Source organism: Sinohyriopsis cumingii, chromosome 4 (genome assembly GCF_028554795.1).
Source record: "Sinohyriopsis cumingii isolate HCF-2022 chromosome 4, ASM2855479v2, whole genome shotgun sequence".
Lineage (NCBI taxonomy): Eukaryota > Metazoa > Mollusca > Bivalvia > Unionida > Unionidae > Sinohyriopsis > Sinohyriopsis cumingii.
Window position 1 is genome coordinate 146998017 of NC_142964.1, and position 60948 is coordinate 147058964.

At 35.3% G+C, this 60948-nt stretch overlaps 2 protein-coding genes across 2 annotated transcripts; one reads left to right on the forward strand and one right to left on the reverse strand.

Moving 5' to 3' along the window:
- Nucleotides 1-8742: 8742 nt before the first annotated feature.
- LOC149802291 (uncharacterized) lies at nucleotides 8743-10559 on the reverse strand. Its single transcript, XM_089956718.1, has 2 exons — nucleotides 10399-10559; nucleotides 8743-9507 (listed from the first exon to the last, which is right to left on the reverse strand). The coding sequence occupies exons 1-2, from the start codon at nucleotides 10467-10469 to the stop codon at nucleotides 9135-9137; spliced, it is 444 nt and encodes a 147-aa protein (XP_089812844.1). The 5' UTR covers nucleotides 10470-10559; the 3' UTR covers nucleotides 8743-9134.
- A 40182-nt stretch (nucleotides 10560-50741) lies between these two features.
- On the forward strand, nucleotides 50742-60502 carry LOC149802292 (lewis-type alpha-(1,3)-fucosyltransferase-like). The gene is made up of 2 exons (XM_089956719.1): nucleotides 50742-51155; nucleotides 57295-60502. Exons 1-2 carry the CDS (start codon nucleotides 51140-51142, stop codon nucleotides 58491-58493), a joined length of 1215 nt encoding a protein of 404 aa, XP_089812845.1. The 5' UTR covers nucleotides 50742-51139; the 3' UTR covers nucleotides 58494-60502.
- Nucleotides 60503-60948: the final 446 nt, after the last annotated feature.

The window sequence follows — 60948 nt, forward strand, 5'->3', positions numbered from 1 at the left end:
CATCAAGAAAATCAAAATTTGACATTGGACGAATTATCGAATTGTTCCTGGAAGTATCAGACCTTACCCTTATCGATACAGGGTTCATGGTAAGCTCAGACCCGTTCCTTTTATTTATATCTTTTTCCTGTTATTGTATCAACGAGCATAGTACCAACCTTTCCGGCAGTACCGCTTAAAACGCCAAGTGCAACTGTTTTTGCGATGACTAGGGCTACAGAGGCTATAAAACCTGGTATAGCTGCAAGAAGTGGAAATATACCATCAACTTTAACTATATCTTTAATAGCGTTCGGCAAGATTGCCAATAACGTGCATGACTTTATCACGAACAGCTTCAATAACCTTCATTCCTTGTTGTTTTGCAATCGGTATTGCTTTTGGAGCTATCCTTTTGAATAAACCCATAACAGTATCACCGAATCCATCTTTGTAAATCGCCTTGTAAGTTGGTAATCGTGAGTTTACTACCCTAACCATGTCAGGTCCACATTGTGTATTGTGTATAATCATTTTTTTAAATTACATGATAATTAATTAGTTGTTTTAAGTCGCTGTGATAATCATCAACAATTTCATTAGATCTGATTTGTGGAGTATTAGTAGCGAGGAAAAATACATCCCTAACCCAATCGGCAGATCTCGTAGTTCTCACATATTCGGGTTTTACATTCTTATCTCTATCATGATATCCAAACGCGGCAATATCAATTACTTGGTGTGGGTCTTTGATATCAGCAATACCCTTGGGCGTAAATTTATCTGCAATATTAATTCTGCCTCCTGGCAGAGGTGGTGGTTAAGGAGGTTGGGGCGTGGTGGTTGGGCTGCCTGAAGACGGTCAGTAATATCAGCAGGCAATTTTTCAAGAGCTTTTTGTGCTGCCTCCGTTGCTGTAACAATTTTCTTCTCCGGTTCGACAATTGGTTTAAATAATTTATCTGCACCTTCTCCACCTTCTGCATATTCAACTTATGATTCTTGACGTTCGTGAAGTTTTTGTCTAACAGAATCACGAACAGGAAGAAATTTCTTAATTGCTTTTAATCGCTCTCGAGCTAATATAGCAGTATAAGACTCCATAGCTGGTGCCATTATTGATATAAAATAATGATCTAATTATAGAAGCAGAGGAGGCGGGACCTCAATAAAACGTCGGGCGGGTAAACGAAAACATATATACTTTTTAAAAAACACTAATGAGAAAGAAAAGTAACAAAATATCTAACCCCCAAGAGAGACTCTGGAAGAGAAACTCTAGGTAAGTTAGAGGCTTCGGTTTGACGTTATTGACCTTACTCTTTTAATTTTTTTGGTATAAGGTTTTAGTTTTCAAAGTCACGTTTTAGTAAAAGGTCTGTTCGCCCCCTCTGCTGCTAAAATTATCTAACCTGATGATAATGTTATTTGCATCCTATTTATAAAATAAGAAAATATTTTTAGCATTACGAAGCGTTCTCTTGTTGAACCAAGAGTACAGTGCTTTATGTTCTGTCTGGTATTTATATTTGTATTTATGTATAATTATGTATATATACCTTGATTACTGTATTAGAAATTCAGAAAAAAAGGGCGTGTACAGATGAGATTTAATTACTGTGTTTGTAATTTGGCTTTTTATTGTAGCTTTAACAATTGTTCAGTCATATCGTTACAATGTCTAAGTGTAGCAGTTTATAGTATCCTGACCCCAAGTCTATTAGTCCTAAAACTAACCTTTTTATGCCGAGCGCCTAGGAGGCATGTTGCTAGTAGCATTTTTATACGTTTATCGTATTCGACCGTGATTCTAGAATTAATTATTAGGTCGATATGTGAGTGTGTCTGCTACACAGACACCAATACCACCTACAGCATAGCATCACTTGATTGCGATGTGCCGTATACGTGATGGTATAGAAGCCACTACTTACAGGCAAGGCGATGGGTGCCGCTTATTCGCAGGCACGAATTAAAAATTATCTAACCCGATGATAATGTTATTTGCATCGTATGTGTATAACGTCGCCTTCTTAATAAGTGGGGTAGTTAATTAGGTGTGGATGGTGTTATCCAGAGGATGAGCTCCCTCGATATTATAGCCCGGCGGGAGTGAAAGAAGAATGGACTTTCAACAGAGAACTGAGCGAGAATACCGGGAAGAAATAAACAATACGAGCCACCATTTGACAAGAAAATAACAAATTTAATCAGAACAAATTAATACCGGTAATTCCCATTCAAGTTAGATTATATAAGTAGAATTTAACAGGTGTGTCTAATCTGGCATTTATTTCATCATCATAACGAGAGGTGAAAAGAGCGCAATGTCCACGATTGGTTGCATCACCTTCCTGTCTGACCGTATATCAACGTTTCCTAGTTCATCCTTCCTAAGCTTTATGTTCTACCCCTTCATGGACTTCCTGGTCCTTTATTCTGACCTCGTCCTTCTTTCTTTCTTTCTCCCGTACTCCTGTCTTCGGACTGTCTCATCTTTCTCTCAGAAAGCTGTTCCTTATCGCTGTTTCCTTCAGGACTTGTGCGTCCTAGCACTAAACATGCCTTTCCGTTTTCACGACAAACAACTGGTCCCGTCCTTCTTTCATGAGGAAAGTACTAATCTTGTTATGCTTTCCATGGAGTTAACTAAGTTTACTCTTCTAGGAAATTTCCAAACTAAACAATTTCGACTAGGGTCGTCACTTTAAAGTCAAATTGCTCTAAAGTGTACGCCCTAATTTATTCTACCCAATCGTAGGCGGTGGCCCCTAATCTTTCCCATAGAAAGATTTCCTATCATCAGGTTTAGACAGCTCAGAATATGTGTAAGACAGTGCTTGACAATTTCCCTTTGGAAATATAAATGGACATAGGTTCCTACCAAGCGGTTAGGGTCGGTAGCTCAAATGTTTACTTTCTAAGGACCGTGTTAAGATACCCAGGTCAATTTCACTGGGTTGGAATGCTGTCCCTTTGAAGTTTACACTGACATGGGGGAGATGTACGAAAAGAGGTCGAAGTGATCCTTCACAAAGACTTTTCTGGCTTAGCTGCCGTAAGACTTTAATTGCTCAATGCATTCAACTTTAAAATTTTCTGTAATTCAAAATTCGACACTTCACACTATGTATCACGTTGTTGTATTTGTATTCATATACACAAATACGAATAAATAGTACTATCATACAGGTTAGAGAATTTCAATGCGTGCTGTGTGGAGATTCGAACCTCGCACCTCGGTAAATCATCGACTTGCCTGTAAGCACTGTCTTCAATACTATCTCAACTATGGACACATCACCGAAAAATGATATTGCATAGTCGGTGGGATGGGCATTCGTGCGTAGCAGCCACACCATTATGTAGACCCAGTACATAATAATTCTCATTAGCGCACATTCATTCTGGATCCCTAAGACATAAATCAAGGTACGATTTAAAACTCTCTGCCTTGTATGATAATGCTGTTTATTCGGTTGTTTTTTGGGGTCCTTTTTTTTTATAAATCTCTTAGTATTATCAAAACGTCCAGGAATAACTCTTACCGTTGTGTGTGTGTGTGTGTGTGTGTGTGTGTGTGTGTGTTTTTGTGTGTGTGTGTGTGTGTGTGCGTGTGTGTGCGCGTATGTATATATGTATGTATGTATGTATATATATATATATATATATATATATATATATATATATATATATATATATATATATATATATATATATATATATATTACTCTCTGTGTATGTGCGTCTGTGTGTGATTCCTAGTTTCCTGACTCCAGAGAAAATATTTGTACAGTCTGACATTATAGTACTGTAAATTGACGCATTTTGTTTCTCATTGATGACGCATCTGAGACCTATGAAACTGTTTCCAAAAAAATAGTAACGTTTGCCACAATCTTAATAAGCTGAGTCATGTAGAAACTGGTATCTACTCACCCATGAATTATGAACTGATTGATACAAAAGTAACATTCTTCGCCCCGTATAAGTTATTTCCCTTACAGACAAGGGTTGACTTCCCATAGTACCATCTATATATATACTCAGTCAAAATTGGATATGTGGCAGTCTACTTATTACTCTTAGGTAACTCTGTCAACCCAGATCTGCCCGCACATTATGCCTTAACTTATATTGACAAAACAATAAATAGTTTAGCCTACGATGAACATTCCAGCCCAACATCTTAAATTAAATAGCGCCTTTTCGTTTCATTGTCGTCGCAAACAAAGGGAGACTACTTCATAATATCATATAGAAATGAAATTATCAGTTAAGGTTACTGGATTATATTACGCTAATATTAGTTCCATCTACAAGTTGTAATTTGTTTTAATCTTAGGAATGTTTGTCAAAGTAGATCAGAACATCTATTATAAACTACTTGATTTGACTGACCATTCAAAATTTGTCTCTAAAAATGTGCACATCATAAAATAATATCATTCCCAGATCTTAAAGTGTCGAGACTAAACCTTAACTGGTCTGCTTTGAAATATTCAAGATATTCACATGTTGTATGTCCGACTTGGGACAGGTTCCGTTTTATATTGTTGTACATTTAGCTCTTAAAATAAAATTTCTTATACAAATATATTTCCGCGTTTTTACGATATCCTACAATATATTATGCTAGACCCAGATATATCGCAATGATTCGCATTAATTATAGGCATAACAAAATGTTAGGATAAAGAGACACATGCGTCTGAAAGAAATAAATGTATTTAAATCTCGCTACAATCATATATCTTTAAACTGTTTTCTTGGTATAGTTTCATAATTGCTATTACCTTTCTGGGTAATATTTAAATTTATTTCTTGTGTGTTGATATCCATAATTGTGCAAATCTGCTGCTATAGGTTGCTGATTTTACGCAAAGTGAATTGCTATCTAAATCATTTTCCGTCTTCCCTACAAGTCAGCCAAATTCCGTTCTTAACAAATCCTGGCTGGCATTAATAGGTACACATCTCTCTAGGACAGAATGGTTCCGTGTAACCGCCATTAAATTTCGCTGGACAAAGATCTATAAGAGGAAAGCACGCTGTTGTGTTGTAAATCTCAAAAGGAGGTGTTGGCCATTATTAACTGACGTGTACAATTATCAATACATGTTAACTCTATGAATGCGACACTAATAAGAATAGTTTCGGTAAACAGAGCATCAACTGGTATCGTGCGCTAGGAAACGTTTATCTTAAGTTAATGCACTTTTTGTTCTAATTCTGAATATCGATTAAATAAAAAAACAAAAGGTCTGTTAATTTACTATTTTCTTGTAGTTTGAAAGGAGATTTATCAATTTTCCGTGAAGATTCCCTTAAAATCTGCATATATTATCTACACATTCTTGGTCAAATATATTAATTCTGGGAAATTAGAAAAAAAAAGACTTTTAAATTGCAAGTAAGCTATACTACAACTGACACGATAAAATGGATGTTAATTCATGAATATTGCACTTGTACATTTTACGGTTCTTTTCTTGAAATGATCGATATATCAACATGATTTCTCAAATGTAGGTCTCTGAAAAACATATATGAGTATCATGAAGTCCCTAACATGTATGAACATAATTATTTTCCCAAAATTAAGTAGTTAAATAGAGCGATATCTGACTCCCTACCAATGCAATGTTTGTGATTCTTTTCGAGCACTGGCAACATATCGAGTATATCATCGTCAGGACAAGAGACGGGCAGGCTGTTCATGTGAGGAAGGCCATGAGGAGTGCAGAATGCTGGATCATAGTCTGTAAGCTCAGTATTCAGATGCAGCCTAGCAGACGACCACAAGGCAAAAATGTGCCCAAAAGATCAATGTCTCCAAATTGAACAAGGAGAAAGTGAAACAGGCGTTTGGCTAACAGCTGTACAGTCAAATAGGTGGCTTATTGGTTAGTGCGTCCCGGAAGGTCATGGGTTCAATCCCCGGCCGAGTCATACCAAAGACTTACAAAAATGGTCGGCCTGGTTCAGGATAATGTGACTGGGTGGGACATCATGCTACATGTCTGCGGCACGATGCCCCAGGGCTAGACATCACTATAAACTGCCACACTGCTGACATCTTACCGATATGACTCAATTTTTTGTAAAGCTTCGTTAAAAATCCAAATCACACAAATATATATATATATATATATATATATATATATATATATATATATATATATATATATATAATCCCAAGTAAATTAATTGTTCTATCCTGCGCGTGGTGCTCACTGAACGTTTTGAATTCCCGCCTGTTCCAGATGTTGACAGCTATTTAGTTCCCTGTATCATTACGGTATAAGAGAACTCTAACCTGGAAGTCATAAAAAGAACTGCATACAAAATAAATCTCGTTGTGGGAGCAGGACATTTGCTCAGTTAGCCACAAGTTAGAGTCTTAATCCAAAGGTAGGTATTCAGATGCTTAGATTAGTCTTTGGATTGGGTAAGACTTTTAGCTTCCATTTGATTGGTGCTATATTATCAAACCTGTGTTAAAAGAGCTGCTGAAAACAACAGATATGAAAGCAGCTAACATTCAATGATCTTATAGAATGAATGTTGATACGAGTTGACAGTGCAAAAACAAACGGTCTTTTATCACCCTTGACCAAATAATAATTCAATAGCTCAATATAATTCAGACCCTTTTCCACGCACAGAGAAAGGATACCCTTTTTCCAAATAGTTTGGTGAAAATTTTACCTGTTTCAGACATAGATAATTCCTCTCCACCCCTCCAAAACCGGAAATGCTTAGAACGTCTAGTATTATCTTATTGACGTACACTTAACACATTCGATCGTATCTACCTGGCCATAGAAACTATTACAATCTACGCGATTTCATTTTCATCCTAAACCACGAATAACCTTTTATATTTCTTCTTTATTGTATATTTCCTTGTACATTCTCAATACAAGAACCTATAATTCGTTTAAATAGCAGATCAAGAGAAATATGTTTTACAATAAACTTTAATGGCAGTTAAACATTTAGACACTAGCACAAAACTTATCCGGCAATTAATATTGCAGTTTCCTCTTGAGAAATATGTCATATCGCTTCATTCAATACTGGAAAATATCAGAACAAATCCAAAGACAAGAATGTTTGAAACGTAAGCCTACGGAGTACTGGATAAATTTCATATGGCCAATACAGGTCCAATAATTAAATCTTGTAGTCCACACTGATGATGGCAACGACATTACGACATGCCGTAACATTTGATACAATGATTATATGCACATTTGCGAAATATATTGCACATGTCTTCTTGGCATCCGTCCGTCTACGAGAGGCGATGGCATAGCTCCAAAGTACGCTTTTGCTTATCCTTCTTTTTAGCTCTCTTTTCAGCTTGCTTTATTCTTCTCTTTTCCTCTGCGTTTAGATGTCTAGATGACCATCAACGATGATGCAGACATCCGTTGCTATCCATCGAATTATAGTAACTTATGTATTTCGTTTTTGTCTTACTCAACGAACTAATCACATTTGGCCATCTATTTGGGAATTTATTCAACCTATATTCCTAGAAATTTATATCTGCAATGTCAGTTATGAAAATATTCTAACACAATGTTTTCATTATTCGTAGATGCTTTTAATACAAATAAATCAGCTGAAAGATATAATTGATCAAAGGATGTACATTCCAAACTGTAAGCACATCACATATTTAAACAAGACCTATTGATTCAAATAATAACAGAGGTTTAGTGAAACCATATGATAACAAACTTTTATCTTTGTGTACTAAATAATGTTAAGCATTATACTGTTTATTGAACCTTATTCCGTCTCCGAAAGTTAACTATGGCTCGTTGACTAAATATTTAAGGTACGGAAAATGTTATATTTTAAATCATTGTTATTCTTATGCTAAATTACTCGTTGTATGAAAATATTTAGCAAATACTTTTTTCTCCAACAAAGTGTTGATTGGTTGGACGACCCACGATAGCTCAGCTGCAAAAGTGTCAGACTCGCTATTCAACGATCGCGTTAGATCCCCGCCGAGATCAGCCCTGATTGGTTGACGCACTGGGACATTTCTTACCTCAGATTTGTTCGTCAAGTCTTGTCCAGTAATGTACTTATGCGCCGGTAGCAATCAAACTTTCATCCAAACAATCACATCAAACCGTGGATGGATTTCTTACAACCATAATCATTGCTAAATAAATTACTTATTATGTTTGGATCGAAATAAATATATCATTAGAAAGACATTAAACAATGGCTGTTTTAATTCGTGTTCTATTTCCTTTTCATTTGTGTATAATTACTAACATTCAATTAAACATTACCATAATGCAAACGTCACTCACGTACTGTCCAATGAAGTCTGAATAGATAGTGCAATCTGGTACAAAACTTAGGATGATTTAATCCAAAGCTATTGAGCATGGAAGTACACTAGATTTCATTTCATGAGATAAGACAGGATAGAATGAATATTATTGATCAATATGAGAAAATGTGTAAACAATTTTTCTTTTGTGGGGATCTATTTTTTATTTGTTCGATGTAATGTAATACAAAAGAACTCGTTATTTTGATATATACTTGTCGGAAACAGTAAATTTCTTGGTGTGGACATACTGTTGAGACTTGAAACTACTATCTTTCCTACTAAAGAAATTTCGAAAATTTGTTTTTGAATCTTGAAACTGTGGCAATAAATAATATCAGCTAATCCATCTCTTCATTACAAACCCAACAATACATAAGAAAAGCAAGACATCTATGTATCAAATAATAGGAAAAGGTTTTTATTCCTGTAGCAGATTTAATAATGAACTAATCTCAAAGGCATTAAATTATTCACAAATATGATAGGGTGTGGAGAAGTTATTTTTCTGAAATAATACCTTGTAAAACAAAGCAACTAGAAAGAAATATTTTTCAGAAAGTCCTGTTGGAAACGTTGTCATTTTAAAGATCACATGAAGCGTTAATATATGTGGAATGCAAAGAAACAATTTTTACAGACAAGAAAGCGAATGACAATACACTTTCGAAACATATTCATTATGTATTTATATTGTTCAATGATATTTGTGTGTGCAAAGATACTAGCTGACAAAAAAATCCAATCGTATGGTTTTACTGAGATTCAATTTCGAACAGTTCATGAATATTTAGCCTGAGAAGCATGCATTGAAGCAATTAATGTAGTCTACTAGTACGGTCGATTTTGACATGCAATCGAATTGACATTTTGGAATGATGTCATATCCCCCACCGACACAACCGCACGGTCTAGAAACGCTACCAGCAGCTTCTTTACAGACACTGGCTTGATAATAATGTCGAACCTCACTGCCTTTTGCTACGGATTTACAAGCCTCCCTGCTGTTACAGAGCCAATCCTTCACCATCCCGTCACATTTATCGCCACATCCATCTAGTCGAGCACAGCCAACACCTAACCAATGTGAATGCTCCTCTATGGCACCAAAATCGTGGAAAACATTATTGGAATTACTAGCATCAACAGCCTTGCAAAAGCATCTAAAACACCAAAGAAACATAGTTTGCACCTCATACAAGCAAAGTTATAAAGTAAAATGAAAAATGATAAACAAATCTATGTGTTTAAATATGATTCAAGGTATGAAGGTGTAAAAAAAAAAAAATACCTAGACGATAATTTTGAATTGAAATATCTTACACAAGCAGAGATCTAACCACCTAGAACTATAAGTATCGTTTTATTGTGATGCCGTCCAAAGGGATCTAAGATAATATAAGAAAACACTGCTAGGCAAAACTGTAAGGAGGCAAACATGAATTGAAAGAAAGGTTAGAAACCTAGATGAAGAAAATATGTTCTAAAAGGAACTTAAAGTCGTTCGTCTCTATTATTTTGGCAGTTCAAAAATTTCATTAATATCTAAGGAACATTTTCTATAAGTGTCCGCTGTGTAGAAGTCACATTAACCAAGTTCATGTCGTGAATCTACAAGAACCCTTATATATATATATATATATATATATATATATATATATATATATATATATATATATATATATATATATATATATATAGATACATACACACATACATACATCCATACATACATACATACATACATATCTACATATATACATATATACTTCTGTGTGTCCTTTGACCCAGCAGTTAGTTCCCATTCCTTCAGCATGAGATAACCAATACTGTGCTGAAAGTGCCGTTAAACAAACCCACGCACCCCCCCCCAAAAAAAAAAAAAACCAAGACAATATAAAGGTATCAAAATATAAACCATCCGATCTCTTGTTTTATTAGTTTAACAGGTTCTTGCTTTTAATACCGTGAACTGTAAACCTCTTTTGCTTCTGACAGATTTTAGACACATTAGTTTATAGATATTGTTTTAAATTTTGTTCAAAATTACTTACCGTTTCGTGTCTCTTGCAATTGTTGGAACTATATCAAACATTAAAACGAGAATCATCAGAAGTGATTTCATTATGGCAGCTTTCAGGTAATACGTAGCGAAGCCAAAGAAGCAACTAATATTTTACGGAGTATTACTTGCTTAATATATACTAAGCAGCCGTTACAAATTAAGTTTATAAGATCCTAGTACGATTACGTGATTTATTTGTAACTTCATGCTTAATTATATGATTGTGTATACTAAACGCCAACAGGTGGAAACTACGTTTTTGTTGCGTACGTCTTAAGTGTCATATGTAATAAATTAATGCGGAAATAATTCCGTGTTTGCAATAAATCAGTACGCTTGAAAGGCGCAAGAACAGCAAGCAGGTCAAGTAATATATGTATCGCCAATTAACGTATATATAACTTATAAAGCACTTGAAATTAGCTACGTTTTCACTTTTAAAAAAAATGATATTCCATTGTTTTGTCTATAATCCGTTCGATGAAGATTATGAAAGACTGCAGTAAAAATTTTGAAGAAACGTCCTGGTATTATGTAGGACATTTATATGTATTTTTAGAATTTTTTTTTGTTTGTGTGGGTGCGTGGGTGTGTGTGTGTGGGGGGGGTGTACAGTAAGCAATCACATTATTTTTCTTGAAGTAAATAAATGACTTTTCAACTTTTACTGAAGATATGGAATTACATTTATTGGTTGAAAACTTATGACGACATACTGAATATTATTTCGTCATTACAACCTAAATATGCTCGGAACACATGCATTTCAAAAACATTAAAATATGTGTGTTATGGTGTGCTATAATTATTTAGTATATTTTGTCTTTCTTTTTGCATTTCTGTGTCTTTCTGTCTCTCTCTATCTATAGTTGAAATTCGAATCCTTTGATAACATTTATTTGATTGTAAATAAACAAATGGGGATGTCATTAGAAAGTGATCTCATTTTAGGACAGGAGAGGGGATATCTTTGGTCTGAAATGCAAATAATTTAAATTTATTCGAAATAGTTGCCCACCATGAGAACAACAAAATCTGTATAACAAACCGCGTTGTTTCGAGATATGATTTGTTTTCATGATTGGGTAATCTTTTAGGTCAACATTTACTAGATAATTAAGTCCTGCATTTACAAGAAAGACAATAAACAATGTTATGCTCTTGAAGTGTACATGTTTGCAAATTACATAAATTTATGTTGTAATGGAGTAACAATATACAGGATGTCACCAGATGTATGCTGATTATAACGAATTCCCTTGGCCGTCTGTGGTAATGTAAGATTGTTTATAGATGGTATAAAAGCGAGAAACCTTCCCTCATTTAACTACTATATATATATATATATATATATATATATATATATATATATATATATATATATATATATATATATATATATATATATATATATATAATTTAGGTGCATCATATAGATATAATTTTTGACGCCTTATCCTACAGTCATGATTCAATAATGTACGAAGATGCATATAAGTAAGTCGAAGCAGAAAGAATTTAATTTTCATTATGAGGTAATATTCCTACCTTAACTCGAACATATTTATCTCGAACATATTTGTACTTTGTTGTATAGTATGTTGTTTAGTTAGCATCTGTAATTTGCCTTTCTATTCCATTTGTCTATATCGTCTACTAGACACGCACAAACGGGACTTTTATTTTGTGTTTTGCCTCAGTAACTTTAATAATGCACATCAACACAATTCCCACCTGCACAATGTAATCGGATTTAATTTCAAGTGGTCACTTAACTGCGGTTAAGTACGTTGTAAACGAAGTTTCATTCCTTGAGATAATTTTTGCCTTTGTTCAATATGTTGTTAAATAATTTAGTACGATTTCTTTGGATTCAGTGTATATTAAGCCTGTCCTGTTTAATATCGCCTCTAAAACATGCAAAATTATTCTAGTTCGCAAATTTTGGGTCATCTATTTACGACGCATGTGATGTATGATGATTGTAATAAAAATCTATCAACCAGTCCTTTTGTACATCCTGATATTTAGTATAAACAACTATTAGAAATTATTTATTATACCGGAAAAAAGACTGACTAGTCGTATCCGGATTCTCTACGTCTTCTTGAACGGCTGGAGCTTAGCTAGTGCATACTAGGCAAGTAATAATCTTGTAATATATGCTTTGCTTTTTCCAGTTTTCTGGGTACTACTGAAAAACCACCGTAATGAACTACAGTACAGGATCAATAGTGAGAATACACTTACGTTGACGTTATATAATGTAAATTAACGCCATTGCTAGTTCTAAAGAACGTCCTGACAAATGAATGAAAGGAAATAGGACATATAGATGTAATAGTTGCTAATGGATCTCCTGTTCTTGTTATAGCTTGTAGTAGCTTAGCTACCGTGTCATACCGTCCTTTGGTTAAGTTTGATTGAGAGAGTCACAAATGTCAAGAACAATAAGAATGTGGTCTGACGTAGATTTCATTTGATAACGTCTATTCAAGCTTAGATATAATTGTTTGTCATATATTCTCAATATAAATTACATCCAGGATATGGAATGACCAGTGTAAGGATTCATTGTTTTATCATATTTCACAATTTTTATCCCACATAAAAAGGGGACTAGCCAACTATCTCCCTGTAAGTTCGATTCCACATTTGGAATGTCTAGCTCAACGTTTTCATGACAGGAGTTTTATAGATTTATCATAGTCATTTGATTCCTCCACTGCTTGCAGAATTTAAACATCGTTGAATGTACAGGATTGGCTCTATGTTAAACCAGAACAGGGTGCAAATATATTCGATGTCATCATCAGTGTCTGCGAATATGGAAAATTCCTTGTCTGTAGAAATGGTTTCGTTGCCATCTTCATGCGTTCCAACTTGTTTCTATTTCACAATACTACAGACTGACTAGGTTATATATTAGGCAAACAAGTTCTTGTCTATTACCTCATGGTATTATATATCCATACAGAGAATCACAATCTTATGACTGTGAATTTTGTTAACATAAATATCTAATCAATTCCTTTCTACATATGCGAATAGTTTTCAATGTTACCTTTTAATTTGCTAAATGGTGTAAACAATTATGTGTGTTTTCAAACAGAAATTACGTCTTGCTAGATGAAATCCAGTGAAATGTATTTGATTCAATTTCGTATTGTCTGCTTTGCCATGAAGAACTGTTTTGACCATAAAGATGAGTCAGTATTTTTCCCTTTCAAAAGACAATTAATATTCGTATTAATTGTTTCTTAATTGTTTCTTATTTCTGCATTTAAAAGAAACAGAATTCATTTTTAATTTACCCGCAACGATATAAATAACATAATCCAAATGAGCTATAAACAAATTTGTGTCTGCCTGTCACAATGTTATATTTTCCAAATCTAAACATATTGCTCATCCGTCGTTTTGCGTTGTTTTCAACAACATATAAGAATCTTTCCCATTCTCGTAGACTTTTTTAATTCCTATAATCATTTTAAAGGATTCATCTTTTTAATTCATAGTTCTATTCGTGCAGGTTGTTTAAATTCATGATTATATAAATGAAATCATCCTGTAATGTCCACACAGACCCAAGTCCATATTTACAAAGTAGTTGTCTAAAATAAGTTGTCCAAGTAATACCGTCATTATCGACCAGGGAATTGGACGTCATGTAGCCTTTCCTGGGGCATCTATTTCTAGGCACTTGAAACGATTATCCCCAATATTTTAAACATCCAACTGTTGGGTATATTAAATTTATATTGTGTTCTCAACATTTGTCTATGATTGTCATTTGTAAACAGAACGTTTGAGTTAAAGGTCCGTCTTCTTTACAATTACAATAGGGTTTTCAGTTTGAAATCTTCAGACTTGGTTACGAAATAGATCATGTGAAAAACGTGAATAAATAGCGATTTCATTACCAAATAATTAATTCTTGTTGAAGGCCAGTCTGTGAGAATCCATTTGTGTTAAGAGTTTACAGTAGTGTTGTTGACATTACATATTCAATTATGTACCTTCACCTCTGTCTGCGTGGGTTCGAGTCCAAGGCTCGGCAAATGTGGATATGTGAGAAAGCTTGCTAGCTTCTCGTGGGTCGGTGGTTCTTTCTGGGGTTTTCCCGGTTCTTCCTCCACCATTAATACTGGCCGCCATGTATAGCCTATCTTGTGCTGAAAAATGGCGTTAAACCCTATAACAACAACATCAATTATGTACCTAATTTTTACATTGGAATTACGAAAGTGCTCAGTGACTTTTGGGTCATTGCATTGTTTTCTATTATTGTGATCTCATGCAAAAGACATTCTGGATTGCATCATTGTGTTACATAATGACTTTCGAGACTTTTGGAATACATTAGGAACAATTTACATTTTATACTTGTGATATGACGTTTAGGAATATTTAGAATTTAATTCGCAAATCTTGTCACCTGAATTTTCACTTTGTATTGTAGAGAAATAAATTGCTTGTTGATTTTACTTAAGTCATTGTTTCACTTTCTTTCTATTGCATAGTATAATACATAGAGACGGAAAAACAACATAATAAGCAATATCCACACAATAAAGTCCACATTCACCAAGAGCTCCGGTGTTCGAAGATTGTTTTCCAAGTGAAAAATAAAATTTACAAAACTGTTGATGAAATTTCTCTGCAGATTTTCTAGTCTTGTATCCGCAAATTTAAGATGACTAGAGGATAATGGGCTTAAAAAGAGCAGCAAATCATTTGAACACTGTGATATGTAATGGGGATCCTGGTGTTCGTATTAATTTCTTTATTTTGATAAAAGCTTTAAAAGTTTGTATTTAAAAACATTCCAACTGGTATTAACCAGTTAAAAATTCAATCCAAAATGCTTGTAATAATATAAATCTTTTATAAACTCGTTACGGTAAGTCCATTTTTCATATATCTAAAAATTTATCATATTACTTAACAATTATTCCAAACATATGCTATATTCATGTATACCTTAATGATAACATACGATACATGAAATTATAATATAATTTAACGATATAATTCGTGGATATACACAGTTTAATGTATACTTTAACGATACATTTCGTGGTGGGTGGAAATCGATCAGAAGAATAAATGATTATATTTGAAAATATCCGAAATCAGTAATGAAAAAAATTGAGGATATTCAAAGTGCATAATATGACTAAACGATACAATCCGAACATTATTATATGATACCTATACAATCTGAGGAGTTGATAATGACATTAAAATTTACTAGGATGGTTTAGCGATGAAATCAGAGGACGTCCGAAATATAGATCAATTAATCACACCATTCAGTCTGCGCCATGGCCGCGAAATAAGCGACCTTGCTATCTGGCGATTTGCTATCCTATTTTGAATATTATCATTACGCCGACCAACTCAGGTTAAATGTTAAGATTAACAAAATAGTATCAAACACGTGACTCCATTCCATCGTTTATTTTTAGGACTTGCTATGGTCATTCTAACATATCTCTTCATTTTTATTCAAACAAAGTAAACTTCTTCGTAAACAGAATATGTTAACATGTGCTTTTCAGTAAGTAAAATTGCCAATGCTTATTAGAGCACTTCCGTTGTCAAATCTTCAGTTTCAAAGGTGCGTAGTTTTGCACGTTGTTACTTTCTTCAGTTTCATAGGTACATAGTTATGTACATTGTTAAATTCCTCAATTTCGGAAGCAAGTACATCTTACATTTGATCTTCAATCTCATTATGTCTACATAGAACTGATTGGTTTTGAAATTCACCAGAACGCGTTAAACGTGTGGATATTCAAAAATTTAATCGACGATAAAAACCAAGGTTTTCAAAAAGTTACTAGGTAAATTGACAATAAAATTCGAGGATATCCATAATGCATTTGACATAATGACAAAATGCAAGGGCATTCGAAATGTATGATTTATTTAACAATATAATATGAGTCCGTTCAAATATAATAAACTTAGCAGTACAATCAAAGATTATTCCATAGACTTCAAGTTGGCAAATAGCCTGTTTTCCGGCCCCTGGATACTACCACTGATAGTATATAGATATGTATATGTATAAGTAAGACAGGGGACCAGACCAGATGGCAAATCCAACATTGGAAAAATCAAACTCCCAGGATGCATTGGGCAGTTTGTGTGACCTCGTAATGCAAAGTGAATGGAAGCCCAAATAACCTACGGGTTTTGAGCTTTTCTACAGAAAACGCATTAGAAAACAAACCTGACGTATAAAAACAATATAGCAGATCCATATTATTCTTAATGGAATCCGGAGAAACATTATATAATCATATGTGGATTGGCATAAATTACTGCAAAATACATTTAGTTTTAAATATCATACATCATTGGGAATTTGATACCAAAATGACTTATTACTGGCTATCTTGCAATTTCAACATTCCTCGATGCATAAGATTGTAACAATAATGAAACACGTATAATGATTGATCAGAACACGCAACTTTATTGGAGACTCATCGCATCCGTCACATTTACTTGTAAGCATTAAAGTAAGCATTTCTCTCCAGTTCTTGAGTTAAATGTCACTGGAGCCAAGTATATTAATCAATACAAATATGCTGACTCAGCAGCCACTCTTACAGTTTTAATCTGGAGGCTTTAAATACAATGTATATAAGAAGTGGGACGTTCAAAGTGATAATGACTTTGCATTTATCGTTACATTTTGTCTGTTTCCCAAAAAGAGCGAGAAACACCGAAAAGAAAACGCGGTCGGGTAGCTAGAAGAGCATATATTTGATAACGTGTCTACATCTCCACTGCAAACAGACTGCTTCACCAGTCAAGGCCCACGTAACAAAGTGTTCACAATTATTCCACACCAGATGATAGTTTGTTTCGTTCAGACGAGAAAGAGCACGATATATTGCTTCGTTCTTCTCCTTTTCAGTTTGAGGGTATCTGTTAGATTGAATACAATACACACCAGAATCAAATGGGAAGGTTGCACTAAAGTCTTTGTCTTCGTAATATAACCACTGCAACTGAATCTTGCCAGAACTTCCTACAGTATGATATATTGGGGTATAGTGGATGATTATGACACATTCGTAATTGACGCCTAAAACGAGTAAATTATGGTAATAGCTTCCACATTTTCTATATACAGCCACATGAATGCATCTTTCAAATAGGAAGAAAGTCATGAACTCGTATCGGTCATGTATACGTACTTTTTCCACATCCATCACGTGATTCCTGAGTGTAAATACAAACTCTGTCGTCCTGCTCTCAAGACGTTAACAAGTAAAGAAAAGCAGGACACTTTGAAATAATTTAAAGGAATGTGTCTATTTTCCACAGGAACTTGATATAATATAGTGTTTGATTTATTTTGCCAGTGAATGGAAACAAGAGTTCAAACCAAATGCTGATCTTAACTGAAGTTCTTCAGTTATATAGAATTGTAATCGGGGTATTATCTGCTGGGATATCCTGCCCTGTACCAAATATAGAAACATTCCTTTTATGTTAAATATAGCAACTATAATTGCCCTGCACTGTTGAGCGAGTAGGGAAATCGTGCTTACTGCATACTAAATATAGCTGGCCTAAATTCCACGGACGAGAAACCACTACAGTTTGTACGTCATTATTCAATCATTCACTAGACTCCCCCCATACCAATCCACAAAGGTAATATATTATCAATGGTTTTCGTTAGTTTAACTGCAAATGTAGATCTCTAAGGAAAGCTGATTAAATTTCGTGGGGTGCTTCCGTAATAATATAGCAATCAGTTATTGCGTAAAAACATATACAAAAAGGTCGCCTTTGTTTACATGAATATAAAAATGGCTACGGGTAAATTCCAACGTATAAAGCATTCCCAATGTAGGAAACTTCACCGCATCTGAAAGTAACATACTGTTAACATAACTCTTTTTCGGGAGGGTGGAGTGGGGTGGGCGGAATTAAATCGACAAAGTGTCAGTGGAATAGAACCCTTTGTGGGGGCCCAGGAGCAAATGAACCGACGTTCCTGCATATTATGTGTTTCCGGGATATAATTTAATTATCAATCTCTAATCTGCAAACGAACACACGGTCGTTATTATGTGTAGTGATGGGATAGGTGCGCTCCGGCTCGTCTTTTCTCCCCTACCTGGATCCGCCCATGGAACTGTTAGTATTAATAGTCTTATTTGTTGCTGTTGTTGTTTGGAGGTTTAACGCCATTTCTCTACGTAAGATATGTAATATATGACGGCCTATAACTGTTGGAATTAGAACCCGGGAAAAACCCGGTATGAAGCACCAACCAAAGGAAGCTACTGAAAACTTTCTCACATACCCACATTGGCCGAGCCTGAGTCTCGATCGCGCACATTTAGGTGAGATTGCAGTGATTGGTAAAGGCGCGTGCTTTATGCCACTTGGTCACCCGGGGCACCTTCCAAATATGTGTAAAAACAATACTGAAAAGATATAAAAGGCCAGTAACATCTCAAACCTGCTGTTGGATTTGCCTCCGGAACTATTAAACAGTTAGGAAATTCCGACCACTTAGGAAAACGTAAAATCAAAGCAGGACAGTGATGGCTAAATCAGCAATAATTGCTTCCGATCGAAAAAGAAAACTTTAAATAAAAACATGCATCGTTTCGTCTTTCTTTTTTTAAATCTATATACTAACTAATATTTTAAATTATAGTTCACCAGGAGTTTATATTCCATTATAAATATATGCACCTGACACTGTCTTTTCCCATTCATCCTCTCTCTCTCTCTCTCTCTCTCTCTCTCTCTCTCAGTGTTTCTATATAAATATGATGTAGCCCATAATAACATTACATCTCAATGACTCAATAAATTAATTCAAAAGAAATTAGATATATCATTAGTGTTAAATCACTGAGTGTGAAGATAATTGTCAGAATGACCCATTTGTTGGGGATGGAATTAAACATCTGGAAGGTGGAATTAGTTTGATTTGTTACATGTTATGATAGTTTATACATGGTATTCATAATCTCATTTCACTTGTAATATCTCGCTCATTTCTTACTTGTTTATGTGTGGCGTTTGGTAGGGATGGAGAGGTGTGCTCGCAATATAATATTTAAATTACCATAGAAGTCCAACCCCGGGCTCGAGTTTTTAGGGAGTGAAATTAGTGACAGAGAGAGGTAAGGCTCCAGGCCTCCAGTCGGCAATGCCGACAGTTACATTATTGAGAACACAAAAGGTGAAATTCAAAAGAATAACAATTTAATACAATTCAATATTCAAATATTAATAATCTACATAATTCTTTACATAACCATAGCTCATTTCCCAAATACGCATGTAAATTAAACACAACAAAGGTAATTCTACGAACTAACGATTCTAGTAATGAAGTTTACATACTGCACATAATTACAATTACAATGCCGTAATATTCTGCAACAATCGAGCAAATAATTCCTTGACCTTTACGAAGCTTTGTCTCTCCTTAGAATTTCCTAAGTTTTCCCGCCAATTTACGAGTGGCTTTCCCGGAGTTATTGCTTTAACTTTCTTTGCACAATGTTTCACAATTACTGAAGTTTCTAGTCTAAATTACTCAATTAAATTCGGATTAAAAATGGTGACCACACCCTCTCTCAATTCCGATTTGATATCGATTCTACCCTGTTCTACTCAACTTAGCAGACGCTCCGGCCGTCTGTCAACATTTTGAGATTTACGACGCAAATAAGGGTCCTTTGTTCTTGAACAAAGCTTTCAACATCCACATGTGATATTTGATAACCAACAAAGCTGGCTCTCGTAACAATTACGAACAGGACCACTATAGCCGCGGGGTCTAACATATATACGTGGCTTCTAACCAATTCCTTTGTTCTTAAATTACGCAATCGCGGGCAGGCAACGTGACATTATTAATATTAACAGCCATATTCAAGCAAATGGGGCGGAGGGGGAGATATATGACCAGGGCCTTAGTCCCTAAGGGGCATCGGTTTTTACAAGTTATTTTTAAATCTGTTAAATACCCTCATTGTGTACATATTTGTAATCTAAATCTTTATATATTAAATTTTATGAGGTTGTATGAGCATTCATTTCCAAACTTCAATATGAAAATATGGGTCTCAAAATTTCGAGCGGCCATGACCTCTCTCAACTTCTGAAAGGGGCCAGATCAAATATGGAAGACTAAGACTCCCATTGAGGTCAAATTAGGGACCATTTAATTTCTTTTCTATTCAACAATGTTATTGTCTTTATACGGTTTCATTATGCAGTCATTAACCAATCACATGATGCGTAAGCCATGACGAGAGTGAAATGAACATTAGATACTGCACGTGCCGCAATTAAAACATGTGTGTGTTTGACTTTGATTTTTAACGTCTCTTTAACGATTTTTCAATCATATCGCTACGATGTTTGCAATGTGGCAGTTTTAGTGATGTCTAGCACTGGGGCATGTTGCCGCAGACATGTAGCACGACGTCCCACCCAGTCATATTATCTTGACACCAGGCCGACCAGTCCTAAAACTAACTTCTTAATGCTGTGCGCCTAGCGAGGAAGCTGTTAGTACCATATTTATAATCTTTGGTTTGACTCGGCCGGGGATCAAAACCACGACCTTCCGCATCTGAGGCAGACGCTCTAACCACTAGGGCACCAGAGCCGTCCAATCAAAACAATTCTAGTCGTTTATTTACCTTTCAACTTTGCTCTTTTTCTCTTAAAATTGATATGGATAGCAATGGAAAATATTTTTTGTCTTTTAATGTTGGAGGCAGTTCTTGTTCCATCAGCGGATATTCAATTAATCGTTGCAAACTGAATTTGTGGAATCCAATTTTAGCAGATACGTTGAAATCACTAATAATATGGCGTTTACAGGAAATAGGTAAAGACTGGTGTTGCCCTGAAATGTTCAGTGAAAACTACCCTCTGCCTTCGCTTGCCAAGGTTCCGATATGTAAACGGTATCTACAGATAGGGATAACATAACGGACCTTTGGCTAGCGAAGATGACTATCCCTACAATATATGCACTATTGTGCACACCTGCAGTACATATACTATTGACTACACTCGCAATACATGCAGTATTCATTGCTCAGAAACATTTACTCAGAGACCACCTAACATCACATGTTTAAGCAGAGATGGGGTAACAGTAATTATAGATGGCACAACACTGAAAAATATATGATAGGACAATCTCCAAATGGGTAAATTATGTTTACTTATAATTTATTTCATGGACGACGAAGAGATAAAGTCATAGTTAAAAATATTGCGGACGTTTCAATTATCTTTCTCCATCAGCTATGTAGCTAACATTGCTTTGTGGGAAGGACTAGTGAAGATTTTCCAGGATTAGTAAATTTCCCAATCCAATAGTCCTTCTTTCTACATGTAAGTTTATGTTAAATTTCAGGCCTGAAGAAAATGGTATTATTTTTCTTTTCTCCTTGACTGACGGTGAGAACTGAACTGACACATAAAATATTTTTTTTTCTTTCTCCAGATCATTAATGTAAATGAATGACACAATACATTTGAAGTCACAGACGCGCATATGTTTTGAATGTTTTACTGAACATTAGGCTATCGTTGTCAATTTCGTCAACTATCCGTGACATCGTCTCCATCACATTTGTTGTTTGAAAAAAAGTTCATCCGATGTGGGACATTTAGTAAGCATTTGACTTTTAATTTCAAACAGAGTGTCTTCATTTCAAATTCCCTTCGGGCTTGCTGACAACCACTTTTCCTGTACAGAAGCATGTGCTTTTTTTAATAACAGAATATACATTAGAATTTAAATATTGTTTTGCTCTCACTTCACTTGGCAGTCCGTGGCTTGTGAATTTATTGCTTACAAATTTGGAAGATAAATGTCCTCTTATAAAATGTTTGCAATCAGGTGAATCATTTATCAATATTTTATGCATGAGTCACATTGTTTACATCTATTTTACTAGTGGCATAGCGGCCTCTATTCCTACGTACCTAGCGAGCGATATTAGTCCAAAGGGCGATAATTAGAAAACCTGGTCCATAAAGAAGAGCAATAGGATTGGGCCACAAGTTTAAGGTGGCAGGGTCCAGTTTTGTAAATTGGCCCCTGGCAAATTTCTTAACTTAAGGCTATGTTGTGACTTTTTCAGCTATTATTGTTTACTATTTAACAATATGGATATATTTGTGAACTAGATGTTTCATGCTTATGTTTTCTTGAAATTGATGTCAGGCATGTACACCTTCCATAGTTACTCTGCAGTATGTTGATAGTGAAATGCAAGTAGTCGTCTAGGAAGAAGAGCTAGCCTCCCATAGCAGAAAATTGTTATCTAGGAAAGGGCTTGTGTTTGCACTGTGAGCATCACATGGTGTCAAAAATGGCCTTCGGATATGAAAATTGCAGGTATAAATTTGGGGGTGGGGAGCGAAAACTTCTTCTGCTATGAACTGCCATTGACTTCTTTGGTCAAGTGGATAATATTTGTATGCTCTCTTTTAATATAGGTATCCAAAAATATGGAACTATTTGACCTCACTTGTGTATTTGAGTTTTTTATGATTTTTTATATTAGGTCGCTGATTGTGGCATCAAATTTGTACATAAAAACTGGCCCCTGCCCCCTAAACAACCTATCAGTGGTTCTCTCCCTTACCAATATAACCCGTCATGATGAAAACACATAACACAAAACTGTATTAAAATACAGCAATACTTTTTAAGCAACAAAATGGGAAGAGGAAGATTAAGAAAGTACACTGCATGGTTGGCCGGGATAAAAATTAAATTAGAGTCTGTTTGATGTAGGATAGATTCATTATCAGTGGTAGAATAATCAGTGATAAAATATAAAACTTTCAAGCTTGTCAGATGAATAGATAATTCAATAGATTGAAACAATTTACTCCTCTCTTGTTCGCAAATGGAGCAATCAACGAAATGGTATTCAAACTGGAACCAACACAAATAAGTGGGGTGGTGCCTAAGGTTCACTCTACATGATCAGTGTTTCAGCTTCAAAATCTCTATATAAATTTGGTTACATTAATATTCAACTCCGACGTCGAGTAAAATATTGGGGCTGATTTTTCAACATCAAGTCGAATGTTTTTTGAACACTCCGTGCGACTGGCATTTATGGCATTCCGAAAACAAAGAGAAATTCAATCACTGAGTTGTGCTCTCAAAGAATCAAAAGATCGAATTTGGACTGCACGGAAATAATTTGATATTTTCCTAAAAGATGAGAAACAATCTCCTACAAATATGGCGGCGTCATACCAGTCAAAGTTTACAAAAACAACATCGATAATTTGTTTAACAATTCTTTATTTTAAAGTTCCTATTCCAGTTGACAGTAAAGAGAGTTTCAAAGATATAATAACAAGCCTGTAACTATTCTGACCGCTTCTGATTCTACTTTTATTTGTCTAAATGACTCAGATTAAGAGAGAAGTATCCCATACTTCATAAGTATGGTCAAGAAACGGTCTAATGAATGTCAAAATAAATTTTATTCAGGTTTGATCTTGATAGAGCATGTATAAGCTTTCGTTGTTATCATTAAATGGTTTAGTATTTTGCCCTTGATGGAAACTGGTTTATTAGTGACTTTTACCTATACAAATATTCACAAGCATATGATTATGTTTTAGCTCTGTTTATTCATCCACCAAGTGTCTAATCTTCTTCAGAAACATATTTAAGGTTGTTATAATTTTTATGGTTTTAAGGTATTGGTATTTCAGGCATTGCATATTTCGTTTAGTTTTATTTAAATTAAATATATTTCAATATAAATAACTTAAATGGCTTGTTGTAAGTATTTGATTTAATTTAACAAATATTGTGCCTATATTTTTACGTCACTATGTCATTATTTGTAGACCCCAAGTTTATTTCAAGTAGATTTTAATCTAACCTTTATATGTTTATACAGTTACAGCACTATGATGTGTAAAACACTGCCTTATATTGGTTCACAATACCATCGAACCAAATTTTGTTTAGACCACACCTCTGGTGCACGTTGCATTTCTCGTGTCCTTCATCGTGGCTCTTTTCTTAGATCCTCTGATCATAAGGCCATGTACATTTACGGTAGGGCCGTTTGTCCCTCATGCCTTGTGGGTCATAAGGCGTCCGTCCAGCGTACATGACACTTTCTCTATTTGCAGTTTCTTCTCAAAACTAGCCTAACCATTTTCAACCAAACGTGGCACATAGTATCAAGGCAAAACCGCTTTTCAATTTTGTTTGGGTCTTTTTAATCAATAAAATCCTAAATTATGCTGATCTACCATTAACATTGCCATCGTTAGTAAAAACAGAAAATTTTTTAAACGACTTCTTCAGCCCGCTAAACAGAATTTAATCAAAGTTGACAGAACCCATCCAGGTTTGAGGACCTTTCTAGACCTTATAAATGATGCCGATCCGCCATCAAATATAGCCATCATTATCACAAATTATCAAAACAAGTTTTTCGTCCTTCTAAAATTCTATTTGAAATTATTCTCAAAAACCGTCAGACCAATTTCAGTGACACTTGTCACAGAGACTCTTGAGATTTGCTGAGATAAAAGCCTTTAAGGTTTCACAAATCAATTAAGGCAACCGTTACTAAACTTAGAAAACATTTAAGCGACTTCTTGTAAGAAATATATGAACATAATTTAATAAAATGTGACATACATCTTCTTATAAGCTGTTTTAAATGTTTTCAAATAAAGTTCGTTCCCCCTTTGATATATCGCCGCTCCGGTGGTCTACGTGATTAGAACGTCCACCTGGAATGCGGGAGGTCGCGGGTCCGAACTCCGGCCAAGTCATTCCAAAGACTTATAAAATGGTACATGCAGCTGCCTTGCTTGGCGCTCAGCATTAAGAGGTTAGTGTTAGGACTGGTCGTCCTCGTGTCAGGATAATATGATTGGGTGGGACATAATGATAAATGTCTGCGGCATGTTGTCTGATTGTTAGATATCACTATAAGCTGCCACACTACAGACATCGTAGCGATATAATTCAAATTGTTAAAGATACATTAAAAATCAAAACACACACACAAAAACACACACACGCACAAACGCCCTCTGATATGACCGTCGTTACTGTACTAGATAAACCTTTAAACGACTTCTCCCAAATTACCAAATTATTTAAGTACACAATTGGTGGCAGAAAGACCTTTCAAGATTGTACAGATAATACTGATCTATTCTCAAAGCATTTTCTAAATTATTTCATGATAGAAGTATAGAATTTGTACCACTAACAGTTATTCACCTGCTTTAAGAGGCAATAATCTTTATCCTCTATGGGGGCGCTCTACAGATATTATTTTCTTCTGAGAGAGCGACAGGTGTAAGAAGTTGTTTGTATTTGCAACATGCACAGTGGAGAGATTGTTGTTATACCTCAGTGTTACTTTCATGCACTGTGTCTGATACTTCATTGGATATTGAAGTTGTCCAAAGTATACATGATCTAACTACACAGCTATCCAAAATTGCTGATTCCACGTGCTCGAAAATTCAACCTGAATTATTCTAAAGTACAGTATCTTTACCAGTTATTACAATAGGGAAAACGAATTTTGCCAGACTAGATAATACAAGTTTCTAAAAGTGCAATGAATGAATTACCAAACAGAGAAAAAGGTAAAACGGTATCAGCTTTTTTAAAAAAATATTACCATTGAAGTTCACGAAGTTAAAATGATCAACCGGAGTTTCCATTTTTTTAATTTTTTTTTTTTTTTTTTTTTACAGCTGCACATCTAAATCAATGCCATGCTGTATACTCTAAAACTCATTTTCCTTGAGTAAGAAACCTCGGATATAACTCGCCAGCCATTGAGAACTACATTTTGAACTACTTTTGTTTACAAAAAAAGACACAATATGGCGGCGAAAGCTATAAATGTCACAATCGGAATACCGTCTGCCTTTGCTGTCAGAACACACGTGGCGCACTTCGACCGAGGTGGAATTTCAAATTGATCAACTAATGTGTATTCACAGAACACTTCCGAGATTATTTCTCGACCTCGCGGAAATAACCGAGCGATGTTCCGATTGAACGTAGCATAACAATATTTATCGTACTTTGTATTACAATTTGGGTTCAAATTGTATTACACGAGTTCTTCTTTGGAATAATAACACTGGTCAACAGTGAAATCATTACTGACTTGAAAAGGCCCTAATCTGTAGTATTTTGGTGTGCCGAACACGAATATAACCGTGAAAAATTTGTATTGGCTCTCGTTTTGAAGATATTCATATACCTCATTTTCTATGTTTCACTGTGTAAATTTCTCCAGTAGGACTGCAGCAACATCCGGAATAATGATGTAACATTGCATAATACCATCATGCTCACATCATCCACAGTTGATTGCATCATTTTCTGATGCAATGCAATACTAATGCCATGCGGCTGCTGAAGTAAGTTGACGTCAGCAGTGTACTATACATGTGTAGGCCTATTATACTAATGCCAGGCGGCTGCTGAAGCTGACGTAAGCAGTGTACTATATAAAGCCCAATCAGATAGGTTCAGCATTTAAAATATTTTAGACGTTGTGCGAGACAGTTCAAGCTACTGTTACATAAAACTTTTTATTTTATCCATTTACGTACAATAAAGAACAGTAATGCCTCGAAAGTGTGTTAATACCGCGGACAATTTTTGCTATATTTGTGGGGAAGTGACATTTGCCAACCAGAAGAAAAGTATCAATTCTCAAGTGAAGAAGGCATATCATCTTTACTTCGGATGCAAGGTTGGTGACCAAGACAAGCCTTGGGCTCCGCATATATGCTGTGCTACATGTACAACACAGCTTTCACAGTGGTTGAATTGCAAAAGGTCATCAATGCCGTTTGCAGTCCCAATGGTGTGGAGAGAGCCAAGCAACCACCTAAATGACTGTTACTTCTGCTTGGTTCCTCCTCTTTCCGGCGGAATAACGAAGCGAAAGAAGTCGAGAATAGTCTACCCAAACATTCCGTCTGCATTGAGACCAGTTCCACATGGTGAGGGACTTCCTATTCCAGAATCTCCAGCAGAATATTCTCTTGATTCATCTGACGAAGACAAAGGTGAGTCGACCTGTTCTTCTCCTGGTCCATCAGCATGCAGTGATCCAGATTTTCACTGTGGTGCATCATCAACCCCACACAGAATAACACAGGAAGAACTAAATGACCTGATTCGTGATTTGGACTTATCAAAGAACAAGGCAGAATTGCTAGGATCAAGACTCCAACAATGGAATCTTCTAGAAGAAGATGTCACAATTACTGCATATCGAACTCTTCTATGTGGACTCTTCGAAACTGAGTCTCAAGGCTGTGCTTTTGCACAATGGAAACATTCTTCCATCTATTCCAGTACCGTATGCTGTCCACATGAAAGAGACATACAATAACTTAAGGCAGCTACTGAATTCCATTGAGTATAACAAGTACAGCTGGCACCTCTGTGGTGATTTGAAGGTAGTTGCCCTTTTAATGGGACTGCAGCAAGGATATACAAAATACATGTGTTTCTTATGCGAGTGGGATAGCCGAGCAAGGGAAATGCACTACATGAGGAAGGAATGGACTCACAGGCAGAATGTAGCCATTGGAGAGAAGAATATCCAACACCCAGCTCTGGTTGAGGCTCAGAAAATCTTGCTACCACCCCTTCACATCAAACTAGGTTTGATGAAGAACTTCGTGAAAGCCATTGACCGGACTTTGCCAGCATTCCGATACCTGCATGAACAATTCCCTCGACTCAGCGAAGCAAAGATTAAAGAGGGAGTTTTTGTGGGTCCTCAGATTCGAGAGCTTTTCAAAGATGACCGGTTCAACAACTTGCTGGAAGGTGACGCGAAACAAGCATGGAATGCTTTTCGCCTAGTTTCTACAAACTTCCTCGGAAATGTTAGGGCAGAAAACTATAAGGAACTAGTAGAAGACATGTTGATGAAGTATAAGAAACTTGGCTGCAATATGTCTCTAAAGATTCACTTCCTTCATTCCCATTTGGATTTCTTTCCTAGCAACTGTGGTATTGTTAGTGATGAACACGGCGAACGTTTTCATCAAGATATCGCAACAATGGAACAAAGATACCAGGGAAAATGGTCCACTACAATGCTGGCTGACTACTGCTGGACACTCCTCAGAGATGCTCCCGAACAGCTGTACAAGAGACAGGCGAAGAAATCTAAGATGTAGTCAATGACTTGATTTTTTATAGGTAGGCTATTACAGTTGACCTTTTACTATTGGAATGCATTTCGTTATGTCAACATTAATTTCTTGCAGATTACAAAAAAACTAGAGCCAATTTTGCAATTTGACTGTCACATTCGTGCTCAGCACATAAAAATTGATAAGAATTGACTAATTTTATTTCAGTAACATGACTTTTGTAAAAATTTGTTGTCCAGTGTAATCAGCTCTGGCTAAGGCCTAAAATTAGCATGCTTTCTCAACCCCAACTACGTTTAATTAATTCAGAACAACTGTGTCCATATTGTATTTGCCGAGACAAAATGTACAATTATTGTGTATATTTATTATACCACGGGTGTGTACATTTGAGAATTACACGCCTGACTGCGTCTTTAGAACAATATAGGAAGTATATTATCACTGTTGTTGAGATATTTCAATTCCAATATACCTCTGATATTTTCTACTCCGAAATGTCGATAAGGATAAAGAGCAGTGATTAAGAAATCAAGAGCATTACATAAGAAAATCTAGATTTGTTAAGGAGCGAAAGTTAAAATTGGAGAAGAAAGGAAAAACTATATTTTTCTAGTTATTTAAAACCTTCTGCACGATCAAAATGTGTTATTTAAATTGTATCGTTTCGGCGAAGAACACAAAATACAAATAACGCTAATTAGAGGATCCTCACGATTTTTTTTCCGATAAAGAAGACTAACACGATTATGATAATGATGCAGACTTGGACTATATTGTGATTAAAGCAGTTTTTTTATAGTTACTTGTTGATTTTTTGAAAGCTATAAAGTTTGAATTATGACTACAGCAATGTGTCTGACTCGTTGGATATGTTACCAACTTCGAACAAGTACTACAAAAACTATTGCAATTATGTTTGCCTAAAAAATGTAGTCAATCATTTCGCTGTATTTAATTTTCTATCATATTAAATTAACTTTAATGTTACAATATATTTTATTATAACAGTATTTAAGTTTTAACTAGAGTTATTCGTTCCGTTTTGTTTCTCCAAATCATCTCATTTCGAATAAAAATTATTGTTAGTCCATTTAGTAGTTTAAATCATTTTATTTCGACGTCCTTTCATTCATATAATTTGGGCGGTGACGGCTACTCATACAAATGCACTTTATGAAACAATAATCTCATTAATATTCAGATATGATTCCAAACAGGTACACATATAGTAATCCCTTTGAAAATGAATACAAATATAATACTTTAAGAATTTGATTATGGTGTTCTTCCATTCCGTAATATACCAATAGTCGGCGACGCCTACAGTAGTCTCATCTGCGTCCCGCTGACATTAATTGCGTCAATTGCGATTTGGAGATGTCCGTGCTAAACCTTCACATTTCACTTATTTGTTGTCATCTCGTTACGTATAATGAATTTAAACTGTCATCAGCACGTTAAATAACTGCCACTTTGACAGACACATATATAAACTTTGCACTGATAAAATCTAATGTTGTTACCACCTTCAAACGTCGAATTTTAGTCCTAATATGAAAAGAACGACTCTCGTTACTGGTACCATGACATATTTTAGGGCGCATAACAACGTACTCAAAATCGTTTCAAAGCATTAATTGTAATGGCATGCAGCCTTTTTGTCTACTTGTTCTTATTACGAAATTCTTCCAGTTTATGTCTACATACCTGTTTTACAATAAGTTTGAAGATGTGGAATAGAGGCCTGGAAAAGTTTGGCTTGATGTACTCTCATTCAAAAGGATACACAAATTGAAAATGTTTTTACTTATTTTTCTCAGCTGGAAGCAAACTGCTTCACCACTCAAGGCCCAAGTAACAAAGTGTTCACAATTATTCCTTATCGGATTAAAATTGGTTTCATCCAGACGAGAAAGAGCGCGATACACAGCCTCGTTCTTCTCCTCATCCGATTTAGGATATCTGTCAGATTGAATCCAATACACACCGGACTCAAATGGGAAGGTTGCATTAAATTCTTCCTCTTCATAATATAGCCACTGCAACTGAATCTTGCCAGAACTTCCAAGAAAATTATATATTGGGGTGTAATGGACGACTATGACACATTCGTAATTGACGCCTAAAACGAGTAAACTATGGTAATAAGCTCCATATTTTCTACATACAGCTATATGAATGCACCTTTCAAATAGAAATAAAGTCATGAACTCGTAACGATCACGTATACGTCGTTTGGTCACATCCATCGTGTGATTCCTGGTTGTAAGAAATGGACCAATCACGAATTCGTCATCCTAAATCATCCCCATCATACTGCTCTCAAGACGTCAGCAAAGCAGGACGCTAAGAAATAAAGCAGTGTTTATATTTATTCAACGGGAGCTTCATATAAGAGTGTGGAACCTCATAGTAGATATTGGCAGATATTTTTCGAACGAAAGGAAAAAGAGTTCAAGCCAAACTACAGATCTTAATTGAAAATTAAAATCTGTTGGTTATATAGGAAAGCATTCAGGGTTTATAAGCTGGGATATCCCGTCCTGTACTAAATATAGAAACATTTTTGTGCTAAATATAGCAGGCCGAATTACCCCGAGACCAGTGTGTTGATCGAGAATGGAAATCTTGCCTGTATAAATATAGAATCATTGGCTGTGCGCTAAATATAGCGGATATACTTTCCGGGGACCATTTAACGCAACAGCTTGTACATCATTTTTAAATTCTACAGTGTCCGTGTCACTAATGCACTAGGCAACCTACCAGGCTACCAAGGCAATACATGGATTATATCAGTGTTTTTTTTTACTACTTTAACTGCGGATTTAAATCGCTGGGGAAAGCTGATAAAAATTCGTTGGGTAACTTCCTACTACTAACAATCAGCTATTGGGTAAAAACCTACATGCAAGTACGTCGTCTCTGTGGACACGAATATGTAAATGGGCAAATTCCAGCGCACAGAGTATTCCTAGACCCAGTGCAAACAACTTTACCACATCACCGACTGTGCCGTCTTCAGGAATATGTAAGTAATACACGTCTATCATAATTAAGGGGCCATTTATAGGGACGTTTGGGTGAGTGGAATCACCCCAACAAAGCGTCTGTGGAATGAAACCCCTTGTGCGGGGCCAAAGACGAAACATCAAGAAACGCCTTCATTTTGTTCGTTAACCATCAGTCTGTAAAGAAACCTCACTCTTGGAAAGCGTCCCAGTTATTGCGCGCTCATTTTTAGGGATGGGAATGGGGTCAGAGAGCTCCGGCTCGTCCCCACTCCCCTACCCGAATCCGCCCGTGTAACTTGTGAAATCTATCAGTCATGTTTTTGAAAGACAGTTAAGCACGTAACTAATACAATGCGTGTTATTATTTTATCCAAATATGTGTAAACACAATACTGAAAAGCCACAAAAAGTCAGTAACATCTCATGACTGCTGTTAGTTTTGCCTCTGGGACTATTAATAAGTTAGGAAATTCCGACCACCCAGGAAAACTAAAGATCAAACAGGACAGTGGTCGCTAAATCAGCAATTATATTCAGATGAAAAGTAAAACTTAAATAAACAGCACTTCACCTTTGTGTTTTTAAGAATCCTTACATGAATTGATATTTATAAAAGGTGTTTTGTTTTCACCAGGGGATTATATTTCAGCATGTATATATGCCCTTGATATTTTCTTTTCCATTCATCTCTCTCTCTCTCTCTCTCTCTCTCTCTCTCTCTCTCTCCTACTGTATTTGTATATAAATATAGCCCTTTATAACATTACATCTCAATGACTCATCATATTCGATGAAATTTAGAATATATCATATGTTTTAGATGACTGAGTGTGATGATAATGGTCAGAAAGCCCACTAGATGGGGACGGAATTACCCATCGGGAACGTAGAATTTGCAAGTTTGATTTGATAAATTTATGCATTATTCACAAGTGGTATTCATAATATATTTTCACAGCGTGGGATCTCGTCAATTTGACATGTTTATGTAATATTAAGAGTCATATCAATACCCAATCAGGGAGGGGGGACGATGGGGGGGGGGGGCGATAAGGCTCCGGCCACAACCAATAAGGGGCCTCGGTTTTTACCAGTTATTTTTAGATTTCTTAAATGCTCTCTTTGTGTATTTAGTTTTGTTTTAAATTGTTATACAGTAAATTATATGGGCTTGTTTGGTATTTGATTCATTTCCAAATTTCAATATAACCAATAGCCTAGGAGCCTCAAACTCTCGAAGCGACCCGCGCCTCCAACAACCTCTGAAGGAGCCTGGTCATATATATGCATATGTATGCCTATCGACGAGTAAGAATCCCAGGGTAGTCCGACTATGGACCGTTTAATTTAATTTTTTCAGCAGTTTTATTATCATTACCATGTATTTGAACTTAGTATCATTAGGTAGTCATTAACCAATCACGCGATGTGTTAGCCATGACGAGAATGAAATGAACAGTAGATACCGCACGTGCGGCAATCAAAACAATATTAGTCTTTTAGTTTCATTTTATCTTTGCTCGTTTATTCTTAAAATTGTACACGCATAGCTATGAAAATTTTAAAACGTTCAAGACATTCTTGTTCTGTAAATTGATATTCAAATAATCGTCGCAAACTGAATTTATGGCAGAAATCAACATGGTAGATACACAGACAAGTGCATGAAGGCTGTGCGTGTTTGGTTCTCTTTGAAATGTAATATATGCCGTCAGATAGGCATGCAAGATTTTCAATTTTTGGAGTCCAATCTTATCAGATAAGTTGAAATCACTGATAACATGACGTTTAAGAGAAATAACTAAAGACAGCCATTGTCCTGGATTTTTACAAGAAAATTACCCCACACACACACACTTACACACCATCTTGGTCAGTCAAGTTTCCAATATATTAACCCAGTCTATACCTTTGCGAATCGAGTAGATATTTATTTGCTTCGGTTCTCTGAATTTTATTGGATGCGGTGCCACCAACCAAAACTAAGTAGTTCAAATCTGAACACAGTTCCTACATGATCGAGACCAGGGAAGCATACAACTTGAATGGACTCGTAAATAAGCTAATTTCCACTGTAGGTCCGAGTTTGTACAAATGCCTTTCATTCAAAATGCATCTCAGAATTGGTTCTTACAATTTATTCTTTTAAAGTCATTTACATCCACCATCTTCGTCAAATGTACAATGCTCTGCTGTTACACGCTATTTGTTATTTGGTAATACAAACTAAGGGAGGCAAGTCATAAAATACAATAGATGTCGTTGGAACAGAGCACTAAAATATCTGCTCGATGAGCCAAGGTGTTGATAGGTTAACCTAACTGAACCTTGGCTAGCGAAGATCACTACCCCCACACAACATGTACTATTGACTACACCTGCAGTCATGTATTTATTCATTGCGCAGACACATTTACTCATATTCCAACTAATCTCAAATCGCTTGATAGAGGCGAGACTTGTAAGTCGCACAACACTGAAACATATATGATAGAACAACCCCAAAATGGGCAAATTATTTCTACTTCTAATGTATTTGATGGATCGGCAAGTGATAAAGTCATAGTTGAAAATAAGCGGACGTTTTAATTACCTTCTCTTTGGAGTCTTGTTGCTCTATGTATGTAGCTAACAATGTTTTGTGGGAAGGACTAGTGAAGATTTTGCAGGACTTGTAAATTTTTCAATCTACTAGATTTTCCTGCTACAAGGAAGTTTATGTTAAATTCTCGGCGGAAGAAATTTGCATTTTTCTTATGAGCTTCGCTTCCCCTTGACTGAAGGTGAAAACTGAACTGACACATTAAATAACAAAATTTATTTTCCAAATCTTTAATTTAAATAAATGACACAAATCAGTCTTACAATATATAATTATATAAATATGAAGTCACATACGCATGTTTTGAATATCTTACTGGACAATAGGCGATCTTTGTCAATTTCATCAACTATCCATGACATATCTGCATAAAATATTCATGGTCTTGTAACGTGGCCATTTACATAATTTTCATCGAACTTTGCAACCATATAATTGCAATCATCTGCACTTCGCCATATAGGAAGCTTACATTTCTTAAGACCAGTGTAAAACATTGACTTCTTTATTTGTATATAGAATTCATTTCGGGATGTCCGTGCTCCACACACACATGTCAGTCATTGTCCTCTAAGGCAAAAACAAATATTTTTTATAATGAATTTATCATGTCATCCGCACGTCAAAATGACTGTCACCTTGACGGCCGGGTATACAAAATGTGTGCTAATAAAAGTTGGTGTTGTTGCCACCTTTAAACGTGGATTTTATAATCCTATATGAAGAAGAAAAAAAACGACTCCCTTTACTGGTACCATGTCATATTTTAGGGCACCTAACAGCGTTACTCAAAATCGTTTCAAAGTGTATGTTGAAAGGTATGCAGAGTTCTTTTCTCTTTATTATTATTATTATTATTATTATGAAATTCTTTAAGTTTAGGTCCGCATGTTCCACATTAAGTTTATGGCTGTAGAATACAGGCCCAGAAAACCCTGGCTTGACGTACTCTCCTTCACAAGGACTATGAAAATAAAAATGATTTTTGCATAAATTTCTCAACTGCAAGCAAACTGGTTAACCAGTCGAGGCCCAAGTAACAGCGTTCACAATTATTCCTGATCAGACGATATCGTGTTTCATTCAGACGAGAAAGAGCTCGATATATTGCAAAGTTATTCTCCTCTTCCGTTTTACGATATATGTCAGATTGAATCCAATATACACCGGACTCGAATGGGAAGGTTGCACTAAATTCTTTGTCTTCATAATTTAGCCACTGCAAATGAATCTTGCCAGAACTTCCTACAGTATGATATATTGGGGTATAGTGGATGATTATGACACATTCGTAATTGACGCCTAAAATGAGTAAATTGTGGTAATAGTTTCCACGTTTTCTTTACACAGCCATAAGAATGCATCTTTCAAATAGGAAGAAAGTCATAAACTCGTATCGGTCATGTATAAGTACTATCTTCATATCCACCACGTGATTCCAGGTTGTAACTCGCACTTTGATCAAACAGGGATACTTCTTCCTAAATCATCCCCATCATACTGCTCTCAAGTCTTCAACGGGCAAAGAAAATCTTGACATCGAAAAAAAAAAAGAAGGAACCTTTTTCAGTTTTTTTTATTATTTCCATATGAGCTTGATATAAGATAGCGTCTGACCTCTTCCACTGAAAGGCAACAGAGAGCAAACCAAAATGCTAATCATTAATTGCGGCTATATAGGAATATGTTCAGGGTTTACCTATTTGTTGTTTTGCGTTAAATATAGGTCTAATCACTATATACCTGAGTAGCTATTTATTGAGAGTGGAAATCTTGCCAGCACCAAATACAGAAGCTTTTTGTTGTGTGCTAAATATAGCAGCCTACTTGCTGGAGACCTGTTAATGGTATACCCTATGTCGGTGTTTTTCACTTCTTAACTGCGAATGTAAATCACTAGGGAAAGCTAATAGTATTCCTACCAGTTGGGTAATTCCGTACTGCTAATAATCAGCTATTGTGTAAGTACCTATTAGAACGTGTGTTGTTGAACAAATGAGAATAAGATAAATTTCAGCGCATTGTCCGGGCAAGAGTGAAGGAAAGAAGGAGTGGAGAAGGGGGCATAACAAGCGGGCAAAAGGTATATGAGATGGAACCCCTGCTGGGCACACAAGGGACAAAGCTCCGATAATATACTTCATTTTAAGCGGTTCAGAGCATAACTAGAACTATCTAACTGTAAAGATAATTTACTCTATGCAACGTCCCAGTTGTTCAGGTTTTTTTTTTTTTTTGTTGGGTGTGTGTGTGTGCTTATTTTGGGGGTTGGATGGGCTTGTGCTGGTTCAGCGATCCCCCCCCCCCCCCCCAAATCCGGTTCTGGAACGTGGGTAATATTTCAGTCAGGTTTCTTAAGGACTGTAAGCATACAGTATACCTAATGCGATCCATATTCATACTAATAATCGTATTTTCTCCACATTTGTGTGAGACATTCTCGAGAAGAAAAAAAAACTATTAAACAGTTCGGAAATTCCGAAAATCCCAGAATGCTTACGATTAAAGCAGGACGGTCATTACTAAATGAGCAATTCGCTCCATTTGGAAAATAAAACTTCAGAAACACGACTTCGCATGTTTTGAATTTGTTGTTTTTGTTTTATTTTTTTATAACTTAAGAATATATATATGAAGTGATATTTCAAGGGTTTTATTTCTTTAGTGACCTATGTGCATAATGTGCAGAGGCCCCTGAAATTGTCTCTTTCTCCTTGATCACCCTCCTCCCCCCCCCCCCATTTAGTCTGTATACAAAAATAATTTAAGCCTTTTTTAAGCTACACCTTAATGAGTGATACATTATTTCAATGAAAATTAGAATATTCAGTAGTGATGTAATAACTGTTGTTATGTCAATGGTCAGAATGATCCACTTGTTGGGGAAGGAATTAGCCATCTGGAAATTGCTCAGGATCCTTCTAGTCAACTTCAGACCTGCGCGTCATGTATTGGTATCATCAGGAACAAGAACCTTAAGGATGGTCAGAGTAAGGATCCTTTTTTTTAATCAACAGTTTGATTGCCGTTATACAAATAAAAGCAATAAGAAATGGACCACAAGGTTTCACGACACATCAATGGCTCCCTCCCTTCACAATATAACACCACTAAGTTCAAGACGTGGCTTATAACACGTAATGATCGATAAAACTATCATGCAAAAGACACACAAAAATTCGACAACACCAACAATTGTTAAACAACAGTGGAAATAAAACATGAACGCGAAGGAGAAGATGAAGAAGAAAAAAAAAACCCACAAAATGAAAGGTAGTTCGGGAGAAAACAATCTAATAAATTTGAGTTTGTGGAGAAATATATTTTTTCAAGTTGGAGTTAACGAATGTATCTTCAATTCTTTTGCATCCAAATCAAGATGAGTATCACATTTATTGAACAAATTATTTCAGCTTACCATACAGAGAGTAAATGTTAATGTAAATGTCATCTGGATAGTTTGAGATATTCCAGCTCAAATTAACAGCTACAAACTTATAAACATTTACGGTGCTAATGTTGACACACCAGATTTCTAAACTGAGGAGAGGCAGGATATAGAGGACATTACAAAATCAGTAAATAGCTACTGGAAGTCTTCAGTCTAATGATGAATAAAGCTCTTGATGCATATGATTACATCTCACTAAATAACCATAAGGCGAGATATACAGATATGTGAGATGAATATCACGTTAGATTTATTCCTAGTTTCAGAAGCTTTATTTACAGTAAAGTAAATGATGCCTCTATAGAGCTAGGTTATTGAACAGACAATTTTCTTGGTCACCAAACCCTAACTGGACTTTAACTGATTTCGGGAAATCATTTTATTCCGTTCTATAAATAATCTAGTTAATGAAAGCAGTTCAGGGTCTAATATAGAGGCATTTTGTAGTAGGTTTTAAACGTATGTCAACATCCTAGAGTTTCAAGACATGCTCATGGCAATTCAGTTTTTTTCCTCCCCAAAACACGTAATATAATAATAATTAGGACTTTGCATAGCGCCTAATCTTTAGATTCTCTAAGCGCGTAAAAACCTTAGACAACACCTAAAATTAGTAAATATCATATAAAATGATATGATCACAAAAACATCATGCAATTAGAAGACATGAAGCATACTGAAAATATTTAAGATAAGGAAACATTATTAGGTCTTTAAGTCTGTTCTTGCAGTCGAAATAAGTGAGTTTTAAGAGCGCCCTTGAATGAGATCGCTATGTCTTTGTGTCTAAGTTCGGTGGGTAATTTGTTCCACGTTGATGGGCCCTGGCATGCAAACGACTTTTTTCATATTGGGAATAATGAGAATACGAGTGTCAGAAGAGGAGCGTTAAGTATACTGCTGATGTGTACACGTATATGAGGTCGATAGGTATGTTGGACTGGAGCCCGTCATTGAAACGTACAACAGAGGACAAATGTTTTGTTTGATTCTGGATCGAATGAATAGCCAGTGTAGGGTATAGACCAGGGAGAGGTGTGCTCTTATCGTGGTACTCTGAGTATGATCCTAGCAGTTGTGTTTTGAACGCTTTGAAGTTTCTGGAGTAGATATTGAGACTAACCAGACATAATTGAGTTACAATAGTCCAGTCTTGAAAGCATTAAGGAATACACAAGTATTTTATTGGCATCAACTGAAAGATAACTGCGAATGGAGCTGATGCATCTCAGCTCAAGATATGCAGCCTTGCATAAGTTCATGATATGTTGGTGCAATGAGAGAGTACTGTTGAGAGTAACACCTAGGTTTCGTACTGACTGTTTGAATTTAATGTTGGTGTTGCTGATATTTATTGTTTGAGGTAATGGATGTAAATGACAAAAGTATTGTGCTGTAATCAGAATGGCTTCAGGGTTATCATCATTCATCTGCAGTTTATGACATAATCGATGATTTCACATCGGAAATGCACCTCGTTACACCTTGGATGGTAGCATCAACTTCAGTTGGGTGGCTAGATTTGTATATTTCAGTGTCATCAGCGTACAACTGGTGAGACACTGAATGATGATATATGCCACTTGAGAGCGGCTGAGTGTATAGAATGAAGAGAACAGGTGCAAGAACAGACCCTTGTGCAACACCAAAACATATATCAACTGGGCTAGAGTGTATTCCATTTGCGGCCACAATTTGTGTCCTGTTGACCAAGTAGGTTTTGAACTACAGTAAGGCTGTATCATGAATGCCAAATACATGTTGCAGACGATGACGTAATATATCATATCCTGTTGTGTAAATACTGCAGACAAGTCAAACAGGTGAAGACTATTCTTTGCACTATCCATCCAAAGCAGAGAGAATGTCATTAACTACTTTCAGAAGAGTAGTTTCAGTACTGTGGCAAGGGCGACATGCAGACTATGCATTGCTAGAAAGACTGTTTGAAATCAGGTGAGATACAAGTTGGGTTAGAACAACCTTTTCTAGGATATTTGACATAAATGGGAGATTCGAAACTGGGTGGTAGTTCTGTAAATCGTTATGGTCGAGTGTTGGTTTCTTCAGCAGAGGCTTTACAATGGCAGTTTTGAAAAATGATGTGAATTGACCGGATGAAAGAGATGCATTAATAAATTATGAAATAAGATACATTTTTATTTTTAATTTTAGGACTAGTAAACAATGTTAAGTAATCCATGGAAACACTAGGGCTATCTGATTATAGGGTTCGTGAAATTGTTTTAATATGACAATCATAGACTAACATTTGTCAAGTGTTGGATTATGCTATTTTCGGTAAAGCACAGTTCAGACCATTCCAAAACCATTTTCGTTTTATTTACGTATCCTCTCATGAGTCCTTACTTTCATCGCTGTGCTGTTCACTAGCACCAAGATCCTCACTATTTCTCATTTATCCGTTTGTAATTGTATCAGAAATGGATCATTTTACCAAATGGATTAAAACATTAATGTAAACCATGTGACCTTGACTCCGACATCACAATCTTGTCATAATCAAGGAGGTAATCATTCAAAGAGTTAAGAAAAACTATTAAGAAACGTTAACATTTCAAACAAAACATTAATTGAAGTGGTTTGTGACTGTGACCTTGACCCAAAATTCAATACAATGAGTGAGAGAGTGTCAGTGATCGTGAATTTGATTCAGTGTAAAATAGGCAAGCGTTCTTGTTCTAGCACGAATTAACTTAGCTTTAACCTGATTCATTAAAAGGGTTGATAAACTATATGCAAATATAAAACTTTAAATAAAACCTGGAAAAGTGTTATTTCGTTTCCAATTAGCTTGAGAATAACAACAAAATAGGAAATAAAACTTGACACCAGGATGTGCCATTCTGAAAACATAGATGTACTTGTGAGAATAGACACCACAGCAAAACAGCTGTGTCACGGCAATTATCCAGGTCTTTACTGAAAATGCAATATGTGTTCTAATTAAGAATAAACCTATTATCTGGAAGAAACTAACATTATAAACTAATGGGACCGGGACTCTCGCTTTTATAATGTCAGTTTGTCTCAGAAAAATAATGTAATAGGTCGATATGTAAAGACCGTAGTTATACACGTCTATGTTAATCTCTTCTAGCATTGTAAAGACCGTAGTTATACACGTCTATGTCAATCTCTCTTAGCATTGTAAAGACCGTAGTTACACTCGTCTATGTTAATCTATACTAGCATTGTAAAGACCGTAGTTATACTCGTCTATGTTAATCTCTCCTAGCATTGTAAAGACCGTAATTATATATGTCTTTGGTAATCTCTCCTAGTATTGTAAAGACCGTAGTCATACACGTCTATGTTAATCTCTCCTAGCATTGTAAAGACCGTAGTTATACACGTCTATATTAATCTCTCCTAGCATTGTAAAGACCGTAGTTATATACGTCTATGTTAATCTCTCCTAGCATTATAAAGCTACTTGATCTATGATATTTATTAGCTTTATTTTTTTTTCCCCTGCAGTTTCAAAAACTTGTCAAGACATTTATCAGGTCCATTGGAACTCAAGTGTGACAAGTTTGTGATACCGAATTCAGTTTTAGCACATGGGTGTCATTTCTTATGTTTAAATATTTTGATGTAGCAAAGATCTGCTAAGACCCAACATTAGCAGTGCACTGCACCTATCTGACACTAGCAATAGGGTAATCCAATCTGACACTAGCAATGCATTGCTATGAGCAGAGACACCAGAAGAACGCTGTTATAATATGACATTGCTTCAATTTGACACTATAAGTAAAATTGTCCAATCTTACACATGCAATACGTTGCACAAATCTGACACAAGTCATACCTTGCTCTAATATGAAACTTGAAGTACAACTCTCAAATCTGGCATTAACATTGTGTTGCTCGAATCTGACACTAGCAATTAATGTCTCCAGTCTGACACTTGCACTACATTACAACAATCTCACACAAACAACTCGATGCTTCAGTCAACCGTTTTCGGTATATGAACCAGCACCTTTCTCGTCACCAATCCATAAAACCTGAGCACAGGCAACATGTTGGCAGAGAGACCGATATCACTAAGCATGGATTAAATGTTGGCAGGTAGACCGATATCACTGAGCATGGATTAAATGTTGGCAGGTAGACCGATATCACTAAGCATGTGCTAAACTTTAGCAGGCAACCTGATATGGACGAGGATGGGATAACAATGTTGATCGGTAGGCGAATGTCATGGACGAAATACTTAACATCATACAAGCAGCAGCTTGATGTCATGTTTTAACTAGGAATCAGAATCGGTCTGGTGAATAAGAAACATGCATCTATCAGAATCCGTCTGGTGACAACGAGATAAATTCTTATATCAGATTCGATCTGGTGACTTCGAAAAATACATATATCAGAAACGCCCTTGTGAATTTGACATATACACCTGTCAGAATCTGGATGGTAACTAATACAATCGGATACTTTGAAAAACTACAGTTATCATGATCGGACTGTTGACTTAGATACATTAAATCTGCATCAAGATACTAGCATACAAGTTAGTAAAATTTGTATTTGTCTGTGAGGAGATTCGAACCTAGGTCCGCAAGCAAAATGGTACACATTGTCTTGCCTGCACTCACTACTCCATATACCATTACCACGAAGCACATCACAAAAAATGATGCCACTAAGTCAGTGGTATATGTAATCGTGCATACCAGATAAACTCACATGGCGAACTGTTAATTAATGTTAATCTAATTCCAGTTTTCGGATTGGACTATATAAATCGAGCTAGATTTAATTATAGTATTATCTATAGAGAAGTAAAAATATACACCAAACGGAACGGAAATTGCTATTTCTGGACTCTACGGGAGAATATTTGAGTTCCTATTATTGTTTTTTTTCCCCAACATATTCCATAACATTGGTCTGAGATCGATATCAACATGATACACGATAAGCATCTGAGATCACTGCCAATATGGTGCATGTCTATTATTTGAGATTACTGCTAAGATTTGTGCATACTTGGTGCCTGAGATTACTATAAACCCCGTACTTGAATGGCGTTTCATATAAATGTCAACAAAATGTATGACTGACTTTAGGGATCCAGGTCATCATGGTACACAATCGGCGTCTGCGATCACTGGCATCATGTTTCAGGCTCGGAGTCCGAATTCCCTGGCAATATTTTTCATCGTCGGTGTCTGAGATAAATTTCAACATAGTATAAGATCGGTATCGAGTATAAATCTATTGTGCTGAGCATAACCCCGTTGTTTACATTGGCTTATTCCATCCATCCCTTGACTGGTAGTATGAAGCAAGAAGCAGGCAAACATAACTAACCATGCAAGCAATAACAAAAGTACTATATTTTCAGTCTCCATACATTTTGCTTCGTGAGCGGCTTATTCTAAAGCCACGTTCTTATAATTCTTATAGTATATGGAGATTGTAATTGCGCAAGGCGTACTGAGTTAGCCACCTGACTACCCCCACCCTTTCGGTGAATCTCAATATATATGGAAATCTTACTATCAAGACCACTAATCCATTAATTACAGAGATACATATAAACAACGTTACATAGTAATGCTATTAAAGACGAACTTAAAGGTGAATAGAAAACTGCCCACTTAGCTTCCAAATATCACCTGTTTTCTACAAATATACAAATGAGTTTATTAGTACACTACGATGTGATGTATTGTGTCTGTATACAAGCGAGTTTGATGGTACGCTACAAGACGATACATTGTCACTTTAAACACATGGTTTTATTAGTACAATGAACGATGACGCATTGTTTATGTAAGTGACTGGAGAAGATCAGAGATTTAAGAAATGTTACAAACCATTCTGCCTCCATATTTGATCATGAACATAAGACGTAGAGAGAAAATTTGCTTGACACTAGTGAACAACGGGTAGATTTGATCGAATGAGTGAAAATAATTGAGCTTTCCACCCTCAACATTATATATATTAGAAGCAAATTATCATTATATATTTGTTGCTCAGACGTATTTGCTGGCAATGTGTTTACGAATCTGGCAGGAGAGATCGTACCGTAACCCTGGCAATAATGTCAGTGTTTTATAGTTTATATTCTGTTATAATTTGTGTATATTCGCACAACAAATGTTAGTAGTAAAATAAATCTCTTTCATAATTCGAGGCAAAACAACACTCTAAAAATTGGAAGAAAGAATGCTCAGTATTGGACTTACATTTGGTTCGTTTTCATGTGTAGCGGTCATTCTTATCATTACACCATGCAAGCAGCTAAAAATAGATGAACTTTCTTGGTCATTATCTTATCGAAGCGGTAGAGAAAATATGTTTACCTATTTCACTCCAGTAAACTATCATAATTATTTCACAAGAAAAGTCCAATAACTCACAGCCTGCAGTATTTCGCGATCTATGGTAATTCATGGTCTAAATTAATTCACGGTTTACAGTAATTCACCACCCGATCCCTACATTGTTAACAAATTTAGCCCTGAAGGCTTTAACAATGTAGGGATCGGGTGAATTCACAGCCTATAGCAAGTCACTGTCTACAGTGATTCACGGACTACAGTAATTCACGGTCTACATTAATTCACGTCTTACGTTTACTCTAGGCCAATGATAAATCAAGCCCTACGGTAATTCACGACCTAGGATGAGATTTAAAGCAAATTATTTTACTAGCAACATGTTATGTCACTAAAAGAAGCTAATATTAATTTCACTCTACCATTCTTCTATCGGCCAATGTTCTGTTAAACATATAGCATCTAAAGATAACAAAAACGTTCGCCTTACCATTCCCCATTCACCGCGTGCTCTATTAAACATTAGCCCTCACCATAAACTAATATTTATTTTGCCCTACCACTCCCCAATCACCCCGTGTTCTATTGAACATACATCTAGCATCATAACCAGCACATAGTTACTTCTCCCTACCATGTCCCAACTACCCTGTACTCAACAAAACATATAGCCCTCATAAATCTCTAATAGCATTCCTGAATTACCCCGAACAATATTAATGAGCAGATATTTATTTCGCCCAGGCATTTTATAATCATATATTGCCTTCCATTCTTATTACCCTCTTGATTCAAATATTAAGTGACCCTTTATTGCTTAGGTTAATGCACTTTGGTTTAAAATGGTAAACTAAAAGTTACTTTCAATGTCAGTATGTTGACTAAGCGTTTATGCTTCAGTTATATTTATCTCCTCTGGAAATATTAAAATATATTTATATAACTGAAGATTGAGTCATATAAAACAAACTTTTTTTGCATACTGTATTGGTGACTCGCTTAAAAATCATTCTTAAACTGGCTTCTTGAATGTAATGACATTTTAAAGTAATCAGTTGTTGAGCTATATAATAGTACTTATATAGATACCAATTAGTGATTCATGGGAAGTTAGACTGCACTTACTGCATCATTTGAAATGATATATCCCTTTGTTAAGACGAATTTGTTCGTTTTGTTGGTTTAAAGACACTTTGAGCAACACACACACGCTTGTATAATAGTACTTATATAGATTCGGGAATAGATCCGTCTGTTTGATTTCTTGTCGTTTGAATGGGTATACGTTATATATGCCAGACGTGGTTATAGGTTTAAACTTTCCTGCCTCATTGTCTAATGTCATGACATGGTAAGATTGAGACACTGAATCATAAAGTAAGGACGTGGTAGAAATAAAGATAGAAAACTTTATACTAAGTTGATATTTAAGGCTACAAAGGTCGCCCGAACAAGTGTGTTGCTCGCGAAATATAATGCAAGATCTGCATTTCTCATATGTCACTATGACACGGAGGTCTTAAGTTTTACAGAGTGCTGGTGATACGCGAAAGATCCAATCAACTTTATAACTACTGAACAGTATCATATATTTATGAATAATGTAAAGTAAAAATGATTCTGAGCTGAAAATTTAAGTCACCGTCATCTGAGTATGCCATTAGTGTTATACGAACTGTTGATCAGTTTATAAAGGAAATTAAACTACACTTTCTTTACACCTTCGATTGTTCGGGCATATAACGGTTCAGCGATGGCCACAGTTGATACGATTTCATCCTGGCAAAGAATTTATCGCTGTATTAAAGACGCTAACGCAAAAACACAAAGTCAAAATCAGAGGTGGACACACCGCGATACATCGCGAGAAGGCAATTGTTGAATGATTTAATCAAACACTTGCACAGAGACTCTTCAGACATCACAATTACTGAGCGGAACGCTCAGGACAGATCTCGTGAATGGGTTGCAATACTACTTTACGTGGTGGCATCGTTAAACATCGAGATCCCAAATGGAATTCATTTGAAACATGTTGATACAATTGCGAAAAGATATATACAATGACGAAAATCACCAGAGCAGCTACAACAACCAATGTTGGTAGTATGGTAACATTGAGGTATCTAAGTGAACCTGGTGAACCTGAGGGAGATGCAGCAATAGTAAATGATCCCGTGTGGAGTGTGAGAACACATACAGTATTCAGCGTGGTACTATCTACTACACAGCCACCAATCTATGGATTAGATTCAAAGCTCTTCAACGTGGATTTGTATATGAACAATTACGGGTATTTCCTGAAAACACCCAGTTACCACCAGATTGGATACGTGCCAACAAACAAAAACGCTAACAAGAGTCATTCGCTGTCTGAGGAACGAGCTCTTCTACATCTGTTACATTCAAGACATGTCAAACATACATTTTCGCTTCTGTGGCCGAGACTACTATCAATTCAGTCGACGGTAAATTGTATTACGTCATAAGGAAGAAATTGCCACAACATTAGTGTGTTAGAGCAGGCGCAGTTATTTGTTTCGTCGTTGTTTCAGCATCATTAAAAATTTCAAACCCAGGTCCAATTGGCGCTGAAATGTTTTCATCTCTGCATAACCAGCTATTTTTTTTAACTGCGTTAATAAATCCTGGTGACGCTGTTGTTGTTTGTGATGCTGTTGGCAGCTGCAACACGTATACAACCCTGTGTAACTGAGTTATTTTTGTTTCTCTGGACACTGACAGATTAACTACATTTGACCATTCTATGCGATCATCGACAATCCAGATATACGTATCTGATATTGTAATTCCTGAGACGAATGGTATGTTACTGCATATCTCAGAAACCAGCACCATGACTTTAGTGGTTGAGACGACTTGCAACGCTGACGCCGACAACACCTGTTGTAAAGCCACTACCATGACTTCGACGATGTCATTAAGAACGATGATGGTTTTCGGCAAACTTCGTGTGCTGCTGAAATATCAACTAGTATACTTTGTCCGAGTGTATCTGTTGGTCGATAATATAATGAAACTAGCCGATCACGAAATTTTACCTGGTGAAGCTCAATTAATGTACCCTAGAGTGAGTCATCACTCTCTGACAGTGCCACCACTCCCTTTTCGTTCACCCATGCAGCATTTGATCTCGAGTTTTCGACAATGTCGCAAATCATTAATTGTTTTCACGCTTACAACTATGTGACGAGGATTCTCTCTAAGTTGTCTCACACCGCCAAAACAGAGTGGGATATATTTAATAATGGTATTTGCATGTTTAACTCTTTTACAGTGTGTTTAAGTTGTATAAAACACTGAGTGGTGTAACAGTTAGACCCTCAGCAACTTTCACATCAGAAAAGATACCTCAATATGAGCTAACAATTGAGCATTATACACGACAGTGTTTGATGGAGAAAATTGCTGCATGCCATGTTATGAGGACAATTCGCAAGGCTTTATCTAAGCCGGCGTAAAACGGATCAATGTTTTAGTTAGCTGTCGTGGAATTCTTCTAACACTTAAGCTAGCACAAACACAGTCAGATGTCGTGGTAGTTACCAATGGTTTTGCATTCCAAGGTTTTCCACATGATCTGGCCATGATTCTAGTCTTTTCCTCGTGTACATGCGCGACTGAGTTGCCTATAAAACGCCTCTATTAGTATATATTTCTTCGAATATCTGTCAGCTACGTGTGTGAGACGATCATGGATTTTATCATGTTGTTCAGAACAGTTGTTCCGAATAGTGCTGATATTACTTCACGATGTTGTTTCGATGGTCATCATAATCAAATGACCATGATAGCCACGCAATTTATGAATCACAACAGGCTCGTTGATTGCCAGTTCAGATTGGTTTTGGGACATGCCTCTGTTAGTTATTAAAGGAATACTCGAATATTACATGAGGTTAGTGTTGCATCAGTTAATGTCGCATACAGCTTGGATTACATTTAAAAGTGAGCACACGATCCTTCCCATAGCCATTTTCATTATATTTCTACTAGGCAGAGCGACACAAACCATTTGTGCACTTTGCGAAAATCAAACCCTCAAGGTCAAATTGGCCGTATAGTGTAATGTAGTTTTAATCAGCAAACATAAATTACCTTATCATTTTACATCAGTTATTCTGTTTTATTTCTCCACTGTGATTCAGGGGAAAGCGACAATAATCATTGCTCCAATCTGTGAAGAACAGACTGCAAAATTATCGATTCGGTGTAAGGTCTTGTATTCAATAATATAATTATGGGTATTTAGAACCGAGCTTACCGATATAGGTCAACACATTCTTAGCCCCCTAATTTTACCCTTAAATGTCTGCGAGTGTATGATTTGCCCAAGTGCACACAATGCCGTCGAGAGCCTTTATCAGAGTGCTTGCAAGTAACGTTACTATAGATGCCTTTACCCGAGTCTATATCTGCCTACCACTGCGACTGAACTGCATAATGAACATCCGATTATTCAAAGGGTCGCGGCTATATGCAATTAATCGGTAATACTGTCGAGAAATACATGACGTTTAGACTTGGTGCGTCTGTCTATTAAGGAAAATCATTCTGTCTATTAAGGGGATCGATTAGTACCCTCTCTTTTGGGTGTTATAAGTACCCAGTTCTTATTCTTTAGTTTGAAGTTTCGCCCTGGATGTCATTTTAGACCATTATACAGACAGTTGAATTTTTTGCATCTCATATACATACTACAAAAGTTTCATCAGTTAGGCCGGGCAAATATTAAAATCGTTTTAACGGTCACCCAAAGTAAAACTTTTACGTAATACTATTGACGTACTTGAGACCCTGAGCTGTTGCCAAAGGACCGTACTGAGAGATTAAATTAAATATAGATATAGAGACTAGAGATTCATTACAGCTAGAGATACACAGCACACATGCATCAGTACAAGAAGAAAAAAATTCTTCTGATGTTTATCTTAAGTACTTCGTTACTCGTAAATTGCGTCATTTCCAAATTATTAAAACACAATTTGTATTTTTTTAAAATAACGAAATCTATATAGCCATCATTTTTATCTTGAATTTAGTTTCTTACAAAAAATAAATCGAAAAATGGACCTTTGCACGCTAGTCAATACAACATATGAAATATGAAAGAACACCACAGTAAAGGATGTAGAAGTACTAAATAAATCTGGCAAGGAAACCAGGCATAACGCCTGAGGGAGGGAGTACAGGCCATTGATAAATCACAATTTAGACCAAGGCAAGGGAAGTAAGGAAACATGAAGAGACGAACAAAAACGAGCAAAACCCTATTCTAATAATTAGAGAAAAGAGCAACATATAAAGGAATCCCTTACAAATATTCAGACTTAAGGACATCTCAAAGGCTTATATATATATATATATATATATATATATATATATATATATATATATATATATATATATATATATATATATATATACATGCATACATACATACAGACATACATACATACATACATACATATACAAACTGCTGTGGACTTAATATATGTACCTGAGAAATTTTATCCAGAAAGACACATACAATCATAAACTAAATACAAGAGTAATGTTTATGTTTCTCATCTTGTCCACAAGCTTGTATGTTATTTTTATAATTGTTACTGTTGTATTTTAAGGAAATACATTATTTGTTCAATTTTACAAGACTTGTTGATTTTCGCTCTCTTTTTTTACTTTATTCAAGACCAATGAGTCGTAACAAATATAAACCATGTCACTTTGGAGTACAATAGACATGGGGTATTTCCTTGCAGTCACTTGAGCTGGTTCGCAAAATGTCCGTCGTTGCGACTATCTGCTGCATTATACCGGACTTCTGTAGAGTGTTTGTTTATAAAAAAATTATCAATTGGCATACCCCCATGCAATTCAGTCTTGGTCCTGATGGCTGCTTAAACCTTGTTTTGCTTATCATTGTCTTGGCACTACTTTAGAACTACTATTACATTTATGTATAATGAAAAGACTAAAATATTATATAATTTCTGTAACATTGCAGGTGCAGTAAGAAGGTTCAATGCTTAATGTACATTTGCAGATATATTATTTACTTATGTAAATGTGTTTTAATACGAATAACATTACAAAGACATTTCAGACCTCTTTATCTGTTAAAACTCTATTTTCTCTTTTTTTGGCATAGTAGCTCATTTGTTAGCACCATGGAATGTCCTACATAAATGCAGTGTTAGATTTCAATACCAGGCCATGTCAACTGACGTTTGGTACCTTCGAACAGACTGTTCATATCATGTTTGAGTTATCTTTGGGATACTTGTGTCCTAAACGGTCTCGACTCTTAAACATTATAAACATTGTATAGAAAGAATTATGAAAAACATAACTCAGATGCGTTGTATAAATAAAGACATGTATCTTTTGTGTCTCAGAGATACGTAATAAAGAAATCGTCATGCAAATTCACAGCATTTATTAGCGGCTTGAGATGTGTAATTGTTTACATGCATTAACCTTGTCCCTCTTTCAATTGTTTGTACCTGAACAAGGTTACACACGAAACTAGACGCACATATGTATATGCGTGTGTTTTATATCTGCATATTGCACCTGAACAGCTGCACGACTAGGCATGCACCTAGTCGGAGTTTTATCTCTGAGGTCATGTACATGATATCTAAGGCAGATCCAAATCATAGTGCGCTAATGTTTATTGATTTCAATTACGTTGTTATGAGACACAAACTAAATGGTATGCTTGTACTTGCCTTCAAGCTAGATTTAAAATCTATTTGAACTACCAAGATTGGTTCAGGAAAGCAGTGGAAAAAATACTTGACTATATATGGCTGTTACAGGGTGTGATTTCAAGAAAAGCTAATGAAACTTGGGACATATCTTTAACACACATGGCTTGTTGGCATTACTAGTTTATATCGAATTTTAATATTTTTTCATGACCTTAGCCCACAGTGCGTGTTTTTGGTTTTAACCTGTGTCACAATTGTGCATCAAGTTCATCTTCGCTACAGTGATAGGAACAATATACCAATTTAAATTCAAAGAGCTTCGTCAGATTGCAGTCAGTCATCGGCGTTGATGTTGTATCCTAAAACATGTTGAAACGCAAAGGTAAAGATTGTTTTGTGTATGCATTCAAACAATAATGCTTAAAAAAAATATGAATATTTGTTGTCGACAATAAGGTTAAGAAATTTTATAACAATTTACATGACACTTCATGACTGTTATTATTTCTAAGTTAGTATTTTTTTAAAAAGCGGTGTAAATTATAACTTTTTTCAATAATAAATGTTACTGAGCCCATCCAGATGTATCGAGTGAAATGTTTTTTTTTATAATCATAATAAGTCTGACATAGTCGGTTTGCATAGAACTTTACCAATATTAAAACCAAACGTTACTGATTATGATGGATTACTGTTGTATATTGCAATAGGTCAAATATTTCGCATGATGTTCTTTCTTGGTGATGGTGATGATGTCCTAAACTTAGTCACTACTACTACTACTACACTACTACTACAACCGCGAGTGCAAACGTGGCATTTAATTAATCACTATTATTATTTAAACTAACGTCTACGATCATGAACATCCGCCTTGAATGTTCTTGAAGGTCTGATATTCAATAAAAAAGAAAGTCTTGTCATCCAGTAGCAGAAATAGAATTTGAAATTAAGTGATGCACACTTACTCGTCCATGCACATGCTGTTTCGTCTGTTACCTTTAGCCTAAATATGAAAACCAAAACAGGCACAAAAGATAACTAAAACACATATTTTAAATTCAGTGATTTCGTATTTACTGAAATGTAGCCAGATGTGAAGGACAAAAAATTAAATTAAAAAAATTAAGATTAAGTCAATCACGCTGGGAATGATCACAACATACCCCTTTGCAGAGTAAGGAGTGTAGAAGCTCGATCTGCCCTCAGATGTTAAAAGAGACAAGTAAGATATGTTGTATTGGCTCATTGGTTACTGGGACGGGTTAGCAATTGAAACAGTACGACACCAACCATAATATCAACCTGATTAGGAAATTGTGTTGTGTTATTTGGCATGCACTTTGCTAATGGATCGACACTAAAGAACCAAATGGTCCTGCTGTATCATTGACCAATAATTTAGGTCGTTTTGTGGTTGCAAACAGATAGACATACCTTTGTCTGACCTTTATCTAAAGCTATGTGTTGTGTATATAACTTGATGCGGCGCATATATCTGATTGATTAACAGGAATATGAATATTCGTGACTATTTGTATGCGGATCACGGGTAAAACAATTAGATCCAGACCATCTGGAAATAATCATAACACACAATATCAAGGCTTGTGTGTTACGCCGGGATGGTCGGCACATAATTTCTGGGTAATTTTTGCTTCTGTAGTTTATTTTCACACATCTTGAATAGGACTGTGATTACAGTCCTGGCCACTTGTAAGTCCGTTTTTGTATTAATCGTATTACTAAAGACTGTCAGTGACAGTTGCAACCAAATCTGTGGCAGCGACATAAAATTAAGTTGGGATAAGACCATATTACATCCCAAATGATCTTGATCGTTCAGCGCCATCTTCTAAAAGTCCAATTTATTACAACTTTTATCCATCAAACTAATCGTGTAAAAGTTATAAATGGAACATTGAGTTTCCGTTAAGAGATTATATATCTTGTAGATGAGAAAGAGAAGGAAAAAATTTGGATTAAATATATCAGCGGTGTGCAGTAGTATCATATCCTTACGACATACATTATGCATATAACATTTCTATTTATATAGTTATGTGTATTTTGTTTGTTTATATTTGATTTGATTTAATTGCTTGTTTCTTAGATTTAGATTTTTACTTCAGTTTTTTTAAAAATTCCATTACATGCTATTGTGCGGTAATTTTATTTACTGGATTTAATATTTTCCAGAAATTCAGTTCAGTTTATCAAAAACCTAATATTAGAACTTTATATCTAAAAGGTGACCTAGTTTCTGGTCTTATTTAATGATTGGAAGTAAACAACGGTTAAATTTTTGTAAATTCATTCTTAGTGTGGGATTTAAAGAGTGAAATGGAGGTTGTAATTGGAGAACGTGACTATATACATGTATATAGCCTCTATGTTGTTATTTCAAGTTGCTGGTTTTACCGGAATTTCGCAATAGCCAGATTTAATAGTGATGTTTTCAGAAAATATTTTAGTTGGGCTTTTTAAACACTTAGAGGTAAAGCTGTTTTTTATATTGTTATAGTTTGAGTTGAAATTCTATTTTATGGAAATATTAATTCTTTTCCTTGGGTATATTTAATTGCTCATACATAATTCTTGGACAAAGACATTTATTGAAATTTTATTTGGAATTCAAAACCTGAATTGTATTTTCTGTTGTTCAACAATGAACTGTTGACTCATCAGTAACCTACCGATCACATCATACGTCATCGTCTTCCATTTTGAATTTTCGTCGGAACTCAAATTTATTTGAACACATTAGTGTTAGGACTACTAATTTTTAATTATTTGATTATTATTGGATTAATATTGGATTTTATTCTTAAAATTGTAAGTTCTTTTCTTCATTTGTACCTGGTTTTTCTAAGGAAATAAATTATTTGTTAACTTTTACAAAACTTGTTGTCTTCACTCTTTTGTTGTTACTGTTTTATAGAGCCTAAAATGTAACAATAGATTATTATTTGTTTCATAATGACTACGATAAATTCAGTACCAATGGGGTAAGCTCCTCATACAATTTGCTATGCACATTAGCAGGCATTTATTTGTTTGTTATACAATCTTAATCGAGATATGTTAATGACACATTCATTGGTTGAAGTATTAGCTTGTAGTCTTACTGAATATTTCTGTTCATATCCTTGGCAATGATGTATTGAAACTAATCGTGTTTGGCGTATGTTTGTAAATGTGCCTACAGAAATGCCAAATGGTTGACTTTATCTGTCTGGCGATGCTATATCTATGTCCTAATGATAAGGGACCTTCAGGGATTTTTGGCATTGGTCATCCAGAATAAACTCTCCCTGATAATATTCTCTTGGATATAATCAGCAAATCAAAGAAATATGCATACAATTCTATTTCGACATCAATTTTAAATATAATGATATTTTGCTGATTGTTTTACCCTAGACTGACTGTGTCGTACTAAGTTAATATAAATACAACAAATCTTTTGAAAGATAAGAGCATACGATCAGCATCTCAATTTATCTTCTATATTAAAATGGGTTGGACATAATTAGTTAGACAAATTCTAAGGGAAGAGTGCAAAATGAGAATTGAAGCAGCATGCTGCAATTCCGGTTTCCAGGAACAATATCTGTAGATGAAATGATCCGTGAAAACATGTTTACATTAAATGGCATCATGATTATACCGCAGACACGGACATGTCTCTTACAGGACACTTATCAAAGCAAAACAGAAGTTTTGGAATATAAAGTGTATAAAGATGACCTTTTAATATACACAACAGTGGGAATTCCACCAAATCGTTTTAAAAATTCCAAAGATATTTGTAGGCTTAACAATTGTATCACCCTGTGGACAATATCATAAATATTATTGAGTTCTGGCGACATCATAGATGAGGTATAAATTGAAAAGAGTTAAATGATCTGTTATAATGAAAATGGTTATGTTGCAATCTTTAAAAATAAATCTGGAGCTTAGATATTAACATTAAAATAATTATTTGGGTACTAGTCGCGAAGAGAAATATTAAGATGTACATTAAACTTAAATTTTCTAAAATCTCAACATTCTCTCTCACAGACCAAATTTTTATGTTCCTAAACACATGCAATTTGTGCAACAGAATATTATTCGTCTGTTTATTTCTCCAAGCCCTATATTATCTTATTCTAACTTAGTAAATACAGTGGCCACATTGTGTGGGAATTTGAAACAATCGTAATTAGAATTTACATCGAGCTTTGCATAAATCAATATATGTGTCGACCGTGGATCTGAAAAGCTTTACGCCATTCTTCCCGAAAATTCAAATCTAACATGTTAAATAAATAAATAAATAAATAAATTTCAACTTTCATTCTTAGCTGAACTATAACCAATATTTGTGTCTTCTCATTTAAGAATTTGTTTAACTGGGGATGAATATTAAATGTATTTTAATGAAAATACAAAAGAGAAAGGCCTTTGAAATAATGCTTAATAAACTAAAATAGTTTAAATTAGTATTTTTTACCTATGATTTATTTTATATCCGTAAAAGACAACATGTGATTCGTGCTCCCACCTAAAAGTCGTTAAATGCTCATAACGTTAAATCTGTTCGACAGATTTTAACCAAGGTGTCACCGCTGTCAATATTAAGATGTTTCGATATTGTCTACCTTTGTTTAACTTCTCTGTAACGTGGCATTGGCTGCGTTCAGTAATAGTTTGAGGAAGAAAATATTAGGAGGATCAGCAATTATTTGGCAAATTCTATCAAGAGCAAATCCATCATGAACATGTGCTCTGGTTCTGTATCCTAAACCAGTTTGAAGTGCAAATGTAACTGTCGTTGTGCATGCACGTCGTCGCTAATGTTTAAAACATAGCAATATTTAATTTTAGCAATGTGCTTGAGGTATATTAACATGAGTTGATATTGTCACCAATTATCAGTTAAAATTCATCTTAAATTCAACTATATGTTGTTACGACTATATTGCTTTAAAATAAGCCAGTTATAGTAATGAATGAGAAACAGCACGTTTTGTAATATTCAACAAATCTTTTTTTCGTAGAATACAAAATAAAAATTTAACAACAACGTACATTATTGTTAATTAAGTCCTAATAATTTAAAGTTCTGAAAAAAGTCAGTAAACGTCCTGAAAAATGCCAAAACTGAAGACAATGACGTCTTTTTGTTAGCTATTAAAGTGTTGATGTGTCAACCATCTTTTGTTGAATCACAGAAATATAATTCGTGTTTTGAATTCAGTACACATTGTTTTGAATGTCTTTATCCAGTAGTTTTCACAGAGCGATTTTGTATTTCCAGAGACATTAATCACTTGAAATCAATAATTTGAACAAAAAAAGATACCAGCCCCAAACTCATGGTCAGAACATATAATACTACTTAAAAGTAATAGACGTTAATGCATGAATGACCACGTCCTCAATATTAGAAGATTATATAGTCCTCTACCTCAGCTGAGGTCTTAATACGCAATAATTTTATAAAACCCATTACCTAATGGAAAATAACATTCTAGAATGTTCTTGATGTTTACAAAATCAAAACCATTACCTGTAACATTCAGTTAGGAAAGTCGAAAACTCTGTCCCAAATAAGTATATGCATTGAGTATATTAATACATTTTCTGATGTTAAGCCCATATACATAGAGAATAATTTAGTTATGTATTAGTTTACATAAAACGAAATTAAAAATGTTAATTAGTTGAAGATGAAATAAACTCAATTTTCGACAAGGTCAAGTCGAGCATACAAAGTTACATTACAATAACATGTATTGAAATACCATTTTTAGTAAAAACTTACAAATAAACAATTAAATTAAATATGCATAACAAGCTGCAAAAGGTAAATTCGTGACGAACGCAGATCCATAGTGGACCACCACATTAACGCAGATGGACATTCAGTACACCCCTTGGGTAGCTATCATTTGAATATATTCCGGAGAAGGCTGATTTGCGACGTTGCTAGTATAATTCGGCACTTTATATTATTATCACATTTGTTTTTAAATTATTTATAACTGTTTGAATTTTTTTTAACGGTTGCAACTTTAAATGCAACATATGCTAAGCAAGACTTGGTTCGAAAAGTTTGTATTCTGCTGTTAACTGACAACAGTTCAAGCTGAGTTTATTGATGCGTTATTATATCTAAGAATTTTAAGTGCACTTTCTAACTCACGAGTATATCGTAATGGCCATTAAAGATTGAATTCTTATTAGTTTATTTAAATATTGATTGTATCATTTATAGTGATAAACTTCAAACGATTAATTGAAGAGCAACATGCTGACAAATACAGTACGCATATATCGGGATAAATATTTTTGACAGGTTCATAATCAAATATATAACTTTGCAAAATGAAAATTAAAATAACTCCAATAATGCTACTAAAATAAATGGTTTTAAATGTGTATGTATTTTAATTGCAGAATGTTCATGTGAATCTTCTCATGTATATGGTTCAAAATTTGAATGTTGTTTTCATATTTTTCTTCAACAGCGAATTTATTTAAACTGTTCGTGGGATTTGTGAGTGTCGTGCTAGTTGTGGATGTGTGGCTCTGTAGACCGAGGGATGGAAACTTCTTTACAAGACAAAGGAACTGGGAAACTGGTGTGAGACATAATTTGACAATATCCTTAGATAGAAAATGTAAATTGGTAGACGTGCCACAGTATTTCACTGACTTCGATCAAGTTTATAAAACCTCAAATCAAACGAAAAGGAATACAATTTACAAAATTCTTTGGTACAGTAAACCTGCTTGGTTCAATGAAAATCTAGAGGAATGTGATAAAAATATGCAAAGATGTGAATATGCCAACTGCATCATTATCAATAATAGATCATTGTTGTTGGAGAGCAAGGCTCTCATGTTTGATGTAAACGGTCCTAACTTTCCAAGAAAGCCGCCGCTAACACCACTCGAACGAGACCAAACCCAGGTATGGATATTTTTCGGTCTAGAAAGTCCTCAATACTATTGGTATCACCAGTTTAGATCAGAAGAGTGGAAATCAGCATTCAATTGGACAATGACCTATCGGTTGGATTCAGATATTCCACATCCATACGGCGTATTATTGACTAATCAAGACACTTTATATCGTGACTATCATGCGATCTTCCGGGCCAAGAAAAAGTTCGCTGTATGGTTAGTAAGCCATTGTCTTTCCGTAAGCAGGCGAGATGATTTTGTTCGTCTTTTGCAAAAGTATGTTCCAGTTGATATATATGGAGCTTGTGGCAAAGAATGTGTGGGCGATGACGGTGAATGTATAGACTTTATTGGGAAAGAATATAAATTTTATCTGAGCTTTGAAAATGCTCTTTGCAAGGATTACATAACCGAAAAATTCTTTAAATATTTTCCGCTTGATTTTATTACTGTCCAGAGAGGGTATTCGGATTACGATTCCATGCTTCCAAATGAAACGTATATCAATACCGCTAAATTTTCTACAGTTCAAGAACTGGCGACTTTTATGAAAAGACTGGCAGATAACGAAGATGAGTATATACTCTATCTGAAAGCTAAAGATAGATACGTGTCACATGGTCAGACATGGGCATATTGTAATGCTTTATGTGATATTTGTAAAAAACTTAATAATGTGGAAAGGTTTAAAAGGTCCTACAATGACATTGCATCCTGGCTGGAGAGTGACATATGTATTAATGCATCTGACATCAGATGACTACAATCTTGGCTCAAACCACGCTGTTCACTTTGTTGTATTTAAAGTATGTGATAAATTATTTCAAGACTATACTTCCTATTTTTTTCTTTCACTGTTTTCGGAAGGAGCCGCGGTAGTATAGCGGTAAGCTTGCATAAGTCAAAGAAGCCACCATGGTGTGAATTGTTGGTGCAAAGATACTTTACACCAGTTGAGTTGGAACTGCACCACCTTTCAAATCTTTCTGTGAGTCAATAAGTCAATCAATCAAATTCATATTGACGGTAATATATCCAGAACCAAAGAGCACAAGATCGCTACAATATTGAAATTACTTACGTAAAAATAAACAGAATGGTCCAGCTATGATTGTTGAAGTGAAATTGACGATACACACAAAACCAGTCATAACACATTTCTTATTTTACAGACAAAAACTTATCGTATGAGAATCTCCTACAGTTTTGTCGTGGACAATTCGAAAATGAAATCTAAATAAGTTTTGCCCGGATAAAAACCGGTTGTTAAAAGAGTTTGCTTAGGAATATTGTTTGAACAATTTCATAGGTTAAAGTTGTCATGGTAGTCTATCGCAAAATATAATGCATAATAATTGACCATTAGCTTAGTAATGTAGAAGTTTTGAGCTTGCGTATTAATATTTTAGAAATGGAAAATTAATTGCATCCATTTAGTTGCAATTTTTTATCATCTTAATATAAAACTATTAATATTTGGTTTAATGATAACCCAATTCTTTGAAAGTTCTGGTATTTAGATATAAAATGGTAGAATGGAATGAAAATTGCCATCTCGAAAGCTATCAATTTCAGTGATCGTAATTTGTCAAAAAATAACATTATGTCTGATTGATATAGAAACGGGTCGAGAATAAAACTTTGTATATTGTTTAACTAGTTTATAAAAGAGACAACCGCCTTAATGCTGTCGATATGTTTTATATCAACACTCAAATAAATAGTGTATAATGAATTCCGCCGTTAATACTCTCTCAATTGCTACCTTAATATGAATGAATTGATAACAGTCAGTTAAGTATATATTATTGTTGCTAGATATCAAGTCATTTTGCCATATTGTGATATCTTTGTAACCGTTCAAATAATATGCAAATAGTAGCATGAGTTGATTTCAATACAATGCAAGTTTACACCTACTGGTCCAGCTGGTATTTCGTCGTTCACTTTCTAGCTTGTTTTGATTGTAGACGCATTAAACTATAGAGTAGGTTAAAGCCACTACTTCATATCAGAAATAAATTGTTCACATCATTTCAAAGGGTTTCTCTCAAAAATATAAACTAGCACCTTGCAACTATCAAGATATTTTAAATTAAAATTGGCGAATATAGCGTGTTATGGTTTTGTCTGATTGCATGGCCATTGATTCAGTCATAATGTAAGATAGGGATTTGTCTTCATTTAACAGTTAGGTGGATTATGATTGAGTATGGCTGTTTGCAATAGGTGTGTGTGTGTGTGTGTGAAATGCATTTTTAAGGTAGCTTTAAATTTGTTTCAGTCATATCGCTACGATATCTGCAGTGTTGCAGTTTATAGTGATGTCAAGCACTTGGGCATCATGCTGCAGACATTTACAGTGATGTCCATCCTAGTCGGATCACCAGACCAACCAGTCCTAACACTAACATCTTGATGCTGAGTGCTAAGGGAGGCAGCTGTTAGTACCATTTTCTTAAGACTTTGGTATGACTGCCAATGTTGGAATCCGCGACCTCCCGCATCCGAGGCGTACGCTTTAACCACGTGCCCACCGAAGCGGTTTTTGCAATAGGAATTATCACGTTAAGCGTTGCTAGAGATAAATCCTATTTATTCCACCAAACCCGAAAACACGCAAAGTTGCGTCTCTGCAATGTTTTAATGTTTTCTATTTATGTAGTGTTAAACTGGATATTCAGTAATATCGTATCTGTACTGTCATGTAGGTGTAATAGTTTGTTGGTTATAATGCGCTTTTGCAGATAATAAATCTGTCGGATAGCACCCAGTGTGTCTTGGATTTGTCATTATGTCCGAGAACGGTCATAAAATCGGAAACGTTTGACAAAGTATGTGAAATAGTCTAAGCAGTTGTATTAGCTCATTCAAATCAGCAAAGAAATAAAAATACCAGTCATTTACAAAGGTCAGCATTTTAGCACTTGCTCGCCAAGTTTGATTCCTCTGCTGATTGCTTACCCATTATAAATGGATGGGATCAGATGTGAAACACTGGCACGGTTTTACAATAAAATTCATTGCTGAAAAGCATTAACCAAATCATAATAAACTAAGACGTTTGTTTATCGTATGCAGAATGATATACACCATACCCACCCCAAAATTGTTGGTGCTTGATTAATATTTTATTAATAAAGCACACTGGTTGACCGACACCACTTTCGTCATCTTGAATCAATATCTCACCCACACCATCATTCACTTACATC

Excerpts from the sequence above, each read along its gene's own strand:
- LOC149802291 (XM_089956718.1), bottom strand. The coding sequence starts at position 10,469 with ATGAAATCACTTCTGATGATTCTCGTTTTAATGTTTGATATAGTTCCA. Across the intron at positions 9,508-10,398 it reads ATTGCAAGAGACACGAAACG|ATGCTTTTGCAAGGCTGTTG; the intron begins GTAAGTAATTTT and ends TTGGTGTTTTAG.